Source organism: Lates calcarifer, unplaced genomic scaffold (genome assembly GCF_001640805.2).
Source record: "Lates calcarifer isolate ASB-BC8 unplaced genomic scaffold, TLL_Latcal_v3 _unitig_5306_quiver_812, whole genome shotgun sequence".
Lineage (NCBI taxonomy): Eukaryota > Metazoa > Chordata > Actinopteri > Centropomidae > Lates > Lates calcarifer.
The window spans coordinates 15,603-77,660 of NW_026117437.1; the positions used below are offsets into that span (position 1 = coordinate 15,603).

General features: G+C 43.7%; 6 protein-coding genes and 1 long non-coding RNA gene across 20 annotated transcripts; 3 read left to right on the plus strand and 4 right to left on the minus strand.

Annotated features, from left to right (window-relative positions):
* Positions 1-9,122: 9,122 nt before the first annotated feature.
* Positions 9,123-52,044, minus strand: LOC108874329 (NACHT, LRR and PYD domains-containing protein 3). 11 transcript variants are annotated; one of them, XM_051068854.1, is made up of 12 exons: positions 51,900-52,039; positions 51,060-51,146; positions 50,819-50,947; positions 50,586-50,699; positions 50,068-50,146; positions 49,677-49,905; positions 47,656-49,456; positions 47,368-47,541; positions 12,173-12,346; positions 10,783-10,956; positions 10,518-10,564; positions 9,123-10,369 (listed from the first exon to the last, which is right to left on the minus strand). In XM_051068854.1, exons 2-12 carry the CDS (start codon positions 51,143-51,145, stop codon positions 9,834-9,836), a joined length of 3,543 nt encoding a protein of 1,180 aa, XP_050924811.1. In that variant the 5' UTR covers position 51,146; positions 51,900-52,039; the 3' UTR covers positions 9,123-9,833. The 11 variants fall into 11 exon arrangements, with proteins under 11 accessions (XP_050924811.1, XP_050924815.1, XP_050924809.1 ...); XM_051068858.1 differs by lacking the exon at positions 47,368-47,541 and adding an exon at positions 12,461-12,800 and having other exon boundaries at positions 47,996-49,456; positions 50,586-50,705; XM_051068852.1 differs by having other exon boundaries at positions 50,586-50,705.
* LOC127140878 (uncharacterized) lies at positions 17,881-21,033 on the plus strand. 4 transcript variants are annotated; one of them, XM_051068864.1, is made up of 9 exons: positions 17,881-17,899; positions 18,583-18,669; positions 18,782-18,913; positions 19,036-19,152; positions 19,435-19,530; positions 19,652-19,765; positions 20,205-20,283; positions 20,434-20,663; positions 20,884-21,033. In XM_051068864.1, exons 2-8 carry the CDS (start codon positions 18,584-18,586, stop codon positions 20,647-20,649), a joined length of 840 nt encoding a protein of 279 aa, XP_050924821.1. In that variant the 5' UTR covers positions 17,881-17,899; position 18,583; the 3' UTR covers positions 20,650-20,663; positions 20,884-21,033. The 4 variants fall into 4 exon arrangements, with proteins under 4 accessions (XP_050924821.1, XP_050924820.1, XP_050924819.1 ...); XM_051068863.1 differs by lacking the exon at positions 17,881-17,899 and having other exon boundaries at positions 17,917-18,669; positions 19,042-19,152; XM_051068862.1 differs by lacking the exon at positions 17,881-17,899 and having other exon boundaries at positions 17,918-18,669.
* LOC108874334 (uncharacterized) lies at positions 19,378-35,352 on the minus strand. Its single transcript, XR_007811379.1, has 6 exons — positions 35,187-35,352; positions 31,276-31,442; positions 28,360-28,443; positions 27,801-28,029; positions 26,783-26,876; positions 19,378-19,517 (listed from the first exon to the last, which is right to left on the minus strand). It is a non-coding gene; the product is annotated as an uncharacterized LOC108874334 (long non-coding RNA).
* On the plus strand, positions 27,275-31,436 carry LOC108874327 (cyclin-dependent kinase 15-like). The gene is given in 14 exon segments (XM_018662751.2): positions 27,275-27,497; positions 27,864-28,010; positions 28,324-28,418; positions 28,684-28,763; positions 28,865-28,941; positions 28,943-28,960; positions 29,143-29,205; positions 29,480-29,603; positions 29,726-29,846; positions 29,921-30,014; positions 30,116-30,179; positions 30,787-30,835; positions 31,071-31,213; positions 31,301-31,436. Coding segments are annotated over 14 exon segments (1,380 nt in total). The 5' UTR covers positions 27,275-27,305; the 3' UTR covers positions 31,414-31,436.
* Positions 37,872-40,906, plus strand: LOC108874331 (frizzled-7-like). Its single transcript, XM_018662754.2, has one exon. It carries the CDS (start codon positions 38,488-38,490, stop codon positions 40,147-40,149), a length of 1,662 nt encoding a protein of 553 aa, XP_018518270.1. The 5' UTR covers positions 37,872-38,487; the 3' UTR covers positions 40,150-40,906.
* A 742-nt stretch (positions 52,045-52,786) lies between the features above and the next one.
* On the minus strand, positions 52,787-54,009 carry LOC108874333 (diphthamide biosynthesis protein 3). Its single transcript, XM_018662757.2, has 3 exons — positions 53,821-54,009; positions 52,997-53,071; positions 52,787-52,886 (listed from the first exon to the last, which is right to left on the minus strand). The coding sequence occupies exons 1-3, from the start codon at positions 53,926-53,928 to the stop codon at positions 52,812-52,814; spliced, it is 258 nt and encodes an 85-aa protein (XP_018518273.1). The 5' UTR covers positions 53,929-54,009; the 3' UTR covers positions 52,787-52,811.
* A 1,402-nt stretch (positions 54,010-55,411) lies between these two features.
* On the minus strand, positions 55,412-60,193 carry LOC108874335 (formimidoyltransferase-cyclodeaminase-like). The gene is made up of 14 exons (XM_018662758.2): positions 60,069-60,193; positions 59,090-59,273; positions 58,879-59,007; positions 58,699-58,787; positions 58,387-58,566; positions 58,167-58,304; positions 57,961-58,092; positions 57,809-57,870; positions 57,597-57,723; positions 57,306-57,467; positions 57,091-57,134; positions 55,874-56,012; positions 55,700-55,795; positions 55,412-55,629 (listed from the first exon to the last, which is right to left on the minus strand). Exons 1-14 carry the CDS (start codon positions 60,120-60,122, stop codon positions 55,546-55,548), a joined length of 1,620 nt encoding a protein of 539 aa, XP_018518274.1. The 5' UTR covers positions 60,123-60,193; the 3' UTR covers positions 55,412-55,545.
* Between the last annotated feature and the right edge of the window lie 1,865 nt (positions 60,194-62,058).

Here is a 62,058-nt window from a genome sequence, read left to right on the forward strand (position 1 = left end):
GGAGCCAATGGGAAGCCAGCAAAGGAGTCACATGACAAGAACTCGCTGTAATGGCGGACGCAGCGACACGGCTGCTAACAAGATTAGCAGTAGCCGAAAAGCCAGAACGATGGCGCCGTAGGGGAGTCACTGGCCGGGAACACAACCTCCCTTACGGTGCCAAATGGCCGCTCTTCACAACAGTAACCGCCAAGTACTGAGGAAACAACCAGCAACACTGCTGACATGAGTAAAGTCGCCATTTCCAACGGTTTCAAGCACGATTCAGCCACATTCACAGCCATTTTGCCTCAGAGAACTCTGGGACAGCGCCTCCGCCATTGTTAGCCCCACCGTGTCTCAGTGAAGCATGCTCGACAGCGGAATCACGCAGTAAATAGGCTTCGATCAGCAAATCCATCGCGCTTTTTGGGCTCTATTGAATATGATTTTAATGTTTAATGACACTGAGCTTAAACACCCTCACAGACAGCCGGTTTTTAGCGGGGAAAAGCTGCAGTTTAACACAGAAAGGCCCCGGAAGGACAGGGCTGCAAACGTGCAGCTTAGCTTGCTGCTATTCCACGCTTCATTTATGCTCAAATCAAATCAATGCATAGCACTTTTGGACATCATAAAATAATACTACACACATTTCAATAGGAACTAATGAAACATGCATTGATCAAATCAAATGACTGAATAAAATCCAATGAAATTCATTTCAAATACAGCCCAATAGAGAGAGAGAGAGAGATACTTTATCAATCCACACGGGAAATCCACAGTTCCAGCAGCATCAACACACTTAAGATAAAAGGTCGAAAGCATGCAATAAATATTGGGAATAATAATAAAAACCCTGCTAATAAATAAATCAAAAACACACACACACACACAGTGGAGAAAGTTCAAGTCCAGTGCAAACAGAAGGAGAACATTGTTGTCCTTAATATGAACAGCTCAGCTGATTTCACCTGAGGAGAACTGCACCTGAATGAGCTGTGAAGAAATAAGAAATCATCTGAGCTCAAAGCTCCACAAACTCCCTGTTTAGATGAAAAGATGCAACTGACAGTGAGTGGAGGAAAACGTAAGAAAATATAGAAAGAAAGTTCAAATAAATGGAAATAAAACCCATTAAAGCTCTGCTGAAAAAATCTAGACTAAATAAGGCGGATAAAATGAAGAATAAATGCAAATAAAATGGGTTTTTAATGTGTAAATAGTGTGTGCAGCGCTGCCTGCACTTCCCAGGTTTGTCCGCCAGAGGGAGGTATACTTGTACAGCACTAGAAGTTGGAGCCAATGGGAAGCCAGCAAAGGAGTCACATGACAAGAACTCGCTGTAATGGCGGACGCAGCGACACGGCTGCTATCAAGATTAGCAGTAGCCGAAAAGCCAGAACGATGGCGCCGTAGGGGAGTCACTGGCCGGGAACACAACCTCCCTTACGGTGCCAAATGGCCGCTCTTCACAACAGTAACCGCCAAGTACTGAGGAAACAACCAGCAACACTGCTGACATGAGTAAAGTCGCCATTTCCAACGGTTTCAAGCACGATTCAGCCACATTCACAGCCATTTTGCCTCAGAGAACTCTGGGACAGCGCCTCCGCCATTGTTAGCCCCACCGTGTCTCAGTGAAGCATGCTCGACAGCGGAATCACGCAGTAAATAGGCTTCGATCAGCAAATCCATCGCGCTTTTTGGGCTCTATTGAATATGATTTTAATGTTTAATGACACTGAGCTTAAACACCCTCACAGACAGCCGGTTTTTAGCGGGGAAAAGCTGCAGTTTAACACAGAAAGGCCCCGGAAGGACAGGGCTGCAAACGTGCAGCTTAGCTTGCTGCTATTCCACGCTTCATTTATGCTCAAATCAAATCAATGCATAGCACTTTTGGACATCATAAAATAATACTACACACATTTCAATAGGAACTAATGAAACATGCATTGATCAAATCAAATGACTGAATAAAATCCAATGAAATTCATTTCAAATACAGCCCAATAGAGAGAGAGAGAGAGAGAGATACTTTATCAATCCACACGGGAAATCCACAGTTCCAGCAGCATCAACACACTTAAGATAAAAGGTCGAAAGCATGCAATAAATATTGGGAATAATAATAAAAACCCTGCTAATAAATAAATCAAAAACACACACACACACACAGTGGAGAAAGTTCAAGTCCAGTGCAAACAGAAGGAGAACATTGTTGTCCTTAATATGAACAGCTCAGCTGATTTCACCTGAGGAGAACTGCACCTGAATGAGCTGTGAAGAAATAAGAAATCATCTGAGCTCAAAGCTCCACAAACTCCCTGTTTAGATGAAAAGATGCAACTGACAGTGAGTGGAGGAAAACGTAAGAAAATATAGAAAGAAAGTTCAAATAAATGGAAATAAAACCCATTAAAGCTCTGCTGAAAAAATCTAGACTAAATAAGGCGGATAAAATGAAGAATAAATGCAAATAAAATGGGTTTTTAATGTGTAAATAGTGTGTGCAGCGCTGCCTGCACTTCCCAGGTTTGTCCGCCAGAGGGAGGTATACTTGTACAGCACTAGAAGTTGGAGCCAATGGGAAGCCAGCAAAGGAGTCACATGACAAGAACTCGCTGTAATGGCGGACGCAGCGACACGGCTGCTAACAAGATTAGCAGTAGCCGAAAAGCCAGAACGATGGCGCCGTAGGGGAGTCACTGGCCGGGAACACAACCTCCCTTACGGTGCCAAATGGCCGCTCTTCACAACAGTAACCGCCAAGTACTGAGGAAACAACCAGCAACACTGCTGACATGAGTAAAGTCGCCATTTCCAACGGTTTCAAGCACGATTCAGCCACATTCACAGCCATTTTGCCTCAGAGAACTCTGGGACAGCGCCTCCGCCATTGTTAGCCCCACCGTGTCTCAGTGAAGCATGCTCGACAGCGGAATCACGCAGTAAATAGGCTTCGATCAGCAAATCCATCGCGCTTTTTGGGCTCTATTGAATATGATTTTAATGTTTAATGACACTGAGCTTAAACACCCTCACAGACAGCCGGTTTTTAGCGGGGAAAAGCCGCAGTTTAACACAGAAAGGCCCCGGAAGGACAGGGCTGCAAACGTGCAGCTTAGCTTGCTGCTATTCCACGCTTCATTTATGCTCAAATCAAATCAATGCATAGCACTTTTGGACATCATAAAATAATACTACACACATTTCAATAGGAACTAATGAAACATGCATTGATCAAATCAAATGACTGAATAAAATCCAATGAAATTCATTTCAAATACAGCCCAATAGAGAGAGAGAGAGAGAGAGAGATACTTTATCAATCCACACGGGAAATCCACAGTTCCAGCAGCATCAACACACTTAAGATAAAAGGTCGAAAGCATGCAATAAATATTGGGAATAATAATAAAAACCCTGCTAATAAATAAATCAAAAACACACACACACACACAGTGGAGAAAGTTCAAGTCCAGTGCAAACAGAAGGAGAACATTGTTGTCCTTAATATGAACAGCTCAGCTGATTTCACCTGAGGAGAACTGCACCTGAATGAGCTGTGAAGAAATAAGAAATCATCTGAGCTCAAAGCTCCACAAACTCCCTGTTTAGATGAAAAGATGCAACTGACAGTGAGTGGAGGAAAACGTAAGAAAATATAGAAAGAAAGTTCAAATAAATGGAAATAAAACCCATTAAAGCTCTGCTGAAAAAATCTAGACTAAATAAGGCGGATAAAATGAAGAATAAATGCAAATAAAATGGGTTTTTAATGTGTAAATAGTGTGTGCAGCGCTGCCTGCACTTCCCAGGTTTGTCCGCCAGAGGGAGGTATACTTGTACAGCACTAGAAGTTGGAGCCAATGGGAAGCCAGCAAAGGAGTCACATGACAAGAACTCGCTGTAATGGCGGACGCAGCGACACGGCTGCTAACAAGATTAGCAGTAGCCGAAAAGCCAGAACGATGGCGCCGTAGGGGAGTCACTGGCCGGGAACACAACCTCCCTTACGGTGCCAAATGGCCGCTCTTCACAACAGTAACCGCCAAGTACTGAGGAAACAACCAGCAACACTGCTGACATGAGTAAAGTCGCCATTTCCAACGGTTTCAAGCACGATTCAGCCACATTCACAGCCATTTTGCCTCAGAGAACTCTGGGACAGCGCCTCCGCCATTGTTAGCCCCACCGTGTCTCAGTGAAGCATGCTCGACAGCGGAATCACGCAGTAAATAGGCTTCGATCAGCAAATCCATCGCGCTTTTTGGGCTCTATTGAATATGATTTTAATGTTTAATGACACTGAGCTTAAACACCCTCACAGACAGCCGGTTTTTAGCGGGGAAAAGCTGCAGTTTAACACAGAAAGGCCCCGGAAGGACAGGGCTGCAAACGTGCAGCTTAGCTTGCTGCTATTCCACGCTTCATTTATGCTCAAATCAAATCAATGCATAGCACTTTTGGACATCATAAAATAATACTACACACATTTCAATAGGAACTAATGAAACATGCATTGATCAAATCAAATGACTGAATAAAATCCAATGAAATTCATTTCAAATACAGCCCAATAGAGAGAGAGAGAGAGAGAGATACTTTATCAATCCACACGGGAAATCCACAGTTCCAGCAGCATCAACACACTTAAGATAAAAGGTCGAAAGCATGCAATAAATATTGGGAATAATAATAAAAACCCTGCTAATAAATAAATCAAAAACACACACACACACACACAGTGGAGAAAGTTCAAGTCCAGTGCAAACAGAAGGAGAACATTGTTGTCCTTAATATGAACAGCTCAGCTGATTTCACCTGAGGAGAACTGCACCTGAATGAGCTGTGAAGAAATAAGAAATCATCTGAGCTCAAAGCTCCACAAACTCCCTGTTTAGATGAAAAGATGCAACTGACAGTGAGTGGAGGAAAACGTAAGAAAATATAGAAAGAAAGTTCAAATAAATGGAAATAAAACCCATTAAAGCTCTGCTGAAAAAATCTAGACTAAATAAGGCGGATAAAATGAAGAATAAATGCAAATAAAATGGGTTTTTAATGTGTAAATAGTGTGTGCAGCGCTGCCTGCACTTCCCAGGTTTGTCCGCCAGAGGGAGGTATACTTGTACAGCACTAGAAGTTGGAGCCAATGGGAAGACAGCAAAGGAGTCACATGACAAGAACTCGCTGTAATGGCGGACGCAGCGACACGGCTGCTAACAAGATTAGCAGTAGCCGAAAAGCCAGAACGATGGCGCCGTAGGGGAGTCACTGGCCGGGAACACAACCTCCCTTACGGTGCCAAATGGCCGCTCTTCACAACAGTAACCGCCAAGTACTGAGGAAACAACCAGCAACACTGCTGACATGAGTAAAGTCGCCATTTCCAACGGTTTCAAGCACGATTCAGCCACATTCACAGCCATTTTGCCTCAGAGAACTCTGGGACAGCGCCTCCGCCATTGTTAGCCCCACCGTGTCTCAGTGAAGCATGCTCGACAGCGGAATCACGCAGTAAATAGGCTTCGATCAGCAAATCCATCGCGCTTTTTGGGCTCTATTGAATATGATTTTAATGTTTAATGACACTGAGCTTAAACACCCTCACAGACAGCCGGTTTTTAGCGGGGAAAAGCCGCAGTTTAACACAGAAAGGCCCCGGAAGGACAGGGCTGCAAACGTGCAGCTTAGCTTGCTGCTATTCCACGCTTCATTTATGCTCAAATCAAATCAATGCATAGCACTTTTGGACATCATAAAATAATACTACACACATTTCAATAGGAACTAATGAAACATGCATTGATCAAATCAAATGACTGAATAAAATCCAATGAAATTCATTTCAAATACAGCCCAATAGAGAGAGAGAGAGAGAGAGAGATACTTTATCAATCCACACGGGAAATCCACAGTTCCAGCAGCATCAACACACTTAAGATAAAAGGTCGAAAGCATGCAATAAATATTGGGAATAATAATAAAAACCCTGCTAATAAATAAATCAAAAACACACACACACACAGTGAAGAAAGTTCAAGTCCAGTGCAAACAGAAGGAGAACATTGTTGTCCTTAATATGAACAGCTCAGCTGATTTCACCTGAGGAGAACTGCACCTGAATGAGCTGTGAAGAAATAAGAAATCATCTGAGCTCAAAGCTCCACAAACTCCCTGTTTAGATGAAAAGATGCAACTGACAGTGAGTGGAGGAAAACGTGGACCCCATATCCAATGTGTAATGTCTATCAATCATCACACCTGATCAATGTGGACCTGACTGCCTCTGTTCACTGTCACTTAACAAACAAGAAGAAAGAGGGAAAATCATGAGGAAAAAATAAACATCAAATTAAAAATCACATTTCATATGACACACGACAACTTGACCTTTAATTGTGCTCAGGAAAAAGTCATAAATTAACCCTCATTCAATGACAAGAAAGTGACCTCAGCTTTTAATGTCATGTGACATGGTGACGTAGCGCAGCGCCGGCGACAGTCGGACAACTCCTGCAGTTCACGTTCACCATCGACGCACCACAAGATTTTTCATAAACCGGTCCGTCAGACTGAGGCGCCACCCTGTGGCCTCACACCGCTACTACAGCAAATCTGTCAATTTAAAACAACACGTTTTAGATTTCATAGAGTTGTTTGTTCAAATTACAGCTCAAGCATTTGGTCAATTAATTCATGTTTAAATAAACATAGGCTACATTATCTAACATTTCAAATCAGCAGTGAATCGTTCGAGTTGTTTTTCATTTGAACTGAGAAAACTAACTCTCCGGCGGCTTTTTTCCTCCTTTGGTTGTTTCTGAGGTTTTGTTCACACTGTCGCTTCTTCCTGCTTCAACCACGTTTCACACACAACACCAATGGGTTCAGATTCAGATGCACCTGTGAAACAGTTCAAACTCTCACCTGAACCTCAGCCATTATCCCAGGTCCACTTCACATCCCAGTCCACCAGGTGTTAACTGATTACACCCAACTGACGCACCTGGGCTGAGGACCACAAAGGGACTGAAATGACCCGGAAGTATCTCACTATCAGCCATGATCATAGCTGGTCCGAGGCTGAGGTAACAACAAACAAAACAACAACAAAACAAAAACAACAGCAAAACAAACAGGACTGAAGTATTGAAATAATATAACAACATGAAAAGAAAATACAAGGAGAGAAAGTGGAACCATTTAAATAAATTCAATAAAACAGGCGGAGACTGAGAAACACCTTGTGTATTAAACAAAGATATTAATTAAAATAAAACACATCAAACCAATGTTAAATAAAATAACAGAAAGCTAAGTTTAATCAGTTCATAACACATTAAATTACTGTTGATAAGTTTAGACTAAACAAAGCTATTTGAATAAAAGATACAAGTTTTAAAATGTATAAAATCTGCAGCACTGCTTGTACTTCCTAGTTTGTCCACCAGATAGCACCCTCACACATTACACTCACTGTATGAAGGTCTAAAATAATAATCAATACTTCAATCAAATGAGAGCCAATCAAGGAAACCTTAAACTTGTGAGGATTGTAGAGTTTGGTGGGAACATGACTAATCAGAGTAAAGAAGATTAAATATTGTTTTAAAAGGATGAACTCTGTTCACTGACTTCACCTCCAGACCTCAGTGTTACTTAATAAACTGACAGAAAAACAGTCTGAGGACCAAAACTGTTGGAGTTTTGTGCCTGACTCTGCATCTCAAGTTGTCTGTGTGTGGGACACATTTCTGCCTCAGACCTTTTCTCTGCGTCTTCCACTGTCACACACTTATTTCACACATCTTTTTTATTGGAGTTTATGCTGCAGGAAAATCAAACGAACATTGAACAATGTTGTCGACTGTTGAAGTCTAACTACTGTTTGCAGTGGATCATTTCATTCCTCTTTGTGTTCAGTCAAGAAAAAACATTTACAAGCATGTTAGGAGCATAGACAAGATAAAGCACAGTTATCATTTCATCACTGCTACAGTCAGTAAATTGCTGTACTCAGTGACAGTAAACACTGCTGTTAAATTCATTAGCAGAATGAGTCCTAGCTGTTTATTGGACAATGATCTCTGATTGATCTACAGATAAGACGAATCGTCTCAGCTGACCTAACCTTCAAAGAAAGACAACATTCTGATATTAATACTAGTGTTTTCATTGGAAAGAAACAGAGTTAACATTTTCATCCTGTAATAATCATCCCTCCATCTTTAGACAGGAGGAGGAGATAGATGTCAGTTTCTTATTGTGATAGACAGAGTAACCACTAACATCAGAACAGTCCAGACTCCAGGACTGATCATTTCTTCCAAACCAGAAGTCTTTACTGTTTACTTTCCTACTGATTCCTCTGTAACTCAGAGATGACGATAAAGAATTAAAGAAATTCTCTCCTGTTGAAAATACAGCAGTGTCTTTATATAACGATGAATGAATCCAACTATCTATATACTTACAGAGCTTTGTTAGAGGCTTTGACCACTGGCAGCAGCCTCAGAAGAGCCTCCTCTGAAGCCAGAGTATTTCTTCAGGTCAAACACGTCCAGATCTTTTTCTGATGACAGTAAGATGAAGACCAGAGCTGACCATTGAGCAGGAGACAGTTTATCTGTGGAGAGACGTCCTGAACTCAGGGACTGTTGGATCTCCTCCACCTAGAGAACGATCATTCAGTTCATTCAGACAGTGGAACAGGTTGATGCTTCTCTCTGCAGAGGGAGTCTCTTCAACCTTCTTCTTGATGTACTGGACTGTTTCCTGATTGGTCTCTGAGCCACTTCCTGTCTGAGTCAGCAGACCTCGTAGGAGAATCTGATTGGTCTGCAGTGAAAGACCCAGGAGGAAGCGGAGGAACAGGTCCAGGTGTCCATTTGGACTCTGTAAGGCCTTGTCCATAGCTCTCTGGTAAAACTGTGTCTCTGCAGAGTCATCTTTTCTTCTTTCAGACTTCTGGTAGGTTGGTTGTTGTTCTGACAGCAGATTGACTCCAGAGTTGATGAAGGTCAGATGGACATGAAGAGCAGCCAGAAACTCCTGAACACTCAGATGGACGAAGCAGAACACCTTGTACGGCTGCAGGGTTTAACCCTCATAATACCATGACATCAAGATCCGACTGATGGTTTATTGGAAACACATGTTTAACAATCAGTGAATATATAATATAATAATAAATATAATCACAGGCTTAGATGGAACATACACATTTTCAGAGAAGCTAATGTAAGAGGTTACTACATCAATACATTGACATGATTTTCTGTCAATACAGACTGATCAGTATTGTCCAGATAATCCCTTAGGCTACCCATTCCTTGGGCAGACCATTGTTTTACTACTTCAGTCTTTGGTTTGACAGCTTTCAACTTCTGATGGTAAACAGGGATGAGAAGGATCACACTATGGTCTGACTGCCCAAGGGGGACTGAGAACAGATTTTACTCTGAGCGGAGGATGAAGCCATCATGTGGATGATTTGAATGTAAGAACGGAAAACTGTCTGTTCTTACAATGACGACTGATCATAAGAGAAGTGATGGAAATTTCTACAAATGAACATGCTCTGATGTGCAATGTCCAGTTACACTACAATATGTATGTGCAACGGACACCATGGATGTGTAATTGTTCATATTATACTTCTTTCTAGTCTACTTGCTACACAGCAGAGTAGCATGCACAGTTGGTGCCCCTTTAGCTTAACGGCTTTACAGTCTGGTGTGGACACAACAACTTAAAGGATACATGGACATTCGCCATACAGAGCTTCACGTCCACCCTGATGAGAACATTTTAATTTTCTCTGACAGGAGGAGACTCTGCTACACTGAACACAGAGACGCTGAAGAACCAGACCAGACTGCAAACCCAGGATACAGAGGTTCAGTGAATGTGGTGTTGAAGGTGTGGAGGTGGATCAGAGAGTCAGAGGAGACTGTATAGAAGGACAGAGAGCCAGCAGGACAGTCCACATACACTGCTACTCTGTGACAGAGAGAGGAGGAGGAGGGGGAGATATGTGTTTCTCTCTTATTGTGACAAACAGAGTAACCCTGAGCATCAGAACAGAACAGATTCCAGGACTGATCGTTCTTTCCAAACATATAGTCATTCCTGTTTCCTTTCCTGCTGATTCCTCTGTAACTCACAGCTACATGAACCATTCCACTCCACTCGACCTCCCAGTAACAGCGACCAGTCAGACCAGTTCTACACAGCAGCAGAGGCCAGTGATCAAATCTGTCTGGATGATCAGGATATGAGTGACCTTCCTCCACACGTATCATCTTCCTGTTGTCGTCAGACAGTTTGACCTTTCTGTGCACTGTGTTTGTGTCAAATGTGAGTTGACAGGAATCTGATGGAGAGAACAAGACACAATACAGCTGCAGTTATTGATCGATCATCTGATCATTGATTGACAGTTTGATGATGACTCATGACATCAGTGATGTGACAGTTTGAAGCTGCTTTGTTTTCAGGAATCACATTAAAAACACACTTACACTTCCTCAGACCTGGTCTCAACCATCGGACTCCACCAGGCTCCACCCTGAAAGGAGGAGGGGGGTCAGACCAGCACATTCTCTTTCAGCATGCTAACATGGACATTACATGGCTCTCATACACAGACTGTTGGATTATTCTCTTGTTGTTGTTGAAGTCAAAGCTCTTGTGTAGAGATCTGTCATCAGCTGTGACAGAGAAAATGTTTCCAGCTCTTCCTCCTCTATCAGACATTGTCTGTGGCTGCAGCAGGCCTCTCCATACCTGAGAGTGTCCAGTCTCCAGTCTGGATCCCCCAGCCCAGCAGACAGCAGCTTCACTCCTGAGTCTCCTGGATGATTGTAGCTCAGGTCCAGCTCTCTCAGATGGGAGGGGTTGGATCTCAGAGCTGAGACCAGAGAAGCACAGCCTTCCTCTGTGATCAGACAGCCTGACAGACTGAAAACACACAACACACAGGAACCCTCTGTCAACACTTGCTGCTCTGTTTGTTTGTTGTTAGACTATTTTCTTGTTTTTAGATAATGTCCAGGTACAATGTATTTGAGGAAAATTTACACAAATATCTGAAAACATCATCAGTGGAATTAAATAATTCAACAACTAAAGAAAAAGGCAAGACAAAAAGATGAAAACTCATCATGGAAATCTTAAGTGCTAGAGTTGAAGGCAACTGGACTTCTTTATTTTTCTTGAAGACATTTCACCTGTCATCCCAAAGGCTTCATCAGTTCTAAAAGCTTATGAGGGAGTCCTAGGTATATTGTTTGTCCTTAAGGAAGTTTGATGACTCAGAAAGTGAAAGCAGGGCTTGGCTTAGGCTGTGTTCAGATGGGGAGGAGAACTGCTGACCTGGACTGGGAGTATTGTTGAGCAGTGGAAAGAGCACTTTGATGAGCTCCTGAACCCAACCAACACATCCTTTGCAGAGGAATCTCAAGATTTGGGGAAAGACCATATCCCTGCCAAAAGGTAGTCAAGAAGCCCCTTGGCAGCAAGGCACTGGGTCTGAATGATATTTGCCTTGAGATGCTGAAGCTTCTGGATATTGTTGGGCTGTCTTGGTTGGCACGTCTCTTCAATTTTGCATGGACAGTGAGACAGTACCTGTGGAATGGCTGGGGTAGTGGTTCCCATTAAAAAGGGGACTAATGGGTGAGCTAGAATTATTGGAGTATCAGGCTGCTCAGCCTCCCCAAGAAGGTTTACTCCAGAGTCCTGGAAAGGAAGCTTCAACCGGATTCAGTCCTGGCTGTGGAACAGCGGACCAGCTTTTTACCCTTACATAAGTGCTCAGGGGGTCATGGTAGTTTCACTATCCAGTCTACATGCTCTACATGAGAGCTTGAAGAAGGCTTACAACTGTGTCCCTTGGGGGACCCTGTGGAATGACTTATTATTTAGTTTAAAGTCTACATTTTTGTGATGAAAAACCGATATAAAATCTTATAACAAAGCATTCTCCCCTAGAGTTCATATGTGTGAGCTCTAAAAAATATGATGTTGAATACAAGAACAGACTGAAAAGCACAGAGATTTTATGAACCATGAAACATAATTAGAGAGGCTGTTTAAACGGTATGAGCCTCACAAACATCTGCATTGTTTTGACAGAAATATTTAGTTATTTAAACAAACAGTAACTTGATCTGACCTGAGAGTGTCCAGTGAACAGTGTGGACTCTTCAATCCAACAGACAGAAGATTCACTCCTGAATCCTTCAGGATGTTGTTACTCAGGTCCAGATCTCTCAGACTAGAAGACTGGGAGCTGAGAACTGAGGACAGAGCTTCACAGCTTCTCTCTGAGAGGTTACAGCCACTCAGTCTGAAGAGATGATGATAAGGAATTAAAGAAGAAAGGAATTTATTTTCTCTCCTGTTGAAAAGACAGCAGTGTCTTTATATAACGATGAATGAATCCAACTATCTATATACTTACAGAGCTTTGTTAGAGGCTTTGACCACTGGCAGCAGCCTCAGAAAAGCCTCCTCTGAAGCAGAGTATTTCTTCAGGTCAAACACGTCCAGATCTTTTTCTGATGACAGTAAGATGAAGACCAGAGCTGACCATTGAGCAGGTGACAGTTTGTCTGTGGAGAGACGTCCTGAACTCAGGGACTGTTGGATCTCCTCCACTAGAGAACGATCATTCAGTTCATTCAGACAGTGGAACAGGTTGATGCTTCTCTCTGCAGAGGGAGTCTCTTCAATCTTCTTCTTGATGTACTGGACTGTTTCCTGATTGGTCTCTGAGCTACTTCCTGTCTGAGTCAGCAGACCTCGTAGGAGAGTCTGATTGGTCTGTAGTGAAAGACCCAGGAGGAAGCGGAGGAACAGGTCCAGGTGTCCATTTGGACTCTGTAAGGCCTTGTCCACAGCACTCTGGTACAACTGTGTCTCTGCAGAGTCATCTTTTCTTGTTTCAGACTTCTGGGAGGCTGGTTGTTCTTCTGACAGCAGACTGACTCCAGACTCAATGAAGGTCAGATGGACATGAAGAGCAGCCAGAAACTCCTGAACACTCAGATGGACGAAGCAGAACACCTTGTCCTGGTACAGTCCTCTCTCCTCTTTAAAGATCTGTGTGAACACTCCTGAGTACACTGAGGCTGCTCTGATATCGATGCCACACTCTGTCAGGTCTGATTCATAGAAGATCAGGTTTCCTTTCTGCAGCTGATCAAAAGCCAGTTTTCCCAGAGACTCAATCATCTTCCTGGTCTCTGGACTCCAGTGTGGATCTGTCCCAGATCCTCCATCATACTTGATGTTTTTCACTTTGGACTGAACCACCAGGAAGTAGATGTACATCTGAGTCAGGGTCTTGGGCAGCTCTCCTCCCTCTCTGGTTTTCAACACATCCTCCAGAACTGTAGCAGTGATCCAGCAGAAGACTGGGATGTGGCACATGATGTGGAGGCTTCGTGAGGTCTTGATGTGGGAGATGATCCTGCTGGCCTGTTCCTTGTTGCTGGATTTCTTCCTGAAGTACTCCTCCTTCTGTGGGTCAGTGAACCCTCTGACCTCTGTCACCATGTCAACACACTCAGGAGGGATCTGATTGGCTGCTGCAGGTCGTGTGGTTATCCAGAGGCGAGCAGAGGGAAGCAGTTTCCCCCTGATGAGGTTTGTCAGCAGCACGTCCACTGAGGTGGACTCTGTAACATCAGTCAGGATCTCAGTGTTGTGGAAGTCCAGAGGAAGTCGACACTCATCCAGACCGTCAAAGATGAACACAACCTGGAACTCTTCAAACCTGCAGATTCCTGCTTCTTTGGTTTCAGTAAAGAAGTGATGAACAAGTTCCACCAAGCTCAACTTTTTCTCTTTCAGCACATTCAGCTCTCTGAAAGTGAATGGAAATGTGAAGTGTATGTCCTGGTTGGCTTTGTCTTCAGCCCAGTCCAGAGTGAACTTCTGTGTTAAGACTGTTTTCCCAATGCCAGCCACTCCCTTTGTCATCACTGTTCTGATTGGTTCATCTCTTCCAGGTGAGGCTTTAAAGATGTCTTCTTGTCTGATGGTTGTTTCTGGTCTGTCTGGTTTCCTGGATGTTGTTTCCATCTGTCTGATCTCATGTTCATCATTGACCTCTCCAGTCCCTCCCTCTGTGATGTAGAGCTCTGTGTAGATCTGATTCAGAAGGGTTGGGTTTCCTGCTTTAGAGATCCCCTCAAACAAACACTGGAACTTCTTCTTCAGGTTAGATTTAAGTCTAGGTGGGCACATAGCAGAAGATTCTGAAAGAAGACAAAAACACATTTTCTTAAAGTAGCTATAGCTAACCACAGGCATGAGAGACTCTGAACAAACTCAGTGTTAGCTACTCCTTAGTAACCCTTGCCCCCCCACCCACCCCTGTCCTGTTTCCTGAAACTAAGATATGAACAACAGATGCCTCGTTGCAACAAAGATTGGGAGGATACCACTGTTTGAAAGCTTGTATTCTAAATCTGTAGAGAAATCCTCTTACTAGCTCTGCAGACAGTCAGCCAGCTCCTCCTGCTTCATTCTCCTCAGGAAGTTCACTGTGATCTTCAGAAACTCCTCTCTGCTGCTCCTCCTCTGCTCTTCATCCTCACCGTCCAACACCTCCTCATCCTCCCTCTGACTCTCTAAGCATTCTGGGTAATCTGGACTCAGAACCTTCTGCATCTTCTTCAGCTCCTTCTTCACAAAAGTGACGATGTTCTCCTCCAGCAGCTGGAACAGAAAACTATATGAATGACTCCATCAAACTAAAATCATGGAGCCAAACATCAGATCCATGTTGGACACACTGACAATCCACTGGTCTAAAAAGTGCAGCATGGAGATTATTGTCAACACAACAGATGTAAAAGTAGTTGTTGTCCATGTACAGACCATAAATATGGAGTCCAGGTGTGTTTGATGCTGCTGGGCAGACTGACCACTGGGAACCTCTGAGCTCTCCTGGTCCACTCTGTGGAGGAATCAATGAAGAAGAATGACGCTGAACTCTTCACTTCTGCAGATATAAATGTCTGTGAACCTGTGCAGAGGAGGCTGTTGTGGGTAACTGTACAATACAGGGATTCACAGAAGAGCTGTTCAGTCTTCAGCTTTTCTTTTCCAATCACATTCACATTAATTCCACAAACTATTTCTGGAACTCATTGGTCCCTGGAAAGATTGGATAGAGGAGGCCGGTGAACGGAAGAAGGCCAAATGAATGGATGAAAGGTCTGTTGCAAACCCACTGAGGTTGGCTGTAGGGGCTCTGCAGGACACTCTCTGCATTGATCACTTAGCCTCCTTGGAGTGTTGCAGGAGAGAAGAGCCACCAAAAACATCATCGATCCATTGTGTAGCGCATTACCTGGACACAAGCTGATCACCTCTGGCCGGGTTGCCATGATCCTGAATTCCTCACTTAGAATGAGTTTATTTGCAAGGAAACTGAAAGACCAGTATGACTGTAACATTTACACCATCCTGTCTTAATAACCCCTTGCCACTGAAATCCCTCAAGAGACCAGTTGACTCCTTCTGTTATTTCCTGTTATGTCTGCATCCTGTTGTTTGTACACAGCCCTCTCACACATATTCACACACCAACATTTAGCCACATCCACGATATAATATAGTTCTCATTCATTATGATATTAAAGGTACGTTAGGTCTGTGATTCTGATTAAAAAACACATTTTGTTTTTCTCTTCAGTTTTAAACTCTCACCTTGGATCAACACTATGACATCTGTCTTTAAAGAATAAAGGAGTATTCATTGAGTAGTCACTCTTCATGGACAAACAGCTGGGTTCAGGTTCTCCCAGCTTCCTCCTGAAAAACACAGGAACCAGAACACAGAGAAACTATGAGCTGTGGACACATTGAACAGTTTCTCCTCTGTTTTGTCCTGCCATCCAGGATCAGTGGTTTTTGGGACAGTTCATATTTGGACAAAGACAAAGGTTAAAGACTGGTTAAACTGCTCAGCTTCCAGATATGAGAATATAAACGTCTGTGAAGAACAATTCTGTAAATAAACACATTTAATAAACTTCTCTGGATAAACAGCTGTTTAAACATCAGTCACATTTTAATGTTACTAACAGTTTCACCTCTTTGCAGCAGAGGGTTGTTGACCTTTAAAATTAATATGGTTCTTTGACTTGTTGCTCTTTAAAGACAGACAGCTGGGTCCAGGACGTGAAATGCTTCTTTCAATTCTCACCTTTCATCAGTAGATGGTTGGAAATTAAGAGGAGGAGTAATTGACCGGTTGCTTTTCATGGACACACAGCTGGGTCCAGGCCCAGGTTCAGGTTCAGGTCCAGGTCCAGGTTCCTCACACTGATTCATGCTGCTCTTTCTACCTTCACCTGGAGAGGAAACACTAATCATTCATCTGCTCATCAACTCCAATCATTTCTCCTGGAGAAATCTCAGCTGCTCCTCCACTGATTGCTCTTCTTTCCTCTTTCATATCAGTGTCAGTTGAATGCAGTCAGACAGCAGTGAGGCAGAGGAAGCTGCCATCAGCTGCTCTACTTCTACTATCAGTCCAATAGATGGAGTCATGGAGCTTCTTTAGTATTTGGGTTTTTGTTAAACCAAAAAACAAACAAAAAAAAACCTCTGACAACACATGAACAGTGAAGAGCAACAGACCTGTAAACCAGCAACCAACATGAAATCAGTGGATGAGAAAAACTGAGAACTCACAACAGCTGTTCAGAGTTAAAGTCCTGACTTCACTGTTTGAGTTTTTAACTGTTAGAAACACAGCAACACAGTCTGTACAAGTTTACATTAGAATCAATATAAAAATGCTCCTGAGTGAGAAATCGTCTGGATGCAGGATGAGAACTTGTAAAGGAGGATTTCTGAATCTCAGTACTGCTCCTTTAAGGATCTGAACACTTCGTCCTTCCTCAGAGAAACTGCTGAAGCTCTTACAGGGAGAGGATCAGAGAGTGACGCTCCACAGTAACAACGACTCTTCAACTACTGACCAGCAACTGACTCCACACACAACTACTCATACACATGCATGTACACACAACATGGCGGACAGATTTCATGTCGGCAGTTCTCACTGGCAGCTCTGACTCTGCTACAGTAACAATAAAACATCAGTAGAATGACAGTGCGTATTCACAGCGAGCTTTCAGGTTACAGTACCGTTACACGGAGTCTGGACGGAGTCAACCACCTGCAGCACAGTAACTTATCCAGTCTCAGTGTCACTGAGCAGAGCGGGCGGAGGAGGTATTTTCAGGAAGGCAGAGGACATAGATAACATCGGGGCTGGGAAAATAACCAAGTTTCCACTGGAAGGAGGCTCAGGAAGCTTCCCAGCATGCACCACGGCTCTTTAATATTCCAATGAACACTCAATGATATACTGTAGGCCTAATAATATACACATGCATGTACATGTACAAACATCCCCACTCCTTCCAGCAGCTTGCTGGTTGTTATAGCAATGGAACATTTTCACTACATTCTTGCAGCGCATGCGCCCTCTAGTGGCAGTTAACTGTCCGGCTGCAGAGACTAACCCTCATACACCCATGACAGATACTAGACTGACTGTTCACTGGACGCACAGAATCAGATCAGTGAATCAGTACTGAAGAAAGTCAACAATATGATTTTATACAGGAAACAGAAACGGATCAGATCTGTGGAGCTGAACGTCTGGAGGAGAGGTAATAATTATTATAATCATTCATATTGTGATGTTTGTATTTTTAAAGTATTGTTGGTATTAAATTAAATGTTTACTGACTGTGTTCGTGGATCAGGACAAACAGCTGTTCTCCTCCCTCTCTGAGCGTTTCCTGGTTAATATTTTTTTAGTTTCACTTTCACAGAACATGGCGGCGCACAGTGTTTTCTCCGTCTAAAGGTGATGTAGCTGTTTTTACTGTTTTACACACCTATCGTTACCTGAGTTACCATAGAAACAGAAATGTGGCGCTCCAGTTGTTTTAGTGTAATGTAACTGAGTCAGGGCTGTAACTGTTACAGAGCGTTTAGTCCTGAGACTCTGCAGGTTCCATCAGCTCAGACTGTCTCTGTTACTGTGGAGGGAAACCTCAGTCTGAACAGGTAGGACAGGTGAACTTATCAGGAGTTTACAGACACATTAAAACTCATTCTTATTTTCAACAGCAGGATCTGTCAGAGCTGCAACAGCTGTTGGATCAACAGGAAATGAATGTGCAGATATTTAGATCATCATCCACACAGTGGTTTTCTACAGGGAGGCTGTAGACACAGAGACAGTGTCAGAGAAACTCAGTGGATCTCAGTCCTTCTGTGTGTCAGTCAATGAAATGGTCGTCCATGCATCGAGTGTGAGCTGAGCTGCTGTTGACTGCAGCTCCATGACTCCATCTAGTGGACTGATAGTAGAAGTAGAGCAGCTGATGGCAGCTTCCTCTGCCTCACTGCTGTCTGACTGCATTCAACTGACACTGATATGAAAGAGGAAAGAAGAAGATCAGTGGAGGAGCAGCTGAGATTTCTCCAGGAGAAATGATTGGAGTTGATGAGCAGATGAATGATTAGTGTTTTGTGTTTTCTCAGCATGAGTGATGAGGACAGAGAGGAGGGAGTCCCTCCCTCTAAAACCACTCTGTGTGGGGAACATGAGAGCCAGACCAAAGCTCAGAGGTGAGATGAGGATCTCTAACTGTCCATGACTCTTCTCCATGTCAGAGCTCAGCACTCACATCACTGCACCATCATTATTCACACTCACTGCTCTGTGTGTGCTGTGTTCAAGCCCAGAGCAGCAGCACTCACCACACTCCGCTGGACCTGGACCTGGACCTGGACCTGGACCCAGCTGTTTGTCCATGAAGAGCAACAAGTCAATTGATATTCCTCTTCATTTCAGACAGTCTGTTGATAGAAGGTGAGAATTAAAAACTGACAAAGACATTTCAGACTAAAAGTTAGTTGCTGTGTTTATTAAAATATTGAACATATTTTTCATCAGTTTTTATCCAACATGCAGATTCATCAGTTCTGTTTTAGTTTCAGGATCCAGCAGCAGAGACCAGACTCTCCTGGACCCAGCTGTCTGTCTTTAAAGAGCAACGACTCAAAGAACCATATTAATTTTAAAGGTCAACAACCCTCTGCTGCAAAGAGGTGAAACTGTTAGTAACATTAAAATGTGACTGATGTTTAAACAGCTGTTTATCCAGAGAAGTTTATTAAATGTCTTTATTTACAGAATTGTTCTTCACAGACGTTTATATTCTCATATCTGGAAGCTGAGCAGTTAAACCAGTCTTTAACCTTTGTCTTTGTCCAAATATGAACTGTCCCAAAAACCCACTGATCCTGGATGGCAGTACAAAACAGAGGAGAAACTGTTCAATGTGTCCACAGCTCATAGTTTCACTGTGTTCTGGTTCCTGTGTTTTTCAGGAGGAAGCTGGGAGAACCTGAACCCAGCTGTGTGTCCATGAAGAGCGACAAGTCAAGGGATATTCCTCTTCTTTTCAAACAATCTGTTGATGGAAGGTGAGAATTAAAAACGGACAGAAATCAACAAAGTTAGTTGCTGTGTTTATTAAAATATTGAACATATTTTTCATCAGTTTTTATCCAACATGTGGATTCATCAGTTCTGTTTTTGTTTCAGGATCCAGCAGCAGAGACCAGACTCTCCTGGACCCAGCTGTCTGTCTTTAAAGAGCGACGAGTCGAAGGACCTGTTCATTGACTTTAAAGGTCGACGTCCATCAGCTGATCAGATGTAAGCTGTAACTGACAGTGAGACTCAGGTTATTCTAGAAAAGAACTAGTTTGTACGACGTGTTGTTGGACCACGTCTGAAATCAAAGTGTTTCTATCTGTTGTGAATGTCCACACTGGAAGGTGGAGGTAAAACTCCGGCCGTCATAGAGAGGGGGGAGACGTGATGTGGTTTAAATATGGAGATAACTCCTCCCATGTTCAGACAGTCTCTCCTGGAAGACATTCATAGTGTCCACCTCAGTCGTTCACATGAAAAGAGACAGAAACAGTTTGTGTTGATTCTCAGTGGGATCAGCAGGACTAGTAAACCTTTACCACTACAGGGAGTCGTCTGATTCACTCTTCACATCCAAATATGACTTGATGGACCTTTAGCTTGTGTCTGTCTCTGTGTGGACAGACATAATGTGAGCTAATTCTTCATGATTCCTCCACAGAGTGGACCAGGAGAGCTCAGAGGTTCCCAGTGGTCAGTCTGCCCAGCAGCATCAAACACACCTGGACTCCATATTTATGGTCTGTACATGGACAACAACTACTTTTACATCTGTTGTGTTGACAATAATCTCCATGCTGCACTTTTTAGACCAGTGGATTGTCAGTGTGTCCAACATGGATCTGATGATTTTAGTTTGATGGAGTCATTCATATAGTTTTCTGTTCCAGCTGCTGGAGGAGAACATCGTCACTTTTGTGAAGAAGGAGCTGAAGAAGATGCAGAAGGTTCTGAGTCCAGATTACCCAGAATGCTTAGAGAGTCAGAGGGAGGATGAGGAGGTGTTGGACGGTGAGGATGAAGAGCAGAGGAGGAGCAGCAGAGAGGCAGTTTCTGAAGATCACACTGAACTTCCTGAGGAGAATGAAGCAGGAGGAGCTGGCTGACTGTCTGCAGAGCAGTAAGAGGATTTCTCTAAAGATTTAACATGATGGAGAAATGAGACGTTTACTGACGTCTCAACACATGGAGGGAAATATGTTCATATGTGCATTAGTTAGGGAGCAGGGGCACTAAGTAGTAGCTAACACAGAATTTGTTTTGAAACTCACTTGACCTTCTTGTGGTTAAAAAAGTTAGATATAGCTACTTTAAGAAAACATGTTTCTGTCTTTTTTCAGAATCTCCTGCTATGTGCCAGCACAACGTTAAATCTAACCTGAAGAAGAAGTTCCAGTGTTTGTTTGAGGGGATCTCTAAAGCAGGAAACCCAACCCTTCTGAATCAGATCTACACAGAGCTCTACATCACAGAGGGAGGGACTGGAGAGGTCAGTGATGAACATGAGGTCAGACAGATTGAAACAACATCCAGGAAACCAGACAGACCAGAAACAACCATCAGACAAGAAGACCTCTTTAAAGCCTCACCTGGAAGAGATGAACCAATCAGAACACTGATGACAACGGGAGTGGCTGGCATTGGGAAAACAGTCTTAACACAGAAGTTCACTCTGGACTGGGCTGAAGACAAAGCCAACCAGGACATACACTTCACATTTCCACTCACTTTCAGAGAGCTGAATGTGCTGAAAGAGAAAAAGTTGAGCTTGGTGGAACTTGTTCATCACTTCTTTACTGAAACCAAAGAAGCAGGAATCTGCAGGTTTGAAGAGTTCCAGGTTGTGTTCATCTTTGACGGTCTGGATGAGTGTCGACTTCCTCTGGACTTCCACAACACTGAGATCCTGACTGATGTTACAGAGTCCACCTCAGTGGACGTGCTGCTGACAAACCTCATCAGGGGGAAACTGCTTCCCTCTGCTCGCCTCTGGATAACCACACGACCTGCAGCAGCCAATCAGATCCCTCCTGAGTGTGTTGACATGGTGACAGAGGTCAGAGGGTTCACTGACCCACAGAAGGAGGTATACTTCAGGAAAAGGTTCAGAGATGAGGATCAGGCCAGCAGGATCATCTCCCACATCAAGACCTCACGAAGCCTCCACATCATGTGCCACATCCCAGTCTTCTGCTGGATCACTGCTACAGTTCTGGAGGATGTGTTGAAAACCAGAGAGGGAGGAGAGCTGCCCAAGACCCTGACTCAGATGTACATCTACTTCCTGGTGGTTCAGTCCAAAGTGAAAAACATCAAGTATGATGGAGGATCTGGGACAGATCCACACTGGAGTCCAGAGACCAGGAAGATGATTGAGTCTCTGGGAAAACTGGCTTTTGATCAGCTGCAGAAAGGAAACCTGATCTTCTATGAATCAGACCTGACAGAGTGTGGCATCGATATCAGAGCAGCCTCAGTGTACTCAGGAGTGTTCACACAGATCTTTAAAGAGGAGAGAGGACTGTACCAGGACAAGGTGTTCTGCTTCGTCCATCTGAGTGTTCAGGAGTTTCTGGCTGCTCTTCATGTCCATCTGACCTTCATCAAGTCTGGAGTCAATCTGCTGTCAGAAGAACAACCAACCTCCCAGAAGTCTCAAAAGAAGAAAATATGAATCTGCAGAGACACAGTTCTACCAGAGAGCTGTGGACAAGGCCTTACAGAGTCCAAATGGACACCTGGACCTGTTCCTCCGCTTCCTCCTGGGTCTTTCACTGCAGACCAATCAGACTCTCCTACGAGGTCTGCTGACTCAGACAGGAAGTGGCTCAGAGACCAATCAGGAAACAGTCCAGTACATCAAGAAGAAGATTGAAGAGACTCCCTCTGCAGAGAAAAGCATCAACCTGTTCCACTGTCTGAATGAACTGAATGATCGTTCTCTAGTGGAGTTGATCCAACAGTCCCTGAGTTCAGGAAGTCTCTCCACAGATAAACTGTCTCCTGCTCAGTTGTCAGCTCTGGGCTTCATTTTACAGTCATCAGAAAAAGATCTGGACGTGTTTGACCTGAAGAAATACTCTGCTTCAGAGGAGGCTCTTCTGAGGCTGCTGCCAGTGGTCAAAGCCTCTAACAAAGCTCTGTAAGTATATAGATAGTTGGATTCATTCATCGTTATATAAAGACACTGCTGTCTTTTCAACAGGAGAGAAAATAAATTCCTTTCTTCTTTAATTCCTTATCATCATCTCTTCAGACTGAGTGGCTGTAACCTCTCAGAGAGAAGCTGTGAAGCTCTGTCCTCAGTTCTCAGCTCCCAGTCCTCTAGTCTGAGAGATCTGGACCTGAGTAACAACGACCTGAAGGATTCAGGAGTGAAGACTCTGTCTGTTGGACTGAAGAGTCCACACTGTTCACTGAAAACTCTCAGGTCAGGATTCATCAACCTGTTTAACTGATGTCACGTTTTTCTTGTGTGAGAGACAACAGTGCATCTTCTGTCTTAAAACATGTTTTAACCTCACTACTAGCTTGGCTCTGTGGATGACAAAATTCACCACTTTGGTGTAGACTGAAATATCTCAACAACTGTTGGATGGATTGTGATGAAATGTGGTTCAGACCTTCTTGTTCCTCTCTGAATTAATTGTTGTAATTTTGGTGATGCTCTGACTTTGGTTCAATATTTGGGTTTATGACCAAATACCTACAGAGCCAATGACATTCCCATCAGCTCCATTAGTTGTACTTTGCATTTATGGCTAATTAGCAAATATGCTAAACTAAGATCTATCCTTGAACATCAGCCATGTGTGTTGTGTGTTTTCAGTCTGTCAGGCTGTCTGATCACAGAGGAAGGCTGTGCTTCTCTGGTCTCAGCTCTGAGATCCAACCCTTCCCATCTGAGAGAGCTGGACCTGAGCTACAATCATCCAGGAGACTCAGGAGTGAAGCTGCTGTCTGCTGGACTGGAGGATCCAGACTGGAGACTGGACACTCTCAGGTATGGAGAGGCCTGCTGCAGCCACAGACAATGTCTGATAGAGGCAAAATTCACTAATCCATGTCATTCAGTGTGTGCCAGGAGATCACTTTAAGAAGTGTACTGAAACTGCACAGTCAGTGCTAGTTCACCCTGTGAGGGTGTTAGAGGTGTTAAGAGAGGAGGTTCTCCAAGAAGAGAGAGGTTTTCAAAAGACTGTTGAAAATAGAGAGGGATGCATCTGCTACACCACAGACCAGAACAGTCTGGACTGAGAACACCTTGTGTGCAGGGATGGTGATGCCAGACTACGGTCCTTGAAGGAACACAGTGGCTGAGACAGAGCAGAGGTCTGAATGACAGAGTTCAGACTCTGAAGTCTCTATAGGCAGCATTAGTGACTTGAATTAGATTCAAGCGGCAATGGGTAATCAGTGGAGGTCAATGAGCAGAAGGGTCACCTGTAACCTATTAAACAGTGCAGTAGTCATAACCACCAAACTTTGGGTGGAGTACTGAGACAAATAAGGCCTGATTTTTGTTATTTGTATAGTGCGAGGAGATATTGATATTGTGATGGAGAGCTCAACTGGCCAGAATCACTAAGAGTTCAGTCTTAGAAAGGTTTAGTTGAAGGTGACATTCTTTCATCCATGGGGATGAAGCAATGCCACCTAAGAGACAAGCCAAGATCCACACTAAGAATATGGTGTCATCTGGCCTGAACAAGAGGTACAACTGGGTGTCGTCTCCATAGCAGTGACATAAGAAGCTAAGCGAGTGGATAATTGGATCCAAGCAAGTGGTGTATATTGCGAAGAGAAGGAGTCCCAGCACTGATCCTTGGGGGAGGGGATAGAATAAGGATGTTTGTCCTTGTTGAGCGCCCAGTGAGATAGGATTCAAACCCAGAAAGTGCCTCGCCTGAGATTTCCATACTGGAGACGGCAGAGAGCAGGATGTGGGGTTTCATCATGTCAAATTTTGCTGATAGGCAAACAAGATAAGACTGGAGAACTGAGCTGCTTCTGGATTCTGTCAGGCAACAGAACCGTTTCAGTGGAGTGGCTGCTCTTAAAGCCAGACTGATTTGGATCAGTCCATATTTTTGGATCATCTGTGTATGAGAGCCATGTAATGTCCATGTTAGCATGCTGAAAGAGAATGTGCTGGTCTGACCCCCCTCCTCCTTTCAGGGTGGAGCCTGGTGGAGTCCGATGGTTGAGACCAGGTCTGAGGAAGTGTAAGTGTGTTTTTAATGTGATTCCTGAAAACAAAGCAGCTTCAAACTGTCACATCACTGATGTCATGAGTCATCATCAAACTGTCAATCAATGATCAGATCATCCATCAATAACTGCAGCTGTATTGTGTCTTGTTCTCTCCATCAGATTCCTGTCAACTCACAATCGACACAAACACAGTGAACACAAAGATCAAACTGTCTGACAACAATAGGAAGGCAACACATGTCGAGGAGAATCAGTCATATCCTGATCATCCAGACAGATTTGATCACTGGCCTCAGCTGCTGTGTAGAACTGGTCTGACTGGTCGCTGTTACTGGGAGGTCGAGTGGACAGGAGCTGTCCGTATATCAGTGAGTTACAGAGGAATCAGCAGGAAAGGAGACAAAGACGACCGTGTGTTGGGATGGAACGATCAGTCCTGGAGTCTGAGCAGCTCTAATGATGGCTACTCTTTCCGTCACAATAAGAAAGTGACAAATATCCCCTCCTCTTATGTCTCTAACAGAGTAGCAGTGTATGTGGACTGTCCTGCTGGCTCTCTGTCCTTCTACAGAGTCTCCTCTGACTCTCTGATCCACCTCCACACCTTCAACACCACATTCACTGAACCTCTGTATCCTGGGTTTGCAGTCTGGCGGCCTGGTTCCTCAGTGTCTCTGTGTTCAGTGTAGCAGAGTCTGATAGTTCAGTCTGTTTATGTCTGTCTCTGTCACTCACAGATTAATGTATTAAGCCCTTCTAAATGTGATTTGGATCCACAGGTGACTTGATCTTTTGATTCCAGGAGCAGAGGAAGAAATTAAAAACTTTCAGAGAGACTACCCAAGTTATTTTAAGTGTTAGGGAAGGAGTTTTGAGGTTGTTGGATTGTGAATTTTATATTGGCAAAGATTGATTCACAGTCACTTCAGTATGGATATTTTAGTTTTACTGCAGCATCACAGAGTGGTCATTATATGAACTGCAGCTTAATGCACTTGAGCCCTGACAGTTGAAGACATAATCAGTAGTTTGTATAAAGAAGCAAGACTGGCCGTCTTTGGGCTGAACTCTGGGTTTCTTTCTAAACAATGGTGCTTCATCTTCTTCAGTCAAAAGTTACGTTGCCTAGAGACCATGAGATGTCAGCAATCATTTGAGTTTATTTCAAGGTGTGACGTGTTTCTAATGGACTTTGGTACAACATTGTATTTGATGTATTAATGCTGTACAATGATAAGTCAATAAGACATCATCCATCTTTGCTGCTTTAGTGTTAAACTGTGAACATGAGCCAAAAGTCACAAACTGTTAAACTGTTAAACTGCTTTTTAAATGTTCATCCTGTCTTTAGGCTGGTGTTTTCATCACAGGGAATATTTGTATGTAGAGGTCATGAGCAAAACTAGAAGATACTTCTTTTAGCTATTGTGCTTTTAAGGTATTTTCTTATTGAATTTGTTTATTTATTTTTGGATTGATTTCTCATAATTTATTTTTCTAAGATGTTATTTGCTGTGATATTGCTGTAATATTTGACACATTTACTGTTTTAAAAATGGTGTTGTTTTCATGCTGTTGTTTCCTGCCATGTCAAAGTTTAATAAATTCATCTTGAATCTTGAATGAGCTCATCAGTGCATCTTTTCATGCTACATTCTTACTGGTTGGTTAGTAGACATGCATCTTAGCAGCAGTGACACTGTGAGATGATCAATTTCTGATGCTCAGCGTTATCAGGATATCTTTGGTTGCAAGACCATGACAATGTCCATCTTTAAATCTCTCTGACAGTGCAACATAGGACCACTGTTTTAGAGTAACAACCACAGATATCAGCAAATTTTTGTCATGTTAGTCATCTGTTGTCTGGGACAGCTGAAAATCACAGTGTATACCCACCATTAGAGGAGCCGCAAATATAATGATGTAGTGTCTTTGAATCCTGCACATTGTACTCAGATACTTGAACCTGTGTTTGTAGAGCATCTGACTATTTTTCATAATGAAAAAAATCTGATCTCTCACCCAAACGTCTTCTTCAGTTCTTCAGTCTTGAGGAATCCAAAGAAAGTCCAGGCGCCATTGATGAAGCAGTTCTCCCTGATGCTGGAAACTGTTTCTGTGACCGAGACAAAACAAAAAAACAATGTTCAAAGGTGATTTTTACAACTGTAGAAGAGGTCAAAACAAAGTCCTGCAGCTCAGTTTTCTCAGGTTTTGTTGCCCCGCACAGTCCTGAATCATCTGGCTTTATTTTTTGCAGTGCATGTTTTAGTTGATGGTGGTCATTTTTCATAATGCATCACCCAGATTCATCAACAGTCAATGTGCAATAATGTGCAGAGTTGTAGTTGCAAACAGTGACCACTGGAGGGCAGCAAACACACACACTGTGTTGAATGGACACTTTTGTTTTAATGTGAGAGTAAGAGAAGGGTGGGGGTGGGGGGGGCGGTCATGGGACCCTGTTTGCTCGTCCTGAACCATGTGAGTCATATGAGAGAGAGAGAGAGGAGGAAGAGGAGTGGATTACAGGGAGGAGAAGAAGATGGAGAACTTGTCCCGGTGGGTGAGGGAAGCTGGGTGGTGGGTGAGGAGGTGCTGCTGTGGTGAGGAAGATGAGGATGAGGAGGAGAAAGGGAGGAGGGATGAAGAAGAAGAGGAGGAGGAGGTGGAGGTGAAGCTGGAGGAGCTCAGCTTCAGAAAAAGTAGAAGTTCGACTTCGCTGCCGGCGGCTGAGGTAAAACTGATAAAACTCAACGTCTGTTTCTCTGACATTTCCTGGAAATCATCTGTTTTCATACATTTTTTACAGTGTATATAATTATCTACACTTTGTAACGTAGATTTTTACTCTTCATCCCTGAGCTGCAGTTCACTATATTCACTAAATGACATTTTTTACAGTGCATCCCTAGCATTACAAATGTTCAAAATAAATTTTAACAAATCTAAAAAATACGTTTCATACATAAGTTTTTTATTATTAGCGTAACATAGTAAAATGATTTGATTAAACATTACTGTGTTCTGTACTCCTTACTTTTTTAAGGTGGTATTACAGTGAGGATGTCTTTAAGGTGGTTTAAAGGTTCCCGTGTCACAGGTGGATCCAGACCAGTCCAGCTCGTCCCCCTCCGGATCCCAGCACCACTGGTTCCACACTCTGCAGGCCCGACGGCTGCGGGTTCATAGAGGACGAAGCAACAGTGACCCGCTGGGAGGGAAGAGCAGCGACGACCACTTCACCTGGGTCAGCTGACCTCACACACCTGTCGACAAAATACAGACTTTACAAACTAAACGCAGATAAACATACGAATAAAAAGTGTAAAGTCGTTTATTTTATTAATTTAAAGGTTAAATCCAGAGCATGATGTGATTTATGACGTCACATGATGAGACATGACCTAACAGGACACATGACACAATGTGACACAGTGAAGTCTGACATGAGATAAATCATGTGATCTGACGTGACATGTTAAACACGACACATGACAGATGACGTGTGACCCACACTGTGACATGTACGACCTGCTGTGTAACACATGCTCTCTGTTCAGAGACCAGGTCTTCAGTTTGGAACAGCTCAGTCTTACCTGAGTCTGGAGAAACTGGGAGAGGGAGCGTACGCCTCCGTCTATAAAGGCATCAGCAGGTCAGTCTGTCTTCTCTGGTTAAATCTGAGCAGACCTCAGAGAGAACAATAAAAACATTAGAACTAATTTTACTATTTCAACAGTGAAGATGGACACACAGTCACAGAGTATATTCACTCAACTACTGCAACTACTTCAGTACTTTTATGTGACAGTTACTTCACATTAAAAAACACACATTGCTCCATCTGTAAAGACGTCATCAGCTGTTAATCAATATGTTTATTGATGGTTAATTGATTAATAACTGGTTCTTCTGTGGAGGATTAACGGGCAGCTGGTGGCTCTGAAGGTGATTCGTATGAAGACGGAGGAAGGCGTCCCGTTCACTGCCATCAGAGAAGGTGACCAATCAGATCATTACTTCACCTGAGGTAAACACCTGGACAGTATCTGTATTAATGTGTGTGTGTGTGTGTGTGTGTGTGTGTGTGTGTGTGTGCAGCGTCTCTGCTCAAAGGTCTGAAACACGCCAACATCGTCCTCCTCCACGACATCATCCACACCAGAGACTCGCTCACCTTTCGTCTTTGAATATGTGGTGAGTGACCTAAGGGGGCTCTGCAGCTTTCCTGGAGCTTTCGACTGTGTCACATGACCTTCCTCAGCACAGTAAAATCCGTCCTAAAGTTCAATAAATAAAGCTGTGTGTCTTTGAGTTCGGGGTCTGTTGAGTCTTTACAGCTGAATTAACTCGCTCATTCATTTCTTCTTCTGTGGCAGCAAACAGACCTGGCCCAGTACATGACCCAGCACCCCGGAGGTCTGCACTCACATAACGTCCGGGTACGTCAGGACTCGCCCTGTCTGTATATTCACCTGTGTCTGGTCTCAGTTTACAGGTGACACAAGCTGCTCATGAACAAAAACTAAACTAAATTATTAACAGTTTAAAAACTGCAAGAAGGTTAATAATTCCTTCTGTCCATCTGTCTATTTAAAGCTGCAGTTTCCTCTGCTGCCAGCAGGTGGAGCTGTGTCACCTCCACACAGTTTAATCCACCCTGACATTAGGTCTCAGTTCAACATGAACTCCACCCGTCTGCTTGTCCTGTTGCAGATCTTCATGTTCCAGCTGCTGCGAGGTCTCTGCTACATCCACAGCCGGAGGATCCTCCACCGAGACCTGAAGCCTCAGAACCTGCTCATCAGCTACCTGGGAGAACTCAAACTGGCCGACTTTGGTGTGATCCACAGTTCACTTCACTAAATCTATTCTCTTCTACTGTTTTATAAAATGTCATTTTTCATGACTCCACTGTCACAACAAGCATCAGTTTTTCTCTGGTTCTGGTTCTGAGTTCAGGTCTGGCTCGGTCCAAGTCCATCCCCAGTCAGACCTTCTCCTCTGAGGTGGTGACCCTGTGGTACCGCCCCCCCGACGTGCTGCTGGGATCCACAGATTACTCCACCGCCCTGGACATGTGGTGAGTGACGGAGCCGCCACAGGCCAGGTCGTCCTCCAACAGATCACTGAATAAAGTTTCTGTGTTTGAATCAGGGGGGCCGGCTGTATCTTCATCGAGATGCTGCAGGGGGCGCCGGCATTCCCCGGAGTCACTGATGTGTTTGAACAGCTGCAGAAGATCTGGACGGTACAACTACTACTATTTATACTACTAATACTACTATTACTACTACTACTATAGTTAATAATGATAATAAATAAATAATATTAGTGTTGTGGTCTCTGCAGGTCTTGGGCGTCCCCTCTGAGGACAACTGGCCTGGAGTCAGTTTGCTGCCCAATTATAAACCAGGTGAGGTTTACTCCGCCCACTTCCTGTCCCTTATTTTAGGTGTCTTCTTAGTTTTTAATCTTGTGATTCTAGATTTACGTCTATTTTTATGTTCAGATAAGTTTGACTGAAGTTTTGTATGTGAAGGAGTGGACAGCTGGGTCTATGACCATGCTGATGTCCACAGCCTGTGATTCATGTTGTACAGAGTCTGCAGACGTCTGGTTTAGTAAAATTAGAACAAAGAGGAAACTGAGCGTCAGACCACAGAGTGATTTCAGCTGAGAAACTTTCACCTTCTTTACACACTAAAGATCAAAGATCAGATATCAGCTCATGTTCCTGTAAATCACCAGGAGACTCTGAGGGAGGTGAATCCACAGAGTCCAGACTGAGTCAGACCTGAACACTTGTTGATATGATTCATTAACTCTGGTGTCCTTTCAAAAATAAAGCTCCTAGGAAACACCGGCCCTAACCCTTTCCTTCAGTATCACAGTGAGAGCTGTGGATACACTGACAACAGCAGCTAGTTCCAAAACTTGGGGCATGCAGCAGTATTCTAAAGTTAGCTTAGCATGTTAGCATATTCACATTTGCTAATTAGCCGTTTGCCTTCTCTCTTCAGAGTGGTTTCATCAGTCTGAGCCAAAACAGTTCAGGGCCGTTTGGAAGAGGTGAGCTAACTCAGCATGAGTGTTAGCATGCTACATTGTTAGCATGTTAGCATGGAGCCAAGTATCACTTAACATCCCTGTGATTTAACATCCACATACATAGTCAATATACATGCTAATAGGGTTGTACACATGCTCAATGCTAACATAACATACATGCTAACAGGACCACATACATGCTAACAGAGCTAAATGCTAATGGTCCCATTAGTCAGTCTGTGTTGATCTGGATCAGGCTGAACCAGTTGCCCTATAAGACTGAGGACCTGGTCCAGAGGATGCTGAAGGGGTTCCCTGCAGACCGGATCTCAGCTCAGGACTCTCTGCAGCACCCGTACTTCAGCACACTGCCCCCTCCCATCATGCACCTCAGAGACAGTAAGGACATGCTAACACAGCTACATCTAACACGCTAACATAGTTAACCAACGCATCCTCACCGTGTTCTTCTTCTGTGGTTTTCAGCCGTGTCCGTCTTCAAGGTTCCAGGTGTTCATCTAGAGACGGAGGTCAGAGACATCTTCAACCCCGGGCGGAGGGTCAGACCCTCCCTGCTGCCCGCCGCCAAGTGCTGGTGATCCAACCCTCCAATCAGCCCACCATCAGCCTGAGAAGACGAGCAGAGGAGTGAACAAACCTCATGAATTAAACTGAGACTGGAGTGATGAAGATTCAGTTAAAAGCAGATCTTAAGGCTGAATGTGTTGTGAAGAGACGTTCATGAAAGTCGGGAAAAGTCAGCATCTTAGCATCAAACTGTGGGAAATAACACCAGAAGTCAAACTCGCCTTCAAAATAAAAGCAGGGACCAGAATCTGAAGGGACAAACTTTAAAATATGACTCAGAGTCATATTTTAAATGGAGTCTGAGGCTACGTGCTGATGGTGTCATGTAAATGTAATTTAATCAGATTTATTGCTGATTTAAATATAAAATGTTCCCTTCAGTCTGAACAGTTTACTCTCCCCTGCCTCTGCTTCCTGTTAGCATTCGTTAGCATGTGTTAGCATCAGATTAATGAGGATTTATTAATGTGTTTTTCTCTGAGGAAATCCCCTGAAACGCTTCATGAATAATGACTGAATCTGAATCTAACACACTCCATCATGTTGTCGTGTGTGTTTTGGACTTTTGTTTTATTAAAATGTTATTTTCAGGCCCTGTGTGAAGATGAAATGAGTGATTCAAGTCATTACTGTAACAGATATTTTCCTCTAGTTGAGTTTTTTTTCAGTGTTTTCTACACAGATGAACCTGAGTGAAGCTCCTTAGATAAACTGTTGTTTCACAGTGAGATAGAAAAATGTAATGTCTCATTAAATTCCAACACCTGGTGAATAAGAGCAGCAGAAAGTAAAGTAGAGGTCAGGTGATCTCTCTGTTAAATCTGATGATGAAACACACTGAAAACATCTGTCTCTGCTGCTGATTGAATTTCTCTAAATATTTACACCTCAGAAATGATGCTGGGTTATTGAATAAAGGGAGAAGACAGGAGCTGTAAATATTTCATCAACACTACCAACATTTAAAGTATTAGACAATCACACACTCAGGATGGATTATTTAAATGTATTTTCCTCTGTGACAGAACGGTGCTTCAGAAATAAACCTGCCTTTGTTTTGTTTTTCCGGTTTTGTTTTTGTGTTTTTTCAAACTGTTTAGTTTTGACTTTCTTTCATCAAGGTTTGGACAACATAAGAATTTAACTTCCTGAAGGACAAACATGGAGACCACGCAGGCCGAGGCTGACAGGAACTATTCACAGAAACAAACTCAAAAATAAATATTGTTTAACAATCAAAGTTTTTAGTTTTAACATTTCATCATTTAGCCAGACATGCTAATGTTATAAACACAAAGATGAAATCATACCTCCACATTTGGCTCGCGTTTTTTTGTTTGTTTGTTTGTTTTTTTTTTATTGTAAAACATGAACATGTAAACAATGCAAAGTCTTTTACGATGAAGGCTAACTGATGTGTTTCACTAACAACCTGTGATAAATGTAAACAGATCAGGACACAGCTGCTAATGTTAGCCTGGACTCTTTCTGACAGAACACGTAAACACACAAAAATCACAGTTAGCTAATATTATGCTAGTAGTATTATTACTACTGTTGGTAGGAAGCTAGTTAGCCAGACATGCTAACATTATTTACATAGATTAACAGGCTAAAACAAACACAACAGATTATTGTTTAAAACGTTGTGAAGTTTTCCCAACAGAAAGAAAGAGTACGATGCTAGTTTTTATTAGCTCTGCTCAGATTTTATTTTGTTTGTTTAGGTTTTTCTCTCTGTGATTCACAGTCGCAGGTATTTTATTCGTGGATATTGTTTTCATACAGCAGAGAAACTGAATCTCCACTTTCTTTGAAAAGTTTTTGTTTGTTTCACAGATTTCTGGAGTTTGTCGTTCGTCTGTTTGTCCTCGTTTCTTTGTTTCTTCTGTTTTTCGGCAACTTCAATCAGAAGTTTCAGAAAGAAAACTTTAGTAACAGAACAGGAACTCCACCCGTCCAGTTGTTTTGATCCTGTTCAAGTATAAATACAGAAACAATGAGATCAAGTTGATTGACAGGAAAATGAAATGCAGACGTTTGATTGATTAGTGAGATAAAAGAGAACGAGTTTGGTCTTTGTGCATATTTAACAAAGTGTTTGTGTTTTTGTGTTTCGATGTTCGTTTGATGAGAGAAAATTCATTCACGACACTCGAGCAAATATCATCATTAATAAATCAAAACACTGAGCAGCCTTTGATCCGCCCTCTGAACAAGTTTGATTGATATTTTTCAGCCTTTGTTTGGTTTTTGTTTGTTTTGTCCCGACAAACTTTTAATCTTCAACTTTGACAACTTTCTTCAGACGGTCACGTTCGTCACCTTATTCTGCTAAAACGTTAAAATGCAGTAACTACATATATTTGTTTAAAACGTAGTTAAACACAATCTGACTTTAAGGTGTCTGCTTACAACGTTAACAAATATTACATCATAGAAATATGTCGTTTCCATGGTAATGGCCTGTTAAATTTGTAATAAGTGGGAGTCGAAGCTGAAAATCAAAGCCAACCTGTAAAGTGACAGCTAATTAATGAGCTAGCCTAAGACAACATTTGCTAAAGCTAAAACTACATTAAATTACATTTACTAGTTTTTCCACTTTTATACACATAAATAAATATAAAATATTAATTCTGATAAACCAACATCTTTTCATGTAAATAAGGTTTTGGCTAAATCGAATCATGAACTGAACTCCTGCTAAAGCTAACTAGCTTAGCAGAGTAGCAACAGCTGCTATCCTAGCTTCTCACAAAATCTAGACATGTGGTTCAGCTACATTTAAATTACAAAACATACTAAGTTCTGTGTGTTGTTGATTTCTAGATTTTCTATTAATATTAAACTTTATATTAAAAATAAATGGAATCAAGTAAAACAACTCAGTAATATTTGCAGGTCACTCACACTGTGTCTGTCTGTGACCAGTCAACTAGTACAATCTGTGCAGATTTGAATGAATGTTTTCTACTGATCTGAATTAAAATATTAAGAGTAGAAACAGAAGTCTCTTCATTGTATAAACTGTAAATACTCAGAATGAAGTTAGATTCAGTGAACGGACTCTACAGCTGAAAGAACACAGAATATAAAAGTCTCTTTACCCGCAGAGAAAGAGCTCAACTCTTTCATTAAACGTTTCTCTGATGTTTCGGCTGTGAACTGAAAACCATACGTCATTTTCTGTTTCACTCACAGGATTCATCGATCTACAGCAGATTATCAGTAACGACACTGATCATCACTGATGGGACATTAAAGAAACAAAGGTTTGTTCAGTGGGTTTGTATGATCAGATTCATGATTCAGTCAGTTTCTATTTTTCTCTCATGTTGAAGAAAACGTTTCTTTTAATGATGTTTTTATGAAACAACTGAACTGAATTGATCTGATTGATTACTGATTTGAATGATTTGAAATTGATCATTTCTCATTTTGACGTCTTCATCTTTACTCTCTGTTCATTTCTCTCTAAAATCATTGAGTCAAATTATTTCATCTTTGTGTTTGAATCAGTCACAACAGCACGTGAGCACAGAACCTCACCTGACACCGGAGACCATCCAGACTGTGATCCTGATCCAGGACCTGCTCCTCCTTCCTCCTCATCGCCTCCTCCTCTGACACTGAACATTCATCTCACCTGCTGCTTCACTCAGGTGAGGCTCAGGTGAGTCTGATGAGCCGCATCGTGGAGGCTGTTTAACAGCGCGCGAGCGCACGAGACAAAAACAATCAACAAACAAACAAACAAACGGTCGGTCAGTAAACTGTTTACCTGTGTCACTCCTCAGCTCCGGTTTGTTGTCAACATGTGAGTTCAACTTTCGTCGGCGCCGCGCTGCGTCACCACGTCACGTGACATTAAAACCTCGCGAGAACAAAGCACCCGGTCAGTTTCCTGCAGCTGCTCTCCTCCGCATCACCTGGACACACACACACACACACACACACACACACAGCTGACCTGTCACCGACCTCTCCACAGGAACTCTGGGAAATGTAGTTAAACCTGATCCTGAGCCTGACCCCCCCCCCCCCCCCCCCCCTCTCTCTCTCCATCACGAAGATCATCAGACCCTGATTCAATCAGCTTCTGTGTCGTCATGGCAACAGGCAGCGGCGGTGAACCAACAGTCGTCCAGTGTCTCAGAGAGTTTCCATTCAGGTCACACTCTACTCCGTCCACAGTGTGTGTGTGTGAGAGAGAGTGTGTGTGTGAGTGTGAGTGTGTGAGTGTGTGTGTGAGTGTGAGTGTGTGAGTGTGTGAGTGTGTGTGTGAGAGAGAGTGTGTGAGTGTGTGAGTGTGTGTGTGAGAGAGAGTGTGTGAGTGTGTGAGTGTGTGTGTGAGAGAGAGTGTGTGAGTGTGTGAGTGAGTGTGAGTGCTGATCAGAATCATGAAACTAATTACTGGGGGGGGCAGGTCTGTTCCAGTCTGACTCGTGGACCTCCAGAGGTTCTGGTGGATTTACAGAGTCTGTATCATGGTCTCTGCAGGTCTTGAAAAGTCTTGAATATGAGGTGGACCTGGAGAACCTTGGTCCTGGTCTCCTGACGGTGTGACACCCCCTCCCTCCACTGTGACCTCTGACCTCTGGGGTCAGCAGAGAAGAAGCTGAGGACTGACCCCCCCCTTTCTCTGCTCTCCTGTGGGCGGAGCTCCTTTGTCCTCGCCGTCCCAGAATGCATCTGCGCCCCCCCCAGGCTTGTCATGTTAATGAGATGGTAATAGGATGTTAATATCATCAGACCCTGATGATGATCCTGATGATCCTGACCGGACTGAAGACAAACTGATCTCAGACCAGATCCTGGACGATCCAGATCAGACCAACAGCCCCTCCCCCCTCAGAGAGCAGGGAGGGAGGGAGACAGAGCCCCTCACCTCGGTCTCTGGTTTTACTCTGCTCCACTTTCTCAGCAATGTGTGTGTGTGTGTGTGTGGGGGGGGGGGGTGACGACATTTAAATACTGATCCATGTGTTTCTGGACGACCTGAGGGGGTGAGGGGGTCTGTCTGTCTCTTTCTCCTCCCCCCTCCTCCCCCCTCCTCCCATATGAGTGGAACATATAGGAGAAGAAGAAGCGCAGGACCAGGTCTTTTATTTTGAAGGCTTTAAAAGGTTCTGTTTGGTTTCAGGCTGCGACGTGTTTATACTCAGCAACATGGAAACTGTCCGTCTGATAAACAGAGACTCAGACCTGATCCTGGGGGGAGGGGGGAGTCCTGTTCATTCCAGTCTGAGTTTATCAGCACAGGAGTCATCCTGACCTCTGACCTTCCTGAGAGTAGACCAGATCCTGGATCAGATTCACAGTCTGAGGAGGGTTCTGGGTCTGTGTTCTGAGTCTCTGTGCTGGTTCTGGATCTGGATCTGGGCCTCTGTAGTTTGAACCTCAGACTCAGATCTGTTGCTGGTTTTATTTTTTCCTGGCTCAGGTCTCAGAGCAGCAGCAGAGTGTTGGAGTTAACACCGCGGTGGAAACCACATCTGTGTCCCAGCACTCAGAGGGGGGAGGACGGGGGAGGACGGGGGAGGATGGAGGATGGGGGAGGTTTTTCCCAGAGGAGGAGGATTAAAGTCTCCAGCCTGTGCTGTCTCTGGGTGAGTCGGGTTCCTCCCCCTCCTCCCTCTGTCTCATCTGCATATGAAGATGTATGGGGGGGATGTTTGTTTTTTACAGAGTTCAGTTAATCAATAACTGAAGACAAACGATTGATCCTCGATGAACTGATCAGTTATTGGTTCCATTCATGACGAGCTGAGACACAGGACGAGCTCTCTGATTGGTCGACAGTCACGTTGTGTCTGTTTGGAGCTGAGGACAGGACCTGACCTTTGACCTCAGCCAGGTGGAGGTCACCTGATGAGACATGGTCCTGCTGCAGGTTTCAGGTGCAGGTCCAGGACCATGTGGTCCAGACCGCCATCGGTCTGTTTACACTGAGTACTTTTACTCAACTACTGTGTGAGTATTTTTATTTCATCCTACTTCCTGTTTCTGCTCCACAGACGCACAGGTGAGATTAAAAACACACAATAACTGATGAAGTCACAGACTGTGTGTGTGTGTGTGTGTGTGTGACGTCAGTAAACAGTAACATCCAATAATACTACAGATATATTATCATGTGTAATGAGTACTTTTACTTCAGGTACTCGGAGTATGTTTAATCCCCTTCATTCATGTGTACTGACAGCAGTACTGCTGAGTACTGTTGAGTACTGCTGAGTACCACTGCAGGTGCAGGACGTGTACTCGGTGCAGTATTAGTACTTTATGATGTCACATGTTCGGTTAAAGACAAACCTCATGAATCAACATTGTTTCTGATGTTTTCCTCGTCAGACCGAAGCACCGAGGACTCCTGCGCAACGCCCCGCCCCCTTCTCCTCCACCCACCAATCAGCTGAGAGACGGTCGAGAGAACACAGCGTTTGATTGGCGGATCGAGCAGTGGAGCCGAGTTTCAAGGCGCCCCCTCCTGCGACGGAGGAGAAGGCGGTGAACATCGGGGGGAGCCTGGAAACTGTCCCGGGCTGAGTGATGAGTGTTCTCCTGCGGACCGCACTGAGGGAGAAGAAGTCCACCAGCCAGGACTCAGGCTCTAATAACTAACGTCTCATCCACAGACCGAACTTTTCTGGACTCTCGTACCGAGGATAAAGTCCGGAGTAGGTCGGGAGACTCGGATCCTGCACATTCAGCGCAGCCCGGCGACAGACCCTCACCGAGTCCTCTGTCGGTCTTTACGAGTTGAAGTCAGAGGAGCTGGAGGAGTTTTAATGTTCATCCGTCAGATAGAAATGTTGAAGTCACTGGCGCCGGACCGGATCCTGAATAAACGTTTCCCACCATTTTCCTGGAGAGTTGTGGAAACTGCTGTGGAACAGTGAAGGAATGCAGCATTAAAGGGTCCTTACACGGATTTTTCCTCTGAATCAGCAGCAGCGCCTCAGGAAACAGGTTTTAGTTGTTTTTAAACCGTTTTCTGCTGCTGGTGATCAGCTGGTCTGAGGGAGACCTCTGAGGCTTGTGGAAACTGTTTCTGTTTCTCAGGAGTTGTATCATCCGTCATGGCGATGGGGAGAGGCTGGTGGTGGATTTGGGTAATGGGCTGCTCTCTGGTCTTTGTGCTCCTCCAGCCCTGCAACAGTCAGTATGAGAAGGGGATTTCCATCCCAGAGCACGGCTTCTGCCAACCCATCTCCATCCCCCTCTGCACAGACATCGCCTACAACCAGACCATCATGCCCAACCTGCTGGGACACACCAACCAGGAGGATGCTGGGCTGGAGGTCCACCAGTTCTACCCACTGGTTAAAGTCCAGTGCTCCATGGACTTGAAGTTCTTCCTGTGCTCCATGTACGCCCCGGTCTGCACGGTTCTGGAGCAGGCGATACCTCCCTGCAGGTCGCTGTGTGAACGGGCTCGTCAGGGCTGCGAGGCGCTCATGAATAAATTTGGGTTCCAGTGGCCGGAGAGGCTGCGCTGCGAGAACTTCCCGGTCCACGGTGCTGGAGAGATCTGCGTGGGTCAGAACACGACCGATGCTGATGGTCCTACATCCGATCCAACCCCCAACCTGCCTGAGCTTGTGACCCTGCCACCGTATGTCTGGACTAACCAGCCCTTCTCCTGCCCCCGGCAGCTCCAGGTGCCCACCTATCTCAACTACCACTTTCTGGGGGAGAAGGACTGCGGCGCCCCCTGCGAGGCCTCCAAGCCTAACGGACTCATGTATTTCCGAGAGGAGGAGTTAAAGTTTGGCCGGCTCTGGGTCGGTATCTGGTCCATCCTGTGCTGTGTGAGCACCCTCTTCACCGTGCTCACGTATCTGGTGGACATGAGGCGGTTTCGATACCCAGAGAGACCGATCATCTTCCTGTCCGGCTGCTACTTCATGGTGGCGGTGGCCTACACCACGGGCTTCCTGTTGGAGGACAAAGTAGTGTGCATTGATAAGATGAAGGAAGATGGCTACAAGATGGTGGCCCAGGGCACCAAAAAAGAAGGCTGTACCATTCTGTTCATGATCCTCTACTTCTTCGGCATGGCCAGCTCCATCTGGTGGGTGATCCTGTCCCTCACCTGGTTCCTGTCAGCCGGGATGAAATGGGGTCACGAGGCCATCGAGGCCAACTCGCAGTACTTTCACCTGGCGGCCTGGGCGGTCCCAGCAGTGAAAACCATCACCATCCTGGCCATGGGGCAGGTGGATGGAGACCTGCTCACTGGCGTCTGCTACGTGGGCATCTACAACGTGGACGCCCTGCGGGGCTTCGTCCTGGCACCGCTCTTCGTCTACCTCTTCATCGGCACTTCCTTCCTGCTGGCGGGCTTTGTGTCACTCTTCCGTATCCGCACCATCATGAAGCACGATGGCACCAAGACGGAGAAGCTGGAGAAGCTGATGGTGCGGATCGGTGTGTTCAGCGTCCTGTACACGGTACCGGCCACCATCGTCATCGCCTGCTACTTCTACGAGCAGGCTTTCCGGCCGCAGTGGGAGAGGACGTGGCACATGCAGACATGCAAGCGCTTCGCTGTGCCGTGCCCGGGTGGAAACTTTGCACCAGTGACTCCAGACTTCACCGTGTTCATGATCAAGTACCTGATGACCATGATCGTGGGGATTACGTCCGGCTTCTGGATCTGGTCGGGGAAGACGCTGCAGTCGTGGCGCCGATTTTATAAGAGACTGAGCAACAACAATCAGGGAGAGACGACGGTGTAGAGCTGACGGAGGAGGCTGAGTTTAGCTCTACGTGTTTACTCAGACTGACAGAGGAGGTTTGGAGCCTTTGACTGAGCCTTTTGTTCACAGAGAGGACAGATGGCTGCTCAGAGTCCTGGTTTCAAACCCTCACAGAGGAGGATTCTGATGGACCACGTGTTTCTGCACTGCTACGATGCGGTCTTGAATGACACACCCACCTGTAGCGCTTTAATGTGTCACACCTGTAGAATGACTGAGCCTCTGATGCATTCAGGTGACACTTTTTTTGGTGACGGTCTCCTGGAAAAGAAACGTGAGACAAATTTGACAAATGTCATCATCAGTTAATCTGCTGATTAATGGTTGAGTCAATGACAGTGACGCCTTCACGTGTCTTTAACAGTCGAAACCCAAAGAGATTCAGTTGGAAGATAAAATAATAAACATTTCAGGTGTAATTAGAACACATACTGCAACAACAGCATCAGTATTTACAACCTAATGACATTTTCTTTCCATGAATCTGTAAAATGATGAGACCTGTTAAAATAAATGGTTTATTGTGTTTCTGCTCCTTTCCTCTTTATTCTTCATCTGTTTATTTCTGCAACACTGCCTCCTTTATAACTAAACTGTAAATATATTCTCTGAGAAGAACTTATGTATTTATAAGAGTTTAAAATCACTTTTTAAACAGCGTTTGTCTCTTTTTTGTCTCGATGCTACATGGCTTATACTTGTACAGTTTTTCAAAATAAAATGCTTTAATTTTTAAGATGTCTGGTGAACTCTGCTGCTGGAGATTTATATGAACTGAATCTGTACTTTGGAAAAGAGAAATCACTGATACACATATTTACCTTGGCAGATTATCACTGTGGGTCATTGTAAGGGAGGAGGAGAGTAAAAGTGGGTTTGTTCCAGACAGATCATTCCTGCTGAAATCTGATCCTCTTTTCTTTTTCCTTTTGTCCCGGCTGTAGCAGGACGTAGATGAAACCCTCCCTGAGCCTCAGAGAGTGAAACCAGAGCAGTTTGGCCTCCTTACAGGGGCAGCTGGGGAAGTACAGAAAACACATTTAATATGTTCAGAAACAAGAATACAACTGAGAGGTTTCTGTTGTGTGTGGGGAAAAACTTTTCATTCAGGACTGACTCCAGAGTTTACAGCCAGATCGTAAAGTATCCAAGTATCTAAAGTATACAACGATATCAGTCATAACTCTGAACACACACAAAGTCTCTGACGTCCATTCAAAAAAAAAAAAAAAAAAAAAAAAAAAAAAACACAGAAGACAGAAGCTGCAGAACTTCATTCACAATCACCGTTAACGCTGTTAAATGTGGAACATTTCTGGTCATAGGAGATGATGCTGATGTGGCGCCATCTGGTGGTGAAAAGATAGTTAGGGTTAGGGTTTTTAACATCATGTGTTTTTAAATGCTTAAATCTTTATCTTGTGATTAAGTCGTATTAAACAGTTTACAAACTCTCCCAACACAAAACACCCAAGTCCTTTAACACCAAGAGATATCTGGTCAAAGACATCATTTCTAAAAGGTTTGTAGTGTTGGGTGATGGAATTTCTGACATACTCAGAATCAAACACACAACATTTAGATATTAGAGATCGTGAGTTTTCAGTTTGGGTTTTGGACTTCAAACTTCACTGAATCTTCTGAGGATTAAAACCTATGACCTCAAAACTTTGGACATGTTTTCAAACTTGGAGAATTTCAGTCTTTCCTCTGGATATAAACCTTCAACACAGAGTCAGGATCATTTTCACTGACTGTCTTTGTCTTTTCTCAGACCTTTCAACAAACTGTGACAGTGTTTTAGTGTGAACTGAATCAGCTCAGTCATCCTAAGATTCAGAGAAAGACACAACACAACACTGATATTCACAGTGATGCTTTTATTGTGAAAAGACAAAAAAATAATCATCAGAAGGAATCCGATCAGAACAAAACTATGTTCCAAACCATCGTAACACTAGATTTCTTCTCTAAATGCACTCAATCATTGGTAATGGTTGTGACTAAAGTATGTAACAATGTATTATTTTCTGTCCATTCGAATAGACACAGAATCTGAACTGTCTACCAAATAGTACAATTCAAATTAAATATTCTCAAGAACCAAATCTGGATAACCAGCGCTCAAACAGGATAGGAAATCACAATGTAGGAACCTCAGAAAGCCTGCAACATAACCCTTGCCTGTATTGTCCTGCACAACATCACTACCAAGTGCAATGTCCCTCTGTGTGCTAACAATGATGCACCTGAGCCCCTTGGAGACCCTGACCAACCTCCTGCATTCTGCCAGAACGAGCAACAAGGGACACAATAGTTAGACACTGTTTCTGATTTGGATTTGTTTTGGATTTCGAAAACCAGCGATGTCATTGCTTTGTTATTCTGTTTTATCATTGCATGCATCACTAAAAACTAATCTAAAAACAAAACAAAAATATCTTTGATTGTGATGAATACACATTAATTAATGACAGAAATTAATATATTATTTGTGGTCAATATTGACAGCTGTTTGGAGGATTATTTTATGAGGCCAAACTCTTTCTATTTTGCTGTAAGCCTATACTGAAAGGCTGAATACATTATAGCTTACCTAATCACTGTAGCCTGATGGATGAACAAATCAAATTAAAACCTTATGAATAAATAGGATATCTTGTAGGTTATACTGCATGATCCAAATATAGTATTATTTGATACAATTTTAAAGTTTCATTATATTTTGGGCCTGAAATCCACACTGAATCCACCCTTCTGATGGGATCAGTATAATCCAGAGTTTTTGGATCAAAGTGATCCCAATCCTGCTAAAAGGACTGGATTACATGATCTAATCCGATTATGTAATCCGTTTTTTCTTTTGAAAAACCCATTTTCAAGATTTGATCCAATCCGTTATCCAAAATCTGAGCGGATTCCTTTTGAAAAACCGGGCCCAGGAGCTGATCACAGAGTCCAGCTGCTGCTTGACTGAATGTGTTTTTTATAATGGTTCTTATTTACTTGTGATAAAACCCTTTGCACATAAAGACAAAAACATCAAAGTTTTAAGAACAGGGACTTTGAAAGCCTTTCATCTGAGGGAAATGTAGGACATGAATATGGACATTTATCTTCAAACACAGGAGTTCACCAAACGTCCTGATGGAATAAGAAGCAAACCACTGCTCCAAACATCATCCAGAAACAAAGACTGAAGTCACTAAAGACAAACTGAAAGGATCAAACAGAGAAACTTACACTTGATTCAAACTCCAAAGAGCTGAAGAAGAAAACTCTCCACTCCACACCTGCAGAGAAAAGATGTGACACAGGTGAGCTGTTACCTGGACTGACTCAGACTCCACCTGTGATGGAGGCAGGACAGGTAGGAGGACAGGTAGGAGGACAGGAGGGAGGACAGGCAGGAGGACAGGTAGGAGGACAGGAGGGAGGACAGGCAGGAGGACAGGTAGGAGGACAGGAGGGAGGGGCTGGAACAGGAGCAGAGTTTCTTCCTCTATGGTTGGTTGGCAGTGTTGACAGTTCTGGGTGTGTCACTGAGCTCTGCAGGAGGAACAACTTAATACATCATATTCTTGGATATAGACCTGTAACATGAAGACCTGCTGTTGTAAACAGGTGGTGGTTTTCATTTTGGCTAAAGAAATATTTAACTGAAAACATAACAGCCCTTCAATCTGACAATCTCTGATCCAAGGTTTTCCTCTCAGTGTTGTATCTTCTATGTTTTAGGAAAACATGTTGGAGCCTCAATCTGATTCATTTCACAATGTCTATTAACATTTACTTTTCTTTAAGACTGACTTTACCTCAGAATCTGTTCTTTCATTTCCTTCCAGCCCTGCAAGGAATCCAGTAAGACCTGATCCACAGTTCCTCCCCCCAACCACATCTCATCACTAAGGTCAGACCTGATCTGTCACTTAAATGCATCTCTTACACCTGCATGACTCAGTGTTTGTACTGAACATATCTCTGTTGGAATCAGTGTGTCAGCCAGACCATTTCCCACAACGACAGCTATACCCTCAATCATCAACAGAGGGCGTACACCCATCCTAAGCTCAGCCTTCACTAAATCACAGTCCAGTGTCTTTACAGTGGAACTGTGAACACCTGCAGAGCCAAACCAAAACATTCAGCTTTCCAGTTCCTCTTTTCCTTAATAATTACACACATCATTATCAGACTGTCCCCCTGACCACTTTAACACCAGCAACAGGACTCAAAGGTAACTTTGTTAGTTAAGACATATTCCTCTGTGAGAACAGCAGCCTCAGCAGCAGCAGCTTTGACTTTACACTCGTTAATGTAGGTGGCAACATTATCAGCAGAGAATCTTTAAACTGCTCCAAGTGTTTAGAAAAGATAAAAAGACTAAATGTTGTTGTTAGAATTGGACTAATGACTGCTGTTAACCACACTGAGACCAACACTGATGTCTTCAATACAAACTGGACTGTTAAAGAGACAGGGACTCACAGAGAAACTCTCCTCATCACTGCCCTCCAGTGGTCACTGTCAGGAACTACAACTCTCCACATACAGCACTGACAATAATACTGAGATTCACACTGACATTATGACACATTCACTGCATTATTTTAGCTCTAATGTTCATCAGTCTGATCATGACTCTCTGTATGTGAACACACACATTATTAAACTGCTATAAATACTGAGGTCAATACTGATATTGATCTTTGGAAACTGACTGATGGAGGAATCATAAAAAGACAAAACAATCTTACTTTGAAAAAAAAAAACACAACCAGAGGATGCACTGTAAAAAATGTTCAGAAGGGAAAAACTGTGAAAATAAAGAGGGTAGAGACCAGGAAATACACTGTAAAAAATGTGAGGAGGTGACATGAAGATGCACTGTTAAAAACACAACCAAGGCGACCGTGGATAGCCAGTCCCAGCCTGGACAGATCACCAGTCCATTACAGGGATGACATACAGAGACAAACAACCATTCACACTGACATTCACACATACAGACAATCTAGAGTTACCACTTAACCAACAGTGCTAACGACCACACCACTGTGTCGCCCCATTAATTATGTTACAAACACAAAAAACTATAGTAATGGTGGGTTTTATTTCAAAGGCAAATAAACAAATTAAGTGATGCTTTAAAACACACTGCATGTATGATTTAACAGAATAATAAAACTCATCCTCAGTTACAGCAATATATTAGATATTTTCTGTACATCATCAGTAAGATGCTTAATAAGCTGATTAAATAATTAGGAAATCTGTGACATTCAGATCTGCTGACCATTCCAATGGACAGATTTTGATTGAAAAAATCAATAAAGGCTATATATCTTTCAAACGATATTTTGACATGTATAAGTAATATAACAGCTCACATTTAAATACAATTTAAACACAATGTTCTTTAACAATACGATTAATTCCATGTTTGCTGAAAAAGGGGGTGTGTCTGTACTGCTGTCCACTTTAGATGATGTGGGACACTGTGATTGGCTATTAAACATGGTGGAGTCAGAAGACAGAAATCATAGATCTCAACATCCTAGAAAAGTTATGTTCATTGGAACGGAACATCAACAGAAGTTTTATCCTGTAATAATCATAGCACATATTTTTAAAGAACTGTAAGAGGAAGAAGTTTACAAGGAGTCATTTAGAAGAGTTTTAAAATTAAACTGATTTAATACATTAATCTGTGAAGTCTGAGTGACAGAGACAGACATAAACAGACTGAACTATCAGACTCTGCTACACTGAACACAGAGACACTGAGGAAACAGGAGAGAACAAGGACAAGAACCCAAACCCAGGATACAGAGGTTCAGTGAATGTGGTGCTGAAGGTGTGGAGGTGGATCAGAGAGTCAGAGGAGACTCTGTAGAAGGACAGAGAGCCAGCAGGACAGTCCACATACACTGCTACTCTGTTAGAGACAGAGGAGGAGGAGGAGGTGGAGGAGATATATGTTTCTCTGTTATTGTGACAAACAGAGTAACGATAAACTTCAGACCATCTCAGACTCCAGGACTGATTGTTCCCTCCAAACCTGCCGTCATCGTGTTTTCCTTTCCTGCTGATTCCTCTGTAACTTACTGATATTTCAACCTTTCCACTCCACTCGACCTCCCAGTAACAGCGACCAGTCAGACCAGTTCTACACAGCAGCTGAGGCCAGTGATCAAATCTGTCTGGATGATCAGGATATGACTGATTCTCCTCCACCCATGTCACCTTCCTGTTGTCGTCAGACAGTTTGATCTTTGTGTTCACTGTGTTTGTGTCAAATGTGAGTTGACAGGAATCTGATGGAGAGAACAAGACACAATACAGCTGCAGTTATTGATGGATGATCTGATCATTGATTGACAGTTTGAAGCTGCTTTGTTTTCAGGAATCACATTAAAAACACACTTACACTTCCTCAGACCTGGTCTCAACCATCGGACTCCACCAGGCTCCACCCTGAAAGGAGGAGGGGGGTCAGACCAGCACATTCTCTTTCAGCATGCTAACATGGACATTACATGGCTCTCATACACAGACTGTTGGATTATTCTCTTGTTGTTGTTGAAGTCAAAGCTCTTGTGTAGAGATCTGTCATCAGCTGTGACAGAGAAAATGTTTCCAGCTCTTCCTCCTCTATCAGACATTGTCTGTGGCTGCAGCAGGCCTCTCCATACCTGAGAGTGTCCAGTCTCCAGTCTGGATCCCCCAGCCCAGCAGACAGCAGCTTCACTCCTGAGTCTCCTGGATGATTGTAGCTCAGGTCCAGCTCTCTCAGATGGGAGGGGTTGGATCTCAGAGCTGAGACCAGAGAAGCACAGCCTTCCTCTGTGATCAGACAGCCTGACAGACTGAAAACACACAACACACAGGAACCCTCTGTCAACACTTGCTGCTCTGTTTGTTTGTTGTTTCACTTTGGTTCAGCTTCAATGTGTTTGAGTCAAATCTATGAAAATATCTTCAACATCATCAGTGGAATTAAATCATTCAACAACTAAAGAAAAACCAGAGAAAAAGATGAAAACTCCTGATGGAAAGTAATTCTCTGAGTCTAGAAAGTCCTGTTGAACTTTAGTAAAATGTTCTTTACACAATCCTACACAGGTTAACTGTTTATCCACTGATGTAGATCAGATTTTAAATGATCATCAGTTAAACAGGTTGATGAATCCTGACCTGAGAGTCTCCAGTGAACAGTGTGGACTCTCCAGTCCAACAGACAGAGTCTTCAGTCCTGAATCCTTCAGGTTGTTGTTACTCAGGTCCAGCTCTCTCAGACTAGAGGACTGGGAGCTGAGAACTGAGGACAGAGCTTCCCAGCTTCTCTCTGAGAGGTTACAGCCACTCAGTCTGAAGAGATGATGATAAGGAATTAAAGAAGAAAGGAATTTATTTTCTCTCCTGTTGAAAAGACAGCAGTGTCTTTATATAACGATGAATGAATCCAACTATCTATATACTTACAGAGCTTTGTTAGAGGCTTTGACCACTGGCAGCAGCCTCAGAAGAGCCTCCTCTGAAGCAGAGTATTTCTTCAGGTCAAACACGTCCAGATCTTTTTCTGATGACAGTAAGATGAAGCCCAGAGCTGACCATTGAGCAGGAGACAGTTTATCTGTGGAGAGACGTCCTGAACTCAGGGACTGTTGGATCTCCTCCACCAGAGAACGATCATTCAGTTCATTCAGACAGTGGAACAGGTTGATGCTTTTCTCTGCAGAGGGAGTCTCTTCAACCTTCTTCTTGATGTACTGGACTGTTTCCTGATTGGTCTCTGAACCACTTCCTGTCTGTGTCAGCAGACCTCGTAGGAGACTCTGATTGGTCTGTAGTGAAAGACCCAGGAGGAAGCAGAGGAACAGGTCCAGGTGTCCATTTGGACTCTGTAAGGCCTTGTCCACAGCTCTCTGGTAGAACTGTGTCTCTGCAGATTCATATTTTCTTCTTTTAGACTTCTGGGAGGTTGGTTGTTCTTCTGACAGCAGATTGACTCCAGACTTGATGAAGGTCAGATGGACATGAAGAGCAGCCAGAAACTCCTGAACACTCAGATGGACGAAGCAGAACACCTTGTCCTGGTACAGTCCTCTCTCCTCTTTAAAGATCTGTGTGAACACTCCTGAGTACACTGAGGCTGCTCTGATATCGATGCCACACTCTGTCAGGTCTGATTCATAGAAGATCAGGTTTCCTTTCTGCAGCTGATCAAAAGCCAGTTTTCCCAGAGACTCAATCATCTTCCTGGTCTCTGGACTCCAGTGTGGATCTGACCCAGATCCTCCATCATACTTGATGTTCTTCAGTTTGGACTGAACCACCAGGAAGTAGATGTACATCTGAGTCAGGGTCTTGGGCAGCTCTCCTCCCTCTCTGGTTTTCAACACATCCTCCAGAACTGTAGCAGTGATCCAGCAGAAGACTGGGATGTGGCACATGATGTGGAGGCTTCGTGAGGTCTTGATGTGGGAGATGATCCTGCTGGCCTGATCCTCATCTCTGAACCTCTTCCTGAAGTACTCCTCCTTCTGTGGGTCAGTGAACCCTCTGACCTCTGTCACCATGTCAACACACTCAGGAGGGATCTGATTGGCTGCTGCAGGTCGTGTGGTTATCCAGAGGCGAGCAGAGGGAAGCAGTTTCCCCCTGATGAGGTTTGTCAGCAGCACGTCCACTGAGGTGGACTCTGTAACATCAGTCAGGATCTCAGTGTTGTGGAAGTCCAGAGGAAGTCGACACTCATCCAGACCGTCAAAGATGAACACAACCTGGAACTCTTCAAACCTGCAGATTCCTGCTTCTTTGGTTTCAGTAAAGAAGTGATGAACAAGTTCCACCAAGCTCAACTTTTTCTCTTTCAGCACATTCAGCTCTCTGAAAGTGAATGGAAATGTGAAGTGTATGTCCTGGTTGGCTTTGTCTTCAGCCCAGTCCAGAGTGAACTTCTGTGTTAAGACTGTTTTCCCAATGCCAGCCACTCCCTTTGTCATCACTGTTCTGATTGGTTCATCTCTTCCAGGTGAGGCTTTAAAGATGTCTTCTTGTCTGATGGTTGTTTCTGGTCTGTCTGGTTTCCTGGATGTTGTTTCCATCTGTCTGACCTCATGTTCATCATTGACCTCTCCAGTCCCTCCCTCTGTGATGTAGAGCTCTGTGTAGATCTGATTCAGAAGGGTTGGGTTTCCTGATTTAGAGATCCCCTCAAACAAACACTGGAACTTCTTCTTCAGGTTAGATTTAAGGTTGTGCTGGCACATAGCAGGAGATTCTGAAAGAACACAGAAACTTGTTTTCTTAAAGTAGCTATATCTGACTTTTTTAACCACAAGAAGGTCAAGTGAGTTTCAAAACAAATTCTGTGTTAGCTACTACTTAGTGCCCCTGCTCCCTAACTAAAGCATATATGAACATATTTCCCTCCATGTGTTGAGACGTCAGTAAACGTCTCATTTCTCCATCATGTTAAATCTTTAGAGAAATCCTCTTACTGCTCTGCAGACAGTCAGCCAGCTCCTCCTGCTTCATTCTCCTCAGGAAGTTCAGTGTGATCTTCAGAAACTCCTCTCTGCTGCTCCTCCTCTGCTCTTCATCCTCACCGTCCAACACCTCCTCATCCTCCCTCTGACTCTCTAAGCATTCTGGGTAATCTGGACTCAGAACCTTCTGCATCTTCTTCAGCTCCTTCTTCACAAAAGTGACGATGTTCTCCTCCAGCAGCTGGAACAGAAAACTATATGAATGACTCCATCAAACTAAAATCATGGAGCCAAACATCAGATCCATGTTGGACACACTGACAATCCACTGGTCTAAAAAGTGCAGCATGGAGATTATTGTCAACACAACAGATGTAAAAGTAGTTGTTGTCCATGTACAGACCATAAATATGGAGTCCAGGTGTGTTTGATGCTGCTGGGCAGACTGACCACTGGGAACCTCTGAGCTCTCCTGGTCCACTCTGTGGAGGAATCATGAAGAATTAGCTCACATTATGTCTGTCCACACAGAGACAGACACAAGCTAAAGGTCCATCAAGTCATGTTTGGATGTGAAGAGTGAATCAGACGACTCCCTGTAGTGGTAAAGGTTCACTAGTCCTGCTGATCCCACTGAGAATCAACACAAACTGTTTCTGTCTCTTTTCATGTGAACGACTGAGGTGGACACTATGAATGTCTTCCAGGAGAGACTGTCTGAACATGGGAGGAGTTATCTCCATATTTAAACCACATCACGTCTCCCCCCTCTCTATGACGGCCGGAGTTTTACCTCCACCTTCCAGTGTGGACGTTCACAACAGATAGAAACACTTTGATTTCAGACGTGGTCCAACAACACGTCGTACAAACTAGTTCTTTTCTAGAATAACCTGAGTCTCACTGTCAGTTACAGCTTACATCTGATCAGCTGATGGACGTCGCCCTTTAAAGTTAATAACAAAGTCCTTCGACTTGTCGCTCTTTAAAGACAGACAGCTGGGTCCAGGAGAGTCTGGTCTCTGCTGCTGGATCCTGAAACAAAAACAGAACTGATGAATCCACATGTTGGATAAAAACTGATGAAAAATATGTTCAATATTTTAATAAACACAGCAACTAACTTTGTTTTTCTGTCAGTTTTTAATTCTCACCTTCCATCAACAGATTGTTTGAATTTAAGAGGAAGATCTCTTGACTTGTTGCTCTTCATGGACACACAGCTGGGTCCAGGTCCAGGTCCGGGTCCAGGTCCAGCAGAGTGTGGTATCTGCTGCTCTGGGCTTGAACACAACACACACAGAGCAGTGAGTGTGAATCATGATGGTGCAGTGATGTGAGTGCTGAGCTCTGACATGGAGAAGAGTCATGGACAGTTAGAGATCCTCATCTCACCTCTGAGCTTTGGTCTGGCTCTCATGTTCCCCACACAGAGTGGTTTTAGAGGGAGGGACTCCCTCCTCTCTGTCCTCATCACTCATGCTGAGAAAACACAAAACACTAATCATTCATCTGCTCATCAACTGAGCAGCTTACGATGCATCTATGACCTTTTCCATTCACTGATTCAGTTTGACCTTCATGAAAAAGCCAGATCTTTGTAATAACAAGTGAGGACATGTAGCTCAGTCTTTGTGCTGTCAACAGAGACTCATCTGTCATTTAGAAATGTTCATCTTCTTCCTGTTTGTTTCTTTGAATTCAAACAACAACAGATTCAATGAGTGAATTTCTCGTTGTTCTTCTTCTTATTATATTGTATTTTAATGTTGTCTGCTGGAGCTGGTTTCAACTGTTTTTACTGTACAAAACAACGACAGTCAAATGTGGTGAAGTCTGAGGAGGGACATAAAGAACTAGTTATTTCCTGTTGGAGCAGAACCAGGTCTCTTTCTGAATCCCTCCATAATGATTAGTTTAATATGAACAGAGTGTGAAGGACCTCAGTCCCTCTGACTGTCACACTGAGTCCACATGAGTCCTGTAGAGTCCGTGTAATGACAGAGTCAGAGCTGTTCTCCAGCGGCTGTCCGGCCGAGCTCAGTACACACACAACATGGCGGAGAGGAATCTCTCCGTCCTCCTCCCTTTACACCGACAGCTCTGACTCTGCTACAGTAACAATAGAATAACAGTAGAAACATATTACCGTCACATTAGAGTCACATTAGATTAACTGGAGCGTCAGGTAACGACAGGTGTTCACAGGTAAAACAGTAAAAACAGCTACATCACCTTCAGACGGAGAAAACAAACTGCGCCACGATGATCGGTGAAAACGAAACTAAACTTTAAACAGGAAATGGAGGAGGGAGGGGGGGGTCAGAAACATGAAGTGAAACATAATCAGAAAAGTTCAGATGTGGTTTGACTTTGTTTAAAGACACAAACATTTAGAAACATCTAAACTCAGTTCCAGCAGCTTCAGTGAACAGTCCTGATCTAATATCTCTGACTGTGATGAGGAGGTGTCGCCCTCTGGTGGTGAACAGGTAAACTGCATGATGTCAGTCTCATGAACACAGGTGACATCAAGTGTTTAGAAAAGATAAAAAGACTAAATGTTGTTGTTAGAATTGGACTAATGACTGCTGTTAACCACACTGAGACCAACACTGATGTCTTCAATACAAACTGGACTGTTAAAGACACAGAGACTCACAGAGAAACTCTCCTCATCACTGCCCTCCAGTGGTCACTGTCAGGAACTACAACTCTCCACATACAGCACTGATACAAGTTAAACCCCTCAGAAGTTTAATATCAACATATCAAACTGCTCAGGTTAATTTTCTGTCGTTTCAATAGAAAAACTAAAAACAAAGAAAACTATACATTTAGCTTCAAATTTGTTTTTTAATCAGTTTATTAAAACCCTCAGAAAACACACAACAAACAAACACTAACGTTATGAAAAGTATAATATAAATATTCACACGTTTCTTCTGCTAAAAAAGTGACAGTGAAGAATCTGATGTTTCCCAGCAGCACCTGAACACATCAGCATCAACAACCTCCATAAAATAATCTTTACACAAAACTTTAGTCCTGGTTTCAAACTCAGTCTGTCTGCATAAATAAAGAGTGTTTAAAGGATCAGTCTGTAGTTTTCAGAAGTTAGTGGGGGGGGGGGGGGGTTGATGGAGTTCAGGACTGAGCCAGTTCCAGTTTGGTCTCTGAAGACGACGGAGCTTCGATGATCTCTCCCAACATGAACAAGTCCTGAAACAGAAAACTGCTTTTTAATCAACTGAAGCTTGTGACTGAACATCTGTACTGAACTGTGTGTGTGTGAGGAGGATTTACAGCAGGTCTGAGATCTGTTCACTGACCTTATCATAGATGACTTTCACAATCAGTGAGCAGCTCGGACACGTTGCCACCTCCTCTCCGTTCTCCAGGTCCTCCTGTAAAAAAACAACCAGAGCATAAACACACATGTTCATAAAACCTTTTTAACACATTTATAACTCAACGTGAAGCTGCACTGAACACTTCTGAACTGTTTAAACATCAAACCAAACTCCACTGAAAAATCATGAAATTATACACCCATGTCCTCTGGAAAGTTACAGATACCTGATGAGAAGTATAGGATATTTCATTAACATTTAATGATGTTAGAGGGATAATCAATTTGCCGAATTTACCAGAAAATCACGATGAATAGTAAAATTTCATACAATACTTTCTGATGATTATTTAAAGACGCCACAGTGGAGGAAAACTTAAAATAGTGACATTTTCAGAGGGGTTTTGGTGTGGTGTTTTTTCCCCCCAAACATGATAAATCAGTGTAGAGTCAAACACTGATAATAAAAAAAAACGTCCATTTATAAAACACGAACAACCAAACTCTGTTAAAAAGAATGATAATTTTATGTCTTTGTCCTAACGTCTTCTATTAACTTACTCGGGAGACATAGTTAAAGATCTTCTGTTTACCGACACTAACGATCATCAAACCCAAGCCGAATTCATTACAACATTTTGACAAGTGATCAAACATCTCTAAACATTTTCTTATCACACATAAATAAATAACTAAGCGGGGAAAACCTTAAAGTGAACAGATTTTTAATGGAGTTCGGTGAGAAGCCGGTGAGTGTGGGACCATGACAGTTAGCAGTTAGCCGTTAGTTTACAGTAAACTTACCTTCGTGATGGCGAATCTGTCTCCACAGGGACACGGGAAATAAAACGTCTCTGTGTCCTCGTCATATTCAAAGTCCTCGATCTCGATTTCGTCGTGAAAAACCGACATTTCACCGGAAACGTGAGCGCAGAGAAAATCAACACGACCGATTACATGTCAGGCGAGGTTTGAGGCGCGGGGTGATGACGTGACAGCTGCTGTCTCAGACTCCTGACGTCATTGTTAATCCTCAGAATTTTATTGACGCATTGAAATTTATTGAAGCAGCGAAGAAGAAAACAAAGAACACAAACTATAACAATCAATAAAAAGGACATGGATTAAATACCATTAATCAATACATCATAGACGGTATTTCCATTTGACTGCGTTTAGGAAAAAATAATAAATTCCGATCTGATCTGATTTAAACAATATAATGAAGCAAACTAATGTTAGAAATATATTTAAAAATTTGAATATAAAAATAAATTAAAAATAAGAAGAGCATTAGTTATTATATCATTAAAAATAATAATATTTAATGTCGTACACAGAGTTTAAATGAAGCTTTAAATAAATGTAATTAATGTAATATAGAGCAGAGCTGCTGATGTTAGCAGGAACAATGATCTTCTGTATTTTATATATTTTATTATCTTTATTGATTTTATTAGAACGGAAACGGATGCAAATTTGTGTTGAAATAAATACTGTTGATTTCTTTTTGTATTTTTTTTTTTTAATTAACTGATCGGTTCTTATTTGATTGAAGTATTGATTATTATCTTAGGCCGTCACACAGTGAGTGCAGTGTGTGATGGTGCTCTGGCTCCATCTGCTGGACAAACACAGGAAGTGCAGGCTGCAGATATTAAAAGTATTTTAATTTTATTTAAACTTCATTTAAATATATTTGTATTCAGTAATTTAGTTTGCTGGTTATGCTAATAATAATTCATTTGACATGAGTTACTACGACATTTTTTCCAGTCGATGTGTTTAAGTGGCTGCAGTTTGAACCAAAGCTCCACTCATGCGTTCAGGTGTGAACATGTCACTGAGACAAGTGAAAACTGTAACACATGCTAACATTAGCTGCTAGCCGCGTTCAGGATCAGCATCTCACTTTAATATGAAGTTGTACAAACACACACCCACGTGTACTTACCTGCTGCAGGTGGAAAAGATGTCCGGTGTAACTTCCTGGGTCACGTGGTCCTGACGCACAACACAAACTGCAGGTTATATTGACGTCGCAGGTCACTGCTCTTAAATCAGCAGGAAGTGAACGGAGTTTGGAGCAGAGGATGTCACGGTCTCCCACGTTCACAGTGAATAAAGAAGAGGAAAAAGACGCTGCAGAACTTCATCCAGAATCCTCCTGTTTTTAACTTTGCTTCAGAGTCACGGTGAAACAGTGAGAGCTGTGTGAACATCAGTGATACACTGACACCAGCAGCTGATCACTGATAATTCGGCAGATTTTAATCAGTCATTGTTCTTGATTTAACTGTTTGTATGAGCACAAACTAATAAAAGATAAAGTGAATGAAACTTTCTGAACAAATCTTTTAGTGTTGAACAGGTTAGAGGAATAAAAACAGACAGATTTATATTTTTCTTTTTATTTCCAGGAGTCCAACAACATCAGCAACATGAAAACACTTCAGACTCAGGTTCAGGTAAATCCAGAGTTTAACCTGGTGGGTTAGGATTAGTTATGGTTTAGTTAGTTAGATCAGTTCAGTGTCTGTCCTCGGCGGCCTGGAGGACCGCGGCGGCGGCGTCCTTCGCCTCCTGCAGCAGCGCCGCCGCTCTCCTCTGAGTCTGCAGCACAGGAGACACAGAGTCAGGGATTGAAGGTGAAACTTTATTAACAGAGAAGAGAAACACTCACAGCCACTGTGAAGCCGGCGTCTGTGATGTCTCTGAGGTTGATCACCACGTTGAAGTACGCTCCGAACACGGCGGCCTCCAGAGCTTTAGCTGCCACCTGAGAACCATGTGATGCATCATCAGCTGACTTTATAAATAAAGTTTCACCTGAGCAGGTAGAGATGATGTGTCTCACCTGAGCGTCAGACTTGCACGCGATGTTTCCGTAGACGACCATGTCTTTGAGATGAGGCCAGAGGACGTTGATCCTCTCGGCCAGAGACAGCGGGACGCCGACGGCTCTCTGCAGACCGTCCTGCATGGCAGCCTCTCTCCTGAAAACCACACCAACACCTGGAACCTGAACTCACCACAGACACAGACTGACCCCTGACCCGTGCTGAGCAGGACCACGGACCTCCACACACCTCCACACACACTCCTCTCTTTACATGTATCCATCCTTCAAACAGTCCTGTTCAAGACTCCAGGTCGTCTGGACCCACCTGAGACTGAGGTCACGTTATTAAAGACGCTCTGTTCCTTTAACGTGGGACTGAGACTGATGCAGGTCAACACTGAGAAATAAACTCTGAACTCGTCTTCTGATCTTAAACCCAGACGTCCTCAGAGAACCACAACCAGGACCAGGTCTCGTGGTTCCAGTAGTCTTGAACAGGACTGTATGTTAACCCCCCCTCTGTATTTTACTTCCTGTTCGAAGTGAAATCTTCTTGTGAGGCTGTGAATAATAAAGTGAAAGAACTGGTTGTGTCTGGTTTGAGGTGGGCGTCGAGGCGTTGGATGTAAAACACAGACTCTTCCTCTCTAAAGCCTCAGACCATGATCCTCCACCTCCCTCCTCAGGACCTGGGAACCTGGTCTGTGACGATTAACAGAGCGGAACCACATGTAGTCTGACAGAAGAGGGAAATGGTTTTCATCCAGGACACTTCACCTCCGAGAGATAAGAACTCAACACTGATGAGTTCATCTCTAGTTTCATCTCCAAACTATATTTAATGTTTTCTGATTTCAAACTCTGATTCCTGAGCTTCAGACGTCCTGATCACTGGTCAGACTCTGATGAACTGAACATTAAACTCCTGTTGAAGCAGGAAACTCACTGGACAGACTCTTCTCTCTGCTTTTCATGGCGCCACTCGCAGTTTGTTTACAGGTGCGTTCGCTCATGCAGAGACAGAGGTGCCGGGGAATTTCAAAATAAAGGTGCGTCTTATAAATGGTTATATTGTGACGTCTGTGATGTTTTATGTTAGTGGAGACTGTTGAGGCCCGTCTGTCCTGTGATTGGCTGGGAGCTGGAGACGTGGGTAGTTCAGGGTCTGGGTTTAAAAAGGAGAGACAGGTTTCACCTCTCCCCCCTCCCTAAAAACAAACTCACATCATTACCTGTGAACCTCGTCTGCTGTCGTCTTTGGCATCTTCAGCGCCGCCTGCAGCAAAGACACCAACAGAAACCTGAGCAGATCCTTCTCTGATCCTCATTTACCTCAGATAAATCTGACAAATGTGATCCTCACACCTCTCTACTTCAACTACAGGTGTGTGCAGGTGTCTACAGGTGTGTACAGGTGTGTGCAGGTGTGTGCAGGTGTTGTCCTCACCATGTAGCTGTTGAAGGCCGTGGAGTCGGCGTCGACCATGAGCAGCAGCTCGTTCATGGCCTGGTGAAACGGAGGAATCAGCCTCCTCATCACGCCGTCCAGGTTCTCAAACTGCCTCTTCCCGTACGTCATCTGACCGACCATGGCGCCCAGCGCTGCCCCCTGCAGGACACACACACACACACACACACACACACACACACACACACACACACACACACACACACACACACACCATCACAGAGACGTTCAGGGGAGGAGACGTCTCACTCTTTGAGCAAAACCCAGTACCAGAGCAGCGATGGCGGCAGAAACGGATCCTCCACCGGGAGCCGGCGTCCGAGCTCCGACGCTCTGAACGAACTGCTGCAGCGACAGAGACACCAGACGTCTGTCGTCCTCTGACCTCACCATGTACCTGCACAGGTGAAACACTTCATGTGTCACACGCTCTTTTCTGATGTGAAGTATCAGTCAAAATAAGAATGATGGTGAGAACTGACTCGATGATCCTCTCCTTTGGGTTGAACGGACCGAGAGAGTCCAGGCCCAGTTTACTGATCACCTGACGACACAGGAACAAAGAACCCGTCAGATCCTGGATCTAAAACCAACTGTTAACAGACTGTGTTTGGACAAAGACTCGTCTGCTGACCAGCCGGACTTTGTGCTCCTCTTCGATGATGAAGAGTCGGTCTCTCTTGATGTAGAAGTCTGCAGAGTCCAGCAGAGCCTTCAGAGGGATCAGACCGACGATCTGGGAGCCGACCACCGGCAGGTTCAGGTCCTGAACACACCGCATTCAGTATCAACATTCAAACGACGGACAGACTTTAAACTGACCCTGTGTTGACCTCTGACCTCAGCATCCCTGCAGATCTCCTGGTACACGGTGTGGAGGGGGGTCAGCTCGTAGTCCAGGATGTTGGTGGACACCTGAGCGATGTTGGCCTCGTCCAGGTACCAGCCCATTCCCTGCACCTTCTTCAGCAGCCCAGGCTGAACAGACACAAACACCTGAGTTTATCCACTGCCCTCTAAAAACACAGACCCCAGCCGACTCAGACTCCCAGCATTGCACCTGGTCTTTCCCTCGGCCCTGCTCCCTGACGTCCAGAGCAATGCGATGGGCCTGTTCTTTGGTGGCGATCAGGTTCACGTTGTAGGCGATGAGGAACTTGCGAGCACCGGTGACCGTGGCGCCCCACGACGGCACAAAGACGGCGGGGCCGAAGTCAGGGGCCCAGCCGTCACGTTTCAGCTGCAGGAGACAAAAATACAAACCTGATGAAACCATCAGAACATCAAAACACATGGAAAACTTCTGTCTTATTTTGACTGTTTTCTTAATGGAGTTCTGAATGGTCTTCAGGGCTGGTCGTGGGCGTCTAACCTTCTCAGGTAAAGCTTCGTACTCTCCGGCCCTCACAGATGGAAGACTCTTCCTCGTCTCTTTTCGCGCTGCCTCTCCGTAAAGATAAACTGTGGAGAGAAGATGATTTCACACCTTTAACCTGAACGTCTGTCGAGTTTTTCTGTCTTTAAACCTCGTGAACGTGCAGCGGCGTCTCACCGGGAACATGCAACATGTCCGCCAGTCTCTGTCCGAAGACGTTGGCGCAGCGGACACAGTCGTCCATGGTGACGTTCTGGACTGGAATGAAGGGACAGACGTCCAGCGCTCCGGTGCGAGGGTGCTCACCTGGACAGGTAACACACATGTTAAACACTTGCTCTCGTACGATACGTTCAGGTGTTGGCGTGCGGCTGATTTACCAGCAGACCTGAGTGTTTGCTCATGTCGATGAGGCTGAAGGCCTGGCGGGCGGCGTTCAGCGCTCCCTCCACCACCGCCTCAGGAGAGCCCACGAAGGTGTAGACGGTCCGGTTGGTGGAGGCCCCGGGGTCGACGTCCAGCAGGCTGCAGCCCGAGGTGCTGGAGATGGCTGCCGAGATGGCATCGATCACCTGAGACACAGGAGAGTCACAACTAACGGTCCAGAAGGTCACGTGACCTGCTTTGATTTTTAACAGGACCTCTGCAGAGCGCTGCTGATGCAACTGATCGAAGGGCGCCTGAAGTTCCTCTGATAAAAAACCCTGCACCGCTAACTAGAGACGGACATGTGCGCACGTCAGGTTAAAGTTTAAAGGCTGAGAGGAGCTCATGTAACTTCAGTCCGTCTGCTGATGTTTAATTATTGCAGTTTTTCTCCAGAACAAACAGGTCAGAGGTCAAAGGTCAGAGGTCAGAGGTTTGAAGACATTTTCATGTTGACAGACTGTTTTCAGTCTCTGAGCTCAGGACCATGAAGACAGAAATAATCTCCAGTAAAGGTCTCACACAGTCTTCCTCAGCTGTTTCATTGATTCTGAGCAGTTTAAAAACTTTGTTTCTGATCATCAACTGGAACAAACACTGAACACTGATAAACAGGACACTGTAAAAACTACAGCTTATATCCTTTAGCATTAAATAACAGTCCAACATTAAATGATCAAAATGTAAAGCTCAAATTAAAATTGCACAAACTAATGAAGCTGATATAACACCTGATCAATTTACTTAACTCAGCAGTTTAAGTGACTGAAGCCTGGTGTATAGAACAAGTTCAGGAAACTCCTGAAGCATCTCTGTGGTCAGTTGTTTTAATCTCTTCATTTTTACAGAGTAAGAAGGAGTTAAAGTCTCAACAAACTTAAAACTTTAACTTAAGAAGCTGAAACACAAAGAGCAGAATGATCAGTTTAAATGTGACTGACCTCTTTGTCTCGACCCTCAGAGAAGTTGGGGACACACTCCACCAGCTGAGCCATGGTGTCTGAACACTGACCGCAAACCTCATCCAGTCTGTAGGTCCAACTTTACCCCCCCACCCCCAAAACACCCCACAACCCCTCCCACCCCAAACACACCCCCACACAGGCCTCTTTAACCAGAGGGTTCAATCATTAACTGCTCTGTATGTAGGTCGCCTGACAATGATTATTCCTCTGAACAAACAGACGCTGCTGTTTAAAATTCTGCACACACACAACATCCTGCTGCTGCTGCCCCCTACAGGCTGAGTCTTTACACTGTCTTCAAAATGTTTTTCTCTGAGAAACAGACTGAGGTTTTATCATCACTGTCAAACAGCTGCTGTTTCTCTGATATTAATTTATTTTGGTGAGGTCAAAGGTCAGGGTCGGACAGATAACCTCCTCTCAGTGTTTAACCACAGAGTTTACGCAGAGAGAGAAACAGACGTCACGAACACTGCAGAGAACACATGATGAGAATAAATAAATATGTTGAGAGTTTCTACGGTGGCTGACGAGGGCCAAACGCAGAGATGATGCAAAACCAAAAATTCTCAAACCCTAAAATAAATAATAGAATATAATAATAGAATACCTGAGCACTGACCTGTGTCGACTTTTATGGTTTGTTTTGTTGGCACTCTGCATGAACATGTGATTATTTTACCGTCAACAGCTCAGTCCGTTTCCTTTTTGGTGATTTATTATATTTTTTACATCAGACAAATGTTCATAAAACTTTACAGAAGCTGCTGATTTATAAGTTGGAGAAAGTTCATGGTCAGGTTCAGGCTTCAGTCAGAGATTTGTGGCTGTTTTCTTCTGTGTCGCCTCCAATCAATCAATCAGTGATTCAATATTTATTAATATATCACCAGTGTCGTTCAAAGTGCTTTAGAAGTGAGTGATACCTGAAACAGATGAATAAAATTTCAACAGTGAAACAGCTGCAGACACAGATTTAAAACGTCATCAACACATGAAACGTTAAACAAAATAAAAAACTTTTACAGTGTTTGATTCTGGATCAAATCACATGCAGAGATGAGTCATTTCTTGCAGCGTGGAGCCAAACAGTTAATGAAGAACTTTGTTTTATGATTTCATTATGCAGCTTTTTATGACTCTTCCTCCTCTGCAGCTCAGCTCAGACTCCAGAACCACATGAGAACATCTAATCGACCGATCGGCGTCTCTGACCTGCTGATCAGCATGGACGTCTGGTTTCTCCTCTTTCTCACTGTGGGTAAGAAAACTTCAGTGTCTCCTTATTCATCAGTGTCAAGAGGCACAAACTCCTCCTGACACAGGTTCGATCATTTATCACAGGCTCTTTGTCTTGTGTATGTTCATGATGCGCCTGTGTGTGAATATGTTTACGTTTTTAGCTTTACTTCTATTTTACTGCCTGATGAAGCACTTTGTTTAAAAATCAACTCTTAACTTTCACTATTATCTAATTCTGTCTGTGTGATCATTAATACATTGTCTTAAGAATGAAGTGATTTAAATGTGGTGGTCAAAGGTCGAGGTCTCTCTGAACATACACCACCTGTTTGGCTATAATTCAAGAAATCACATTCTAATGAACTGTAACTTCACCAGTTGGTGCAGACCAACACCAGCGAGGCACCAACTGAACCTGATGATGTATCCTCAGAGGATCAGCCCTGCAGGTTTAAAGTGTGATTTTATGTACATACAACATGAGTCAAAATCTACCTGGTGGAGCACCTACAGAATCCACCCATGGTCTCAGTCCAGTTCTCAGCTTGTCTCTCAGACTCCACCTTCAGTTGAACGTTGTACCGACTGGTTCCTACAACCTAATCATTGTAATAATGATGTGTCTCCTCACAGCTGCTCCTCTGGGCTCTGGAACTGGAGCACAGTCCACAACACCACCACCACCACCACCACCACCACCACCACCACCACCACCACCACCAAC

What these genes read in the sequence shown, in the direction of transcription:
- LOC127140878 (XM_051068862.1), top strand. Translation starts at nt 18,557, where the DNA reads ATGATTAGTGTTTTGTGTTTTCTCAGCATGAGTGATGAGGACAGAGAG. An exon ending in AGACAGTCTGTTGATAGAAG is followed by an intron (nt 18,914 to 19,035) that starts GTGAGAATTAAA and finishes GTTCTGTTTTAG; the next exon opens with TTTCAGGATCCAGCAGCAGA. An exon ending in AAACAATCTGTTGATGGAAG is followed by an intron (nt 19,531 to 19,651) that starts GTGAGAATTAAA and finishes TTTTTGTTTCAG; the next exon opens with GATCCAGCAGCAGAGACCAG.
- LOC108874331 (XM_018662754.2), top strand. Translation starts at nt 38,488, where the DNA reads ATGGCGATGGGGAGAGGCTGGTGGTGGATTTGGGTAATGGGCTGCTCT.
- LOC108874329 (XM_051068852.1), bottom strand. Translation starts at nt 51,145, where the DNA reads ATGAGTGATGAGGACAGAGAGGAGGGAGTCCCTCCCTCTAAAACCACT. An exon ending in AGCCAGACCAAAGCTCAGAG is followed by an intron (nt 50,948 to 51,059) that starts GTGAGATGAGGA and finishes GTTGTGTTCAAG; the next exon opens with CCCAGAGCAGCAGATACCAC. An exon ending in GAGACCAGGTCTGAGGAAGT is followed by an intron (nt 10,370 to 10,517) that starts GTAAGTGTGTTT and finishes TCTCTCCATCAG; the next exon opens with ATTCCTGTCAACTCACATTT.
- LOC108874333 (XM_018662757.2), bottom strand. Translation starts at nt 53,928, where the DNA reads ATGTCGGTTTTTCACGACGAAATCGAGATCGAGGACTTTGAATATGAC. An exon ending in ACAGATTCGCCATCACGAAG is followed by an intron (nt 53,072 to 53,820) that starts GTAAGTTTACTG and finishes GTTTTTTTACAG; the next exon opens with GAGGACCTGGAGAACGGAGA. An exon ending in TGAAAGTCATCTATGATAAG is followed by an intron (nt 52,887 to 52,996) that starts GTCAGTGAACAG and finishes TTTCTGTTTCAG; the next exon opens with GACTTGTTCATGTTGGGAGA.
- LOC108874335 (XM_018662758.2), bottom strand. Translation starts at nt 60,122, where the DNA reads ATGGCTCAGCTGGTGGAGTGTGTCCCCAACTTCTCTGAGGGTCGAGAC. An exon ending in AGGGCCGAGGGAAAGACCAG is followed by an intron (nt 58,305 to 58,386) that starts GTGCAATGCTGG and finishes GTGTCTGTTCAG; the next exon opens with CCTGGGCTGCTGAAGAAGGT. An exon ending in ACAGCAGACGAGGTTCACAG is followed by an intron (nt 56,013 to 57,090) that starts GTAATGATGTGA and finishes TGTGGTTTTCAG; the next exon opens with GAGAGAGGCTGCCATGCAGG.